The sequence below is a fragment of the Cololabis saira genome, chromosome 8 (genome assembly GCF_033807715.1).
Source record: "Cololabis saira isolate AMF1-May2022 chromosome 8, fColSai1.1, whole genome shotgun sequence".
Taxonomy (NCBI): domain Eukaryota; kingdom Metazoa; phylum Chordata; class Actinopteri; order Beloniformes; family Belonidae; genus Cololabis; species Cololabis saira.
In genome coordinates, this window is record NC_084594.1 from 49,170,585 (window position 1) to 49,242,673 (window position 72,089).

Below are 72,089 nucleotides of genomic sequence, written 5' to 3' on the forward strand. Positions count from 1 at the left end.
CCTTTTTCAGTTCATTTAAGAAGGGTCCAAGGAGAGGAGTTGCCATATTAATTTCTAACTCTATTAATTTTGAAGTCATTAAAGAAATAAGAGACAAAGAAGGGAGATATGTACTTGTAAAAGGGAAGATGGACAATAATATAGTTACTTTGGTCAATGTATATGTGCCACCCAATTCTGATAGAAAGTTTCTTAAATTGGTGTTTGAGATCATAGCCTTGGAAAATGAAGGAATTTTAATATGTGCAGGGGATTTCAACATGATTCTGAATGCTAAATTGGACACAACTAACAATAAGAGAAATAAGACGCATCTATCAAAGCTTGTCAATACCTCTCTAACTGAACTAGGACTGTTTGATGTTTGGAGGGAACTCCACCCGCTAGACAGGGACTACACACATTATTCTGCTCCACACTCCGTGTACTCCAGAATAGATTATTTTTTTATGAACACAGTAGACAGATATCGAATAGAAGAATGCAAGATAGGGATAACTGATTTGTCTGATCACAGTATAATTTACCTTAATATCCACCTAAATAGGAGAAGTAAAAATACACTATGAAGACTAAATGTGGGCATGCTGAACAACCAGGAACTTCAAAAAGAAATTAAGAAAGATATTAAAAACTGCATAGAAGAAAACAAAGACAGCCCAGTGGATCTTACTATACTGTGGGACACAGTTAAGGCTGTAATGCGAGGGAGGTTAATAGCAAGGGCAGTTTACCAAAAAAAGATTAGAGAGGAAAATTATAAAAAGTTGACTAAACAATTAAAAATATTAGAACAACAGCATAAAGACAACAAAGATGAAATAGTTTTACAACAAATAATTAGTGTGAGACGACAGATAGATGTTATTCTAAGTAATGAGGTGGAAAAAAAACTGAAATTCATGAAACAAACCTACTATGAAGCAGGACCCAAAGCAACTAAATATCTGGCAAGACGGCTTAAGGTCCAGCAAGCCTCTAATACCATAAATAAAATTAGGGACCCCACAACAGAACAACTATTGTTTGAACCTGAAGAAATAGAAAAGGTATTTAAAGACTATTATGAAAACTTATATTCCCAACCCGTAACAAAAGAAGAGAATGAAATGAAAGATTTTCTGGATTTATTGGACTTACCATCTATTGGAGAGGAGCAAAACAAGAAGTTAATTACCAACATCACTATGAAGGAACTAGATGCTGCAATTAGCAGATTAAAGTCAAACAAAACACCAGGTAGTGATGGATTTCCCAGCGAGTGGTATAAGGTATTTAAGGAAGAATTATCTCCACTACTCCTGAGTTCTTTTAATCAAACTCTGACTGAGGGAAAACTGCCCCCCTCCTGGAAAGAGGCTATAATTTCCGTTATACCAAAAGAAGGGAAAAACAAAGAATACTGCGAATCCTACAGACCTATCTCAATCCTGAACGTGGATTACAAAATCTTTACTTCAATAATTTCTAAAAGATTTGAAAATTTTATGTCTGACTTGATTGATGAGGATCAATCCGGTTTTATAGTGGGTAGGCAGACTCAGGATAATGTTAGGCGTACCCTTCACATAATAGACCAGATTCAAAAGCAGGGACTGAGAGCAGTATTAGTGGGCCTTGATGCGCAGAAGGCTTTTGACTGTGTACACTGGGGATTTTTATACCAAGTGATGGGGAGATTAGGGATCCAAAAACAGTCAATACATTGTATTCAAAGCCTTTACCAAGAACCTACAGCGAGGATCAAAATTAATGGACATCTAACTGATAGATTTGTTCTACAACGAGGGACTCGGCAAGGATGTTGCCTTAGCCCGACCTTGTTTGCAATATTTATTGAACCATTGGCACAAATGATCAGGCAGAGCGACAATTTAAAAGGAATCCAAATAGGAGGACAAGAACATATTATAGGACTTTTTGCAGACAATGTTATTGTGACTCTCCAAGACCCAGACAGAACCTTTCCTAAACTGATGTCGATATTGGAGGACTTTGGTAAGTACTCAGGCTATAAATTAAACATAGCAAAAACACAAATTCTCAAACTAAATTATTCCCCAAGCCGAGAAATAACCTCAATAAAACATTCGAAATAAATTATAATCAGATTAATGACAATATAAAGACAGATATCAGGCGGTGGTCAGCTTTCAACATGGATTTTGAGACACGGATTGAGATAATAAAAATGAACGTATTACCAAGATTGCTGTACCTTTTTCAATCCATCCCACAAATGATTCCAGAGATACAATTCAGACAATGGGACAAACTTATATCTAGTTTTATCTGGGCCGGACAGAAACCAAGGGTCAGGTATAAAACACTTCAATTGCAAAGGGAGGAGGGCGGATTGTCCCTACCCAACCTGAAACAATACTTCTATGCAGCCCAAGGGAGGTTCCTGGTTTGTACATGCTGCCCACTATACCAGGCAAGATGGAAAGATATAGAGGCCAAGATAGATACTTTCCAAATTCAAACATCATTAGGAGACATAGGAAATAAAATCTCTCGACAAAGCAATAACGAAATTATTAAACAAACAATGGATATTTGGAGTAGGATGGTGAAAGAATATAATATGGAGGGGGACATCAAATTATTAATTTGGCCTGCTCTGGATCCCAAATTTAAGCCAGGAATCAGTGACGTTGGTTTCCGACGATGGTGGGACATGGGTATTACCGCAATATGTACACTAACTCACGGTGGATCCTTTAAAAGTTTTGGGGAATTACAAAAGGAATTTGGACTTGAAAATAAGGAATTTTTCAGATACCTACAAATAAGAGACTACTATGACAGAAGAATAAAGTCAATATTGACTAAGGAAGGTAATGTAGTGATAGATGTTCTGACTGAAGCCTATAAAATTAAGAGTAAAAAAATTATTTCCAGAATATATCAGGGCCTTCAGAAACAGAACGGGTACAACACAGGATATATTAAAGTAAAATGGGAGAAAGAACTAAATATAGAAATGTCGCAGGAGGACTGGCGCTCAATGTGGAACGCACAGCATTCATCCACAAGTTCAAAGAAGTGGAGAATATTTGGTTGGAAAAATTTGATCCACTACTTTGTCACACCAAATATTAAGAGCAAATTTTCTCAATCACAGGAACAGTGCTGGAGGCAGTGTGGAAACTTGAACGCTGATCACTCTCATATCTTCTGGTTATGTCCAAAAATCCACATTTTCTGGGAAAATATATGTATCGCTGTGGGAAAGATTTTGGGATATAGGGTTCCTAATGATGTTAAAGTTTTGTATTTCTGTGATTTGGCAGATGATGTGATTAGGAAGGAAGACTGGTATCTGTGCAAAATATTGCTAATGGCCTGTAAAAAGACAATCACCAAGAACTGGTATAAACCTGAGACCCCAGGGGTCCGTTTCACAAAGCAGGTTTAGTGAGAACTCTGAGTCTGTTAACCCTGAAATGAGGGAAACTCTGAGTTTTCCGTTTCACAAAGGGAGGTAACTCAAACCAGAGAAAGAGAGGTAACTCTAGCCTGTTTCACAAAGAGAGGTAACTTAAGCTCTCGGTCAGTTACCGTAGTAACAGACGCTCTGAACCTAACCTGGTCGGGACCAGGTTTATTTCAGCGAACCTGGAGTTTCTCTCTGTCTCCTCCCTCAGTGGCGTCAATTCAGCCAATGGGTCTTTACGCAATACACATCCGTTTTCTGCACCACGGACAGCAAGCGGCAGATATGAGAGCAGAAAAGGCTTATCTGACAAAACGCAACGTATTTTATTCACTATGTCAGTGCAACAATATCACAGGGACATCCCAGTTTAACTTCAAACAGTTAAAGTCCAAATGCAAAAAGGAGAGGGAGAGTAAAAAAAAGTCTAATATTTCCCTTAAACAGATGTATAAGAGGATTTATATCTTACTTTGAGATGAACTTGCATAATTAATCCATCAGTGGCTAACAGCCTCGTTAATATATTCTGGACCCATCACTTGCCTTCTTTCTTTTTTTTTTATTGCGTGGTTGTCTGCTTCCTTTTCATTTTTGTAAGTTAGTAACACTGCAGAGCGCAATTTTTTTTAACTTTATTTAAAACTTTATTTAAAAGTTCCAATTACAGTCAGAACATTGACCGTGGACAGTCAGGCATCAAGGAATTAAATAAACAAATACAGTATGAGACATAAAGTGGATGAAGTGCATAAGTCATTACATAAGTAACATAAATATAATAAAATAAATCGATTTAAATAAAAAGAAAGAAAATGGCAGGACATATATTATATCTGCAGAGCGCACTAAAAACGAGATTGATAGCGACCACTGTCGTCAGGGACGCTGGGACATTTCAAGATATGAGGGGGGGGTACAAGTGTTGGGATAGATAATACCTACTGAAATCCATCATGTTGTTCTGATATGCATTTGTAGTTATTTTATATGTATGAAGTAATAGAATACATCAATACAAATAGATACAGAGTAATTCCATAAATGTATTTAAAAAAAAAACATTTACATTCTCCCCTGAAGCCGAGGTGTGGCAGCTGCCGTACCCAATTGACGGCCCTGATCTAATTGACAATAAAATGTAATTTCTTTTTTTTCAAAATATGCTCTCATACTCGCCATACGTACGTATTAACGCTTCTAACTCCAGTGGCGTGAAGTATGTGGATCTTCAGATGCAAACTAACGTATCCTCAAAGGGATTTTGTAAATTGAAAAGATAAATAAAGTTAAAAAGAAAAAAAAGAAAATGTATGTCGCTCTTTTGTGTCGCCGGTTGCCATGGTGAATCCTTGTATCAGCGATCTACTGATGCTGGCTTTTTATTTCCCTCACGCTCGCGCTTAACTTCAGGTGAAACTACTTAGAGTTGAGTAAATTACCTCAAATCCGCTGTTCTGGAACCGAAAACTCAGAGTTTCCGATCTCAGAGTAGATCAACTAAGAGTTCAGGATTAGACTCAGTGTTTGTTGAACCTGCTTTGTGAAACGGACCCCAGGTCTTAATCAATGGATGGACAGAGTTAAAGAAATATATGCTATGGAGAAGATGACTTTCTGTTTGAGGTCCAAAGGAGCGACTTTCCACCGGAAATGGGCGAAATGGGATGCATTTATTGGAGGAATAGAGGACGCTTTCAGTTAAACAGGTCACTTGAGCTGATTGGACATTGTCATGACATAACATCATCTATATAGGAGCCCCCATGTTTTTGTCTGTTTTTTTTTGTTGTTGTTGTTTGTCTGTTTGTTGTATAAGCTGAAAATACTAAATAAAAAGTTAAAAAAAAAAGAAAGAAAAAGTGCAGGGGACATGTCCTCCCTGCCCCCCCATCAAATTACGTCCGTGGCTCTGACTATGTTTTGGTCTGGGAACCGGATCCCCTCCGTCCCCTGGCTACACCTAGAAATCCTGTCCATATACTTTTGAACAGGAACGGTGACAAAGGGCAGCCCTGCTGGAGTCCAACATGCACTGAGAACAAGTCTGACTTCCTTCCGGCAATGAGAACCAAACTCCTGCTCTGATGGATGTTTTTCAAGGATTTGAAGATTTCCCCCATTATATTCCAATGGGCCTTGAGTTTGGGAAAAACCTGGAATATGTTAAAAAGTGTAAGGATTCAAAGTAAAAAAAAAAGGCAAAGCTGGAACACGCTATACAGTATAAAGATAATAATTGTGTGAAACCTTTATTCAATTTGTGGATATGGAAATTAAAAGAAAAAATGAAAAAGAAAAAAGGGCAATTTCACAGCTTTTTCCAGTTTCCACAGACTGTCCAATTTAAAAACCACATTACTTATTCAATTCTATATTCAATTATTTTTTAGATAATAAATAATATATAATACACAGTTTGTGATTTGTGAAACTTCTATTCAAGTTGTGAAAATGAATAAAGGGTAATTTCCTTGATTTAAAAAAAAAAAAACATTGTACAACTATACAGGACTGTCTCAGAAATTTTGGAATATTGTGATTTTCTGTAATGCAATTACAAAAACAATTAAAGCTGCAAGCAGCGATGAACGGGCCCTCGCACTCACGGCCACCGCCCCCCATAAGCATATCAGAAATGACAACACCAACGACTTCCTATGTCAAACCATTCAAAAGTTATAACAGAAAAAAGGGACAACCAATCAGAAGAAGGGGCGGGGCTAATTCAGGCCAATGAAGGTCAAGGACTCCATACAGAGTCTGATGACACCACCCACGACTCTCCATGTCAAACCATTCAAAAGTTATAGCAGGAAATAGGGACAACCAATCAAAAGAAGGGGCGGGGCTAATTTTCACCAATTATGGTCAAGGACTCAATACCGAGTCCCATGAAACCACCCACGACTCTTTATGTCAAACCATTCAAAAGTTATGGCAGAGAAAAGTTTTCCGGGGGGCGCTGTTGAGCCATTTTGCCATGCCCATTAATGCAAACCATGAAATATCAAATTTATCGCCAGGCCTGGCTTGCATGCAAAATTTGGTGACTTTTGGAGAACTATCATATATGGACCAATCAGATGAAGGGGGCACGCTTTTTGGCGTCTAGCATCGCCACGGTAACACTTTTGAAAGAGAAAAGTAATGCGCGTAGTCGCAAGATGGAGACGCACATTTTGAGGTATAACTCACCTGGATGCACGTTACGGTTCGGGCCGTATTAATTGCCGAAGGAATGGCATTAATTGCGCCAAAATTACACAATTCATTCAAAATGGCAGACTTCCTGTTTGGTTTCGGCCATGGCGCCAAGAGACTTTTCTTTAAATTGCCACATGATACAGGTGTGTACCGATTTTCGTTCATGTACGTCAAACCGTATTATGGGGCTTGAGGCACAAAGTTTTTTCGGTCTGAACCAATCAGATGAAGGGTGGGCGCGCTTTTTGGCGTCTAGCGTCGCCACGGTAACGTTTTTAAATGAGAAAAGTAATGTGCGCATACCTGCCAACACTCCCGATTTAAGCGGGAGTCTCCCGATTTTCAACCATTTCTCCCGCCCTGCTCCCGATTTGTATTTTCTCCCGCTTATCTCCCGATTTTAAAGTGAAATGAGTCAATGGTGTTTCACATGTCGGGGTTCCTGCATGGATGTATTATATTAACGGGTTCCTGACAAACCTGGCAACCCAACCCAAAAGCACTGCGTCCAAGCTCCGCCCCATGGAGCTGCCAATACGTCAACGTCGCCGCCATATTGGATGTGGCAAGACTGCGCTGTAAACTAATACAAGTGAATGGACTTATTTTCATAAAGCGCCTTTCTACAAAGAAATTTACGTTTTACGTCTCATTTATTCATTCACATACGCACGAATATACTTGGGAAACAGTTAGGCACCAAATATAATATATTTAATTTTCTCAGATGGCAAAAATAAGAACTTTATCGATCCCACAGTAATTCATGTTATATCAGCTATAGAGAACAAGGTAGTGCCGAAAAACAATATATATCCCCCCTCACAAAAATAAGAAAAATAGTGAAACATATTCTCTCATCAGCAAAGCATTACATAAACATATTTTAAAATTTTCAAGTTACAAAATAACATATTTGAACCATTTTTCAGATTTTTTCAGTTATTTTATTATTTGGAAAATGGTTAAAATATGTTATTTTGTTATTTGAAAATTTGAAAATTTGTTTTGTTTGAGAAAATGCTTTGAAAAAAACCTGAGGGAAGAGTTGGTGGAGAATCAAGTCATAGCAAGCAAGAATCTCCCACAGGAAGAGAGAGTTGAAGGTTCTGGTTCTTCACAGAAAACACAATGAGTATGGATAATTCTACTCTTTGTGCACTCCTTTCTTGCAAGATTAACCATACCAGCCCTGGCCACAAGTATGTTCCTCCAAGAAAGTGATTGAAGCTGCAAAGTCTGACACCTACAACTACAACAGGTCCTTGGGTGACAACGGGAACCTGGAAAATTCTACAAATATTGTATTTTATTGTTATTAATACTAAACTTATTTGGCTCCAAGAAGGCTGTAGAATCATTTTGGGAGGTACATTTTAGCACATTTCATTGTAGCTATGGATTTAAAGCTCATTAAAAGTCGCCTTGTTTATATCAGGGCGGGGATGTTGTGAGTGGAGCATTCCAACCACTACCCCAGAAAATCTCCCTCTTTTTCACAGCCCAATGTTGGCAGGTATGAATGTGCGTCGTTGCAGGACAGGGACGCACATTTTGATGTAGAAAAAAAAAATTACTGACAGAAATGTCTGGATACTGCTGGAATTGAACTCTGGATCTCTGACTCCAAAGACGGGAACGATCTGGCTGAGCTAAGACTCAGCTACTAATTTCTAATTGACCTACTAGGTTAGTAGAGACCAACATATCGATATTTAGTAATGTAAGTCTCGAACTGTTTTTTTCTAATTTTTTTAAATATTTGTAAGTTATAAATATTAGTAAAACCCTACTATTTTAATTATTACTTTTTCTGTAACCATTCTGCCAAGGTTGTAACCGGGCTGAGCCGGGAATATTTCTGACGTCACCACATTACAGGGAGCTGATTGGTCGGGGGGCGGGGCCGTCACCACCCTCCGCGCCACTGATTGGTCGGGGGGCGGGGCCGTCATCACCCTACTCGCCACTGATTGGTCGGGGGGCGGGGCCGTCATCACCCTCCGCGCCACTGATTGTTCGGGGGGCGGGGCCGTCATCACCCTCCGCGCCACTGATTGGTCGGGGGGCGGGGCCGGCAGACGTTTGAATCAGGAAGCGGGAGTCAGCGCGAGAGCGACAGGCGGCTCGTGGTGATTTTATTATAAAAATGGGACAACCAATCAGAGGAAGGGGCGGGGCTAATTCAGGCCAAAGAAGCTCAAGGACTCATTGCAGAGTCCCATGACACCACCTACGACTTCCTATGTCAAACCATTCAAAGTTTATAGCAGAAAAAAGGGACAACCAATCAGAAGAAGGGGCGGGGCTAATTCAGGCCAATGAAGGTCAAGGACTCCATACAGAATCTGATGACACCACCCACGACTCTCTATGTCAAACCATTCAAAAGTTATAGCAGAAAATCGGGACAACCAATCAAAAGAAGGGGCGGGGCTAATTAAGGCCAACGAAGCTTAAGGACTCAATACAGAGTCCCATGACACCACCCACGACTTCCTATGTCAAACCATTCAAAAGTTATAGCAGAAAAAAGGGACAACCAATCAGAAGAAGGGGCGGGGCTAATTCAGGCCAATGAAGGTCAAGGACTCCATACAGAATCTGATGACACCACCCACGACTCGCTATGTCAAACCATTCAAAAGTTATAGCAGAAAATCGGGACAACCAATCAGAAGAAGGGGCGGGGCTAATTTTCACCAATTATGGTCAAGGACTCAATATCGAGTCCCATGACACCACCCACGACTCTTTATGTCAAACCTTTCAAAAGTTATGGCAGAGAAAAGTATTCTAGGGGGCACTGTTGAGACGTTAGGCCACGCCCATTAATACAAACCATGAAATATCAAATGTATCGCCAGGCCTGCCTTCCATGCAAAATTTGGTGACTTTTGGGAAACTATCAAATATGGACCAATCAGATGAAGGGGGGCGCACTTTTTGGCGTCTAGCGTCGCCACGGTAACACTTTTGAAAGAGAAAAGTAATGCGTGTAGTCGCAGGATGGAGACGCACATTTTGATGTATAACACACTTGGGGGCACGTTGCGGTTCGGGCTGAATTAACTGCCGAAGGAATGGCATAAATTTCGCCAAAATGACACGATTAATTCAAAATGGCCGACATCCTGTTCGGTTTCGGGCATGACCCCAAGAGGTTTTTGTTTAAGTTGCGCCATGATACAGGTGTTTACCGATTTCCGTGCATGTACGTCTAACCATATTGTGGGGCTTGAGCCACAAAGTTTTCAAGGGGGCGCTGTTGAGCCATTTTGCCACGCCCATTAATGCAAACCATTAAATATCAAATTTTTCGCCAGGCCTGGCTTGGGTGCAAAATTTGGTGCCTTTTGGGGAACTATCAAATATGGACCAATCAGATGAAGGGGGGGTGCGCTTGTTGGCGTCTAGCGTCGCCACGGTAACACTTTTGAAAGAGAAAAGTAATGCGTGTACTCGCAGGATGGAGACGCACATTTTGATGTATAACACATCTGGGTTCACGATACGGTTCGGGCTGAATTAACTCTCGAAGGAATGGCATATATTGCTCCAAAATTACGCGATTAATTCAGAATGTTCAAAATGGCCGACTTCCTGTTCGGTTTCGTCCATGGCGCCAAGAGACTTTTATTTTAGTTGCGACATGATACAGGTGTGTACCGATTTTCGTTCATGTACGTCAAACCGTATTATGGGGCTTAAGGCACAAAGTTTTTTCGGTCTGAACCAATCAGATGAAGGGTGGCCGCGCTTTTTTGCGTCTAGCGTCGCCACGGTAACGCTTTTGAAAGAGAAAAGTAATGCGTGGTGTCGCAGGATGGAGACGCACATTTTGATGTATAACACATCTGGGTTCACGATACGGTTCGGGCTGAATTGATTCTCGAAGGAATGGCATAAATTTTGCCAAAATGACACGATTAATTCAAAATGGCCGACATCCTGTTCGGTTTCGGGCCTGACGGCAAGAGACTTTTCTTTAAGTTGGGTAATGATACAGGTGTGTACCGATTTTCGTGCATGTACGTCAAACCGTATCGTGGGGCTTGAGGCACAAAGTTTTCAAGGGGGCGCTGTTGAGCCATTTTGCCACGCCCAATAATGCAAACCATTAAATATCAAATTTTTCGCCAGGCCTGGCTTGGGTGCAAAATTTGGTGACTTTTTGGGCACGTTTAGGGGGGCAAAAAGGCCTTCCTTTTGTCAGAAGAAGAAGAAGAAGAAGAAGAAGAAGAAGAAGAAGAAGAAGAAGAAGAAGAAGAAGAAGAAGAAGAAGAAGAAGAAGAAGAAGAAGAAGAAGAAGAAGAAGAAGAAGAAGAAGAAGAAGAAGAAGAAGAAGAAGAAGAAGAAGAAGAAGAATTCCTGCAAATACAATAGGGCCTTCGCACTGCAAGTGCTCGGGCCCTAAAAATGTCATACATTCTGGATTCATTACAAAACTGAAATATTGCAAGCCTTTTATTATTTTAATATTGCTAATCATGGCTTACAGCTTAAGAAAACTCAAATATCCTATCTCAAAAAATTAAAATATTCTGGGAATCTTAATCTTAAACTGTAAGCCATAATCAGCAATATTAAAATAATAAAAGGCTTACAATATTTCAGTTGATTTGTAATGAATCCAGAATGTATGACATTTTTGTTTTTTTAATTGCATTAAAGAAAATAAAGAACTTTATCACAATATTCTAATTTTCTGAGACAGTCCTGTAGACCCACTCCTTTTTTTTAAAAACTACAATATTTAGATTGCTCAAACCTGGATTTAAATATCTCTAAATAGTAAAATAAATACAATATGTAAAGCAAAGTTTGTCATTTGTGAAACTTTTTTTTTCTATTTCTAAAAATGCTAAATGGGGTAATTTCACTGCTTTTTGATTTAGTTTTTCAAGACCAGGGGCCTCATTTATAAAGCTTGCGTGCACACAAAACAGGGCTTGAAAGATGCGCGAGCCACCTTCTACGCAAAGGTTGGGATTTAAAAAAAAAAAACTTACCGAAAAATGTGACCCTCGCGCACGAACATTTTGAAGATATGGGGAATTGGCGACGCAGGCGGTGAGGTGGTGAAATGAAGCCAGATTCATGTCATCACATATCAGACTTATAGATCCATGTACACCCAAGCCGGTATTCTGCCGAGGTGTCCTACCTCGGCAGAAAATACTACCGTACGATCCCTGTTTCTTTTATCTCAGTTTCTTTTTTTTCAAAGGCTTTTTCATGCAAATAGACGATTTAACAGCAGGAAGTCAGAATGTGCTTCACATAGATCTATGTGTACGACGCTTCGGCGGAAGAAAAAAACCTGTCAGATCACGCTTCCACATAGATATTGGCAGGTAGGATGATTTGACACCGAAGCGTCGTACACATAGATCTATGAATATAAATCAGGATTTTTTTGTGCGCACGCCATTTTCGGCTTTTGAGCGCAAGTACACGTACAAATTATATGATAGTTTGTGAAACATTTATTCACATTTCGGAAATGCAAAAGGGGAAATTTTCTTGTCTTTTTCATTTTAAATTTTAACAAGTAAAACATTATAGATGAGGTGCAGTTCAACAATCAATATTTAGACTGCCAAACCCGGATTATATTATCTCTTAGCAAAAAACATATGAAGCACAGTTTGTCATTTTTTTAAATGTACTCGATTTGTAATACAAAATGGGGCCAATTCACTGCTGCAGTTGGACCATTTCAGACAATGTCCCAATCAAAACCAAAACACTTGGGCTGCACCAAACTAAAGCAAATAATCTATTTTGCTTTAGGTTGTGATTTTGTGTATGTGTGTGTGTGTGTGTGTGTGTGTGTGTGTGTGTGTGTGTGTGTGTGTGTGTGTGTGTGTGTGTGTGTGTGTGTGTGTGTGTGTGTGTGTGTGTGTGTGTGTGTGTGTGTGTGTGTGAATTTACAAGGTTTGTGCTACATTTAGGCTATATTCTGCTCTACAACCACTCCTAATTCTGAACATGCAGTGTTCCTGTAATTCAAATTTCAAGTTGGTTTAACTCAAAAATGGCTCATCTACTCACAAAAACAACCTTTGCCTTTAATACTGTTTTTTTACCAAGTAAATCTAGATCACTTCAACACCACCAGCCAACAGGTCTACTACCTCAATATAGGCATAAAGCTGAATTATGAAATTACTGACAAAACCATGAAGGTTATTATACAGAAAGATAGAAAATATATTTGCTTTTGTCAAGCCAGTATATTATAATGGTTGATGTGTGTTCTTTTAGAGGTCAAGTGATATCCGAAAGTGCTGTGCTCTTTGAGCCAGTTCTTTGGCAAACTCCTGGGCCTCGAACAGAGCCTTCTCATCTGGAAAGTGCAGAGCCGCCTTCTTGGTGGCCACAGCTAGCTGCTTCAGGAGAGCACATAGGTGGTTGCTTTTACACAGGAGTTTTTGACTGGACCCTCCACGTTGGGCTTCCCTGCATAGAGTATCCACCAATCTTTGGCCCACCATGATCACCAGCTTACTTTGTGAGATGAATTTCTCTGGTGGCAGACCATTGTGAAGTCCACCCACAAATCCTGCGATGGCCTTTTGAAGAGCTCCAAAATAAAGCCGGCAATGTTCTGGGAGGGGCGGTGGTTGATGCTCCTCTGCGCTGCTGTCTGGGTTACATGAGTGATGCTTCTTATTAGCCTGTGTGGGGAAAAATAAAGATGTCCACAAGTCTTTTGGGCTGCAGTGTTTTTAAATACTGGACTGTATATTTAAAATAGATACATAAAAACATAAGTACCGTATTTTCACGACCATAAGGCACATATAGACGTCTTATATTTTTTTCAAAATGTGCGGCGCGCCCAATAGCGCAGTGCGCACAATGTGTGTTGTTATTGTAAGGCGGACGTAGTTGAGGCCACCATGAGAACGTTAAAGGGGGATGCGTGCCCATCTCACAGCCGATGTGAAAAAGGAGTGAAACAAATTAACGCTGCACTTGCTGTTATTCCGGGAGGTCTGACAAAGGAACTCCAACTGCTGGACATCGGTGTGAACCGGCCGTTCAAAGTGAGGCTGCGAGCGGCGTGGGAGCGATGGATGACCGATGGAGAACACAGTTCCACAAAGAGTGGAAGGCAGCGCCGGGCAAGTTATGCCACAGTTTGCAGATGGATTGTTGATGCGTGGGCTAACGTGTCTGCTGGGACTGTTGTTCCAGCTTTCCCAAAAGCCGGCATCATTTCCGAGGGGCCGCACGGAAAGTGACTCTGACAGCGAAGAAAGTGGAACTGTTGTCAGGACTCAGCCCGTCAGGCTTCATCCGCAGCCCGATCTCGGCGACGGACACAAGCCGGCGTGCAGCTCTCTGGCCACGCTGAGCAGTTCTCCCGGTCTCAGTGTGATCGGGCTGCAGATGAAGCCCAACGGGCTGAGTCCTGACAACTGTGGCATATTTGATTTAGCGCAGCCGTTTAATTCAGAAACGGAGGATGAGGACTTCGATGGGTTTGATTAATGAGGCTTGTTTTAATTTTTGATTATTCATTGGTGATTTAAAACATTTTAGTACTTTGTAATAAAGACTGAAATAAAGCACAGTCAAACTCAGTTTTGCTCCCGCTCTATTTTTAAAAACGCACACTTGCATGTTTGTGTGTGTGTTGTTGTAAGGCGGTGCGCCATATGTGTGTGTATACTGCGCCTTTTCGTACCGTGCGCCGTATGTGTGTGTTAAATACAGTAATGGCACACATAACTGAGACTGCGCCGTTTGGTACGGTGCGCCGTATGGTACGGTGCACCGTATGGTCGTTGGTATTGTTTTTTTTTTCATGTACCAGGACTGGTGGGACATTTTCTCTTGGTTCCCTCTGCACTTCCTCAAGCTTCCTCTCCACATCCTTATTCTGAGGAAAAGCAAAGGCAAAATAATTAAATTGTTATGTATATGGCTTTCCTTGTCTTAAACCTCAAGTTATAATAACATACTTTTAGTCTTTCAAGTTTTCACCTGTAACTCAACATAGTCGTTGTCCTCTTCTATTAAATCATCTCCTTGCTCAGTTGTATCAGAACCTTTCTTCATCTCAGCTGGATCTGTGGTGCTCATGAACTCAAGATCTTTCTGGGGAGCTCTAAACAGTAGCTTGCTGTTTGCATGGAAGATAGACACTAGGCGCTTAACATCATCTGGAACAGTGCGTGCCACCATAACGAAACGATCCAGTTGGTCAGGTGCATAGACGTGGCCTGGGTCTTGACAAAGAGTGCTAAGGGACCACCCAGTCACGTTCAGAGCATTTACTGTTTGCTGTAGGATCACACCTGAGTCTTCTATGATTGAGAGCTGTTTAAAAAGCCTGGTTTGCAAATTGGCATCATTTAAACGGTATGCATTACCCTTAATATCCAGAGCAAAGTTTAGGAAGGACATCAGAGAACATGCAATCCCTTCTGCTGCTTCTTTGATCTCTTTGAGGTGTTTCTCTAGATGTTCTTTATACCTCCAGTTACTGCTAACAAAGTCCATAAGTTGGGGTACCGCCCTGCAAACAGACTCCTGTAGGTTAAAGAGTTTGCAACAGACCTCATCTTGACTGAGAGTTACTTCGCATAGAGATTCGGGAGATGACTGGCTCAGGGTGAGAGAATCACAGGAGCTAGCGGAAGAGGTGGAAGCTGTACTGATTCTCTGATTTCCTGATGCAGTGAAGCACAGTATTCTACCTTGCTCGTCTTCTTGCACCATCGAGTCTCCATTTCCTGGCAGGTCATGCAAAGAAACACAAGTCAGAAAATTCCTCATCCGCTGCAGCCGCACCCATTTTAGTTCCGAAATATTGTTTGAGTCACTCCTGCACTCAAGGGATTTTTGATCACTGGAAGCATCACTGACAACTTTGGGGAGAGATTCATAATTTGGGGGAACAGCATATATTAACTCCGCTTTAAGTTGCTGAGTTGGAGCTTTGTCACACAATGGAATTCGTGGTAGCACTTTGGGTGGACTTGAGATGTCAAGAGAACTGGGTTTTGGTATATCATAAAGAGAGGATGCTGGATTTTCTCTGTCAATGGTCAAAGTATGTGCTGGAAGAGGATCATAGATCTGCCTGCAAATGGCATTGGAAGCCCAGGTATCACAAGAGCTTTGTTGTGGACTTTGTGTTCCAGACCTCGCTGGCACATCATATATCCACTCAGGCTTGACAGGATTTAGCTCTGTGTCGTATACACAAGTCATTCTCTGCATGGACTCTGTTGTGCCTGGGGGAGCAGGGATATCATAGTTTGGGTTCTGAGGCAAAGGAGGAGGAACCACATAGACCTGTGAACAAGAATTAAGTTGTTAGGAAAATTAATGCCAAATGTCTTTAGGAATGAAGCAATGCTTCAAAGCAAGTGTTAATAAGATCACGGAAGTGTGTCTGCTTCTTCTTTAGATATATTATTTGTCATTGCCTCTGAATACAGCTGATTAAGAACATTGTGAATGTTTAAAAAAGGGCGCATTTCAAATTGCTTTAACTTAGATGATTCATATAATCAGTTTTGAGACTATAAAGCAGATATATCAGGGTATTGAAACCAGGAATATATGATGGTAAACATCACAAACATCATAACCTTTAAAAGTAACATCACATTGTTACAATTAGTTATGATCAGAAGTATATTAAAACCCTAAGACAGGGTACAAAAGAAAAAAAAATTACTGGATTTCAAAGTTTTTACATCATAGATTGCTTCCTTTTTTATTCCTAAAAGCTTTTGAAACTTACAGAACAGGCTCCTGGACTGGCACATTTTAAACTTTCTGGAGAGTCTAATCTTTTTTCCAGCTGTGAAAGTGGAACCACCTGTTGTTTTTGTGACACTTGTATGCGAAGTGTTGATTCCTGCAAAGAGAACATCAAAAACTTGTGACCACACCTGTCAAAGACTCACACAGGAAGCAATATATATTAAAACATTCTGCTGTAATGCATGTGTGGCCTGACAGTGAAAAGAGAAGCTCGTCTTGGTTGGCATGGAACATCATAAACCTCCCCTTTTGGACTGGATGCCATGTTGAGGAATGTAGTCTGCAGACACATCGACAGGATGTTATAGTTAGGTTCACTGCTTCGGTTAAAGCTGCTTCTACCTTCCTGACCTCTACATTAACACATTTACTGATATAAGTTTTGTTCCAAACCTGTTAAGATGCCTACTATGCATACATTTTCCTAATTAATGCAGCCCTATAAAAGAAACAATGTTGCCAAATGAATATAGATGGCTACTGTTACAAGGAATGGGACTACCCTGGAACAGAAAAGGAAATGGTAAATGTGGTTTTATTTCTACACAACCTCAGTCGTATAAGTACCTATATAGATACTTATGTGTTTCTGAGTTTTCTGGGGGCATGGGTTACTGTTTGCATCCAAAAGTCTTTGCAGTCTGTATCTGTTTTACTGTTACAGGCTCATATGCCGCTTTTGCACTAGTATCACCTTAGCTCGGTTCTACCCGTTTTGCGCTTTTGCATTAGGGCTGAGACGGGTAGAGCCGCTCCAAGCCGATACCTTTTTCTGTAACCATTTCAGCGAGGTTCTATAGCGGGCTGAGCAGGGACTATTTCTGAGGTCACCACCCTCCGCGCCACTGATTGGTTGGGGGGCGGGGCCGTCATCACCCTCCATGCCTCTGATTGGTCGGGGGGCGGGGCCGTCAAACGTTTGAATCAGGAAGCGGGAGTCAGCGCGAGGCGACTCGCGACTCGCAGCGATTTTATCATACAGCAAAAACGTCTGTTTGGTGATCCAACTCTGAGGTGCAGATGTTCATAAACCTGGTGGCTGTCGAGAAAAAATTAAAAAAGCGATGTAGACGGGCTGTTTTTTTCTCAGCCGCTCCCGGCTCCAGCTGATTTCTCATCTGCGCCGACACAAACAAAGGTGCTGCGCAATCGAGTACGTCACAGCCGCTTCACCCCAACCCCCCCACTTCTCCCCTGGCAGTGCGAAAACACACGTGTGGAGCCGGGACGAGCCGCGCCGAGCCGAGTCGGGCCAAGTAAGTTCTAGTGCAAAAGTGCCAATAGACACCCTATGAAGGCGAGGCCTCGGGTCAGTGGGAATTTCAAAACTTTGCATTTTGGCTGCGGTTTATTTCTCCATCATTAGAGTTGACATTTCTTAAGAAGGAGGAGGAACTATGACGTCAGAGCACCCACTTACACTGGCACGTAGCTCTTTTCTAAGTACACATAAAGATCTAGAAGATAGTCTGTACCTTACTTGCCTCAGGTCCTTCAGTGCTGTGCTGAAGTGCTGATTGGGCTGAATGTTTGATGCTCGATGAAAGATAGTTTGGGACCCTGTAGATCATGTCCATACGTTCATAGGTAGGGCTGTTTGTGGATTGCTGTGTGCTTGGGGTATTGTAGATATTTTCCTCCTTGTTATAACTTTTACCTTGAGTTAATTTGGATTTTTCAGAAACAAAACTTGGGGAGTCTTGGATTTCAGTCTGTGATAAAAGCTTCAGTCTGTTTGCAGGAGCCAAGCCATGTCTTCCATACAGAGAGCACATCCACCAGCCACTGGTCCCAGCTACGTGCTGATCCATGACCATCACAATATCCCCCTTTTTGAAAGCAAGTTCATCCGCACACTCAGCTGTGTTATCATATAGCGCTTTGGCTAGTTTGTTCTAAAACAGAGAATAGAGGAAAAAACAGAATAAGAATTAAAGGGTAAAATACAGTTGAAAGAGACAAAACTGTACAAAAACAAAAGATAAAACAATCTGTTGACTTTTACCCTACCTGATTATATCTTGCTACATGTGGGTACAAATTCCACATCTACTGTAAGTCTTTAACAAAAATGTGCAATTTGTTTACTTTCTCAAGTTTCTCTTTTCTTTATTAGTAGCATAACAGTAGGGAAAAAAAGTTGAGACTATTTTGGTTTTAAATGACCTTTTGGTTTTGCATTTTTACTTCCCATTTGTGTTTCCAACAGATAAATAACTAGAAAACAAGTTCCTTCAAAGCTTCCTCATTTTGGCTTGTGAAACTGAAAGCTCATTTTATCCATCATGCTTTGAATCTGAGCTGTGCTAAGTAAAAATAAAAATGACCATTGCTTGATATGAATGCTTTTATCATTTGCACTTTCTTTAATCCATCAGTTCGCTCTGCATGTGACAAATCTATATCTGATAAAGCTATGCAATGTGTGAGTTTCTATTTCTGCAAGGACAGTCCTTTGCTGTGGTGGATTTTGGAGTGTACTCAAAGCGAACACACCTTATATCTATCTGTACCCCCAAACCACTGAACAAGGGTAAACAGAAGTTATCGTTTTGTGATCTGTTGGACTGTATGAACTGAGCTAATCAATTCACCTTTTTCAATTGTCAAGAAAATAAAAATGTGATACCAGTGAGACAAAACATTCAATAAAAACTTTATTCATCATTGCTGAATTACATCAGTTCGTATCAACCAACCTTTCCGTGACATTTTAGTTTTATTTTAAAAGACAACAAATTTTAATGTTTTTCTGTCCAGACACAGTTATGGGATGTTTTAGGATCTGGCTTTAATCTCCTGTAGTCGTCCCATACGGTCGTCATGGTGACAGAGATGTCCGACCTGTAGCAGCTCCAGTTGAAAGATCATGTTGGTCTGAACCGGATCAGCTGGTCCAGTTCAGGACAGAGATCCAGAAGATCCTCTTGGATCCTCTGGATTTATGTAAATAGGAATGGGTTGGTGGACATGAGCTCTTTTCTCCTCAAGTGACACAAAAACTACAAAAGAAACAAGCTTATTATTTCTTTTGTGTTTTCCTAAAGTCTTTCTTGAGCAATTAACCTGACAATTTGAGCAATCCGTGTCCCAAGAATAAATAATTAATTCAACATTATATATAATCTGTATTTGGAAAAAACAACAAGGGTTACAGTTAGGATTAGGCCCATATAATGAGGTGAAACTGTTGGTAAAAATGCAGACATGATATGGACCCTAAAATAAACAAAATGCCCTACCAAACATCATTACCAGCTCCACCCCTTTTCTCTGAGGATGAATCCTTTGTAACAAAGAGACTATTCACCATCAGACACCAACTTACTCAGCACCTGTTAAGATATCAGCCTGTGGAGCACACTGGCCCTATCACACCATGCCTGTGCTCAGTACACACACGCATGCACAAGATAAAGGATAGCTTCTCAAATTACACTTGAACCACAACTAGATCCAGTTATAAGCTGCCAAATTCCCATTTGGCCTTTTATTAACTCATAACCCAACCAGTGAAATTACATAATTATCTTTTAAGGAAAATCTACTTTTTTTCCATGTTTGCTCGTGACTGTGATTCTGTGTTGATCACCAACAGTAAAAAGGTCAGACTCCGCTGGGATTCCTGCAAATGCTTGCTTGTGAAGATCAGCCCCGTGGACAGCTGGTCTCACAGCTGCTTGTCCCTCTCCCTGTGCCTCTGCGCTCCATCCTGCTCACAGATTAGCATCGGCCCACTGGATGCAGTGCAAGAAGAGCTTCTAAAAATCCAAGATGTGGAGCCTCTATTCTGACAATAAACCATGTCCCATTTTTTTGTTAACTTCCAATCAAATGTTCTTAAATTTGGAATCTGTTTTGTTATGATTGAATAGAAAATTCACACTCTTTCAAGTCTAAAGTTTTATCAGGACAGAATTATAAAAAAGATGCACAGTATGCAAAAGTAACCATGTTATTCAACAGCTTGTTTTCAGAATCATCTTTAGCAACAACTTATACGTACCTCTCCAAAGTTTTTCGTACAAGCTGAGCTTAGGAGGGCCATCTGGGCTAACACGCTGAATGTTTTCCTTTTTTGGCCAGTAGTAATAGATTTTCTAGTTTGCTTTGGTCATTCTTCTTTCACAGGACCCAATTTCAGCAAAACTTTAGCTGTTGAACAGATTTGACTCAAGAATAGGGATGGGAATCGAGACCCGGTTCTTGTTGAGAACCGGTTCCCAGTGTTTCAATTCATTGGAATCGTTTGCCTTTTTTTTTTCAGCATCTAAAACTGAAATGGAGATTTAGAGCTCTTTTGACATTATCCATTCCTTGTCTCTATGCAATAAAACGTGTCCAGTCAGGCTTTACGTTTTTTTCATTTGGTTTTGAATTCTGTTTGCAATGATGGCCGTAAGTATTTTCATATATAGGAGACTTGCAGGGTGTTGGGTCTGTGCCATCTTGGTGACACTGATTATGGCTTCAGACCACGACTGAGGTGGTACTCCTTCTGAAAGCGTGTAATTAAAGACGCATCAGGTCTTTTTCAAACATCTCATAATATTCTCCTCATGCACTCCTGGAGGTTTATTGTTTTTGAGTTTCAAAATGCTTTTCTAAAATGTTTCTGTTGTAATTGGACGTGTTATTGGTTTGACCTCCTCGGTCAGTTTAACATTAAGGTTAATGGATTCCTGTCTCTTATAATGTCACCTGAAACCAGAATATATGATTAGAATCAGGTTTTTGTTTGAGTGTAAGTTTCTCAGTGTTTATGGATTAACAGCTATTCAGTCAACATAACCGTGAGCAGAGACACAGAGAAGGATGCTAATAATCCATCTCCTTTCATATGCCATCCTGCCATCATGCACTGATCTGTTACCCCTCTATACATGTCTACATCATCCCTCCTATTGACATGACTCTCATCTTTAAGTTAATTCAATCAAATGAAGTTTTTATTACTGATAGCTGATTCAAAATTTTATTAAAACCTAACTGGGGGTACTTTGTATTGCCCCGTATTCATTTCAATTTGTAATTTAGAAGCCTTTAAAATACTTTAATTTTATCATTCTTTTATTATTTGTTTCAATTTAAAAAGTTAATGTAGTCTCTTAATTGTAAACATTTAGTTGAATTAGAGTTGAAATAACAGAATTGATGAAACGTATAACGAAGATAAGTCATTATGATTTACTGAACCATGATGACTAACGAGGAGGAAAAGTAGGGAGGAAAATAATTAAAAGTATTGTTAAGTATATTTATTACATCATATTGTGAAACAGACATGAATGAGGTAAATGAGCTCCAGCTGTCAATCAGAGGATCTGCAGCTGGAACACTAGCAGCCTGAAGGCTTTGCTGGAATGACTCGTATGGAATAGGTCATCTGTTCTAAGAGATGTAGTTGTTTAACAATACTAATAAAGAGATTGGCAGTAGGACTGTTTTTTTGGTTTTTGTAATGGCCTTTTTACTTGCTGCCAGCAAGATCTTCAATAGAAAGTGTCTTCCTTGTTCAGTCCGTCAGGAAAAAGTAGAGAGATGTGAAGGTTGAGCTGATACTAAAACCCAGTGTATCTGAAATGATTGTTCCTACGTCCTTCCAGAAGGTCTGAATAGAGGGACAGGACCAGAAAACATGGGCATGATCCGCCATCATTTCTCCACATTGCCTCCAGCAGGTTAGCTGGTTGCCAGTTTGTTTAGCCTTCTGTTTGGGAGTGATAAAGAACCGAATCAAGTTCTTCCAGCAGAAGTCTCTCCAGGTCAGAGAATTGTTAGAAGATGACTGTGTTTTCCAGGCGTATGTCCAAGGATATTTCAATGTCCAGCTCCTTTTCCCATCGCTGCTTTATGTAGTCTGTACTGCAGGGCTCCAGACTGCGACCAAATGCTCGCATTTTGCGACCAAAATTTGAGTATGTGCGACTGAATTTCATGTCCACTCGCACACGTGCGACCAGTAAATTTGCCAGTGTTACACCAACGCCGTAGGCTCTGCGTTGGTGTAACGCGGAACCATAAATCAGCCGTTAGACTATCCAATTAAATCATGTTGGACATTAAACTGACGCTGTTGTAAACCAATAAATCTAGCCAGAGCCTTGGTATTAGCCAATCAGAACCAGAGGAGGGCGGGTTCGCCCCCGTCCCTCAGGGAAGACTGACTTGTCAGAGACTGGGGGACCAGTAGTCACGTCATTTAATTCACATATGTGCGTGGTGTGAAACTATCAAACAATGAACACGGCGTCAAAGAGCAGCGGTAGCGTTAACAAAGCGCTGGTTTTTAAAACTCGAACTAAATTAAGTTTTCTTTTGAAAAAATGCTGAAAAAAGGGTCGCTAAGAGCCGGGGACACTGCGCTTCTTTCCCCCGCCCGCCCCCGCTGCCCTCGTGAACAAAACAAACATGTGGAAGCGGCCGCCTGAGAAACCAGCTCAGAAAATACAGAACCAAAGTTTACTCCGTACAGACAGCGGGCTGAGCAGGACTGTTAATGCTGGAAATTACTTGCTGTTTGAGCCGGTGTTTATGCTGCATTATGCGTTAATGTCCGCTCACACAGACAACCAGCTGCGTTAAGAAACAGACCCCGCTCTCGCGCTCCACGTGAGGAGAGCGCGTCGTACTGTAATACAAAATTATGATTATTACACCTACTACAGACGTCGCCGTTAAAGTACATGATCTTTTTTCGCATGTATCTTTTCGTGTCCAGTCAACTGTGTGCGGGCAAAACTTGCAGATCATTGAATCGCCAGGCACGTTACACACGGACAAGGACACACTCAGACACACTCATACACACCCCCACCCGTGCACAACCAGTGTTCAGTGTTTTGGATATTTCAGCTTAAATTTCAAAATGTTATACAAGTTAAATGAAGTTCATAGCTTGTTTGGTTTCTTCTGTTATTGGACACACAGTTTGTCATGACATACCTGAAAAATCCCTGATGCTTCATGGCAAGCTGTGTGTGTGGTGACAGAATAAATTAGACAAGCTAAAATTATTTGTTTACTGCATGAGCTATTGATATTTCCTTCTTTTTTGCACTTTAAATGGATATTGAAAGACCCATTTGAGTTATTTATTTTTTTGTTATTTCACAATAATTATTGTGAAATTATTATTTCACTAGTTATTTTACAGTCGTATAATTCAGGCAACAGCTCAAAAAACATTTTTAATAACACTAACCCACATTAATATCGGATCGGATCGAATCAAATGGTGATAAAAAACAGAAAACAGAAGGGCTAATACAGCATTTAACTTTTTTACTTGAAACCTTTGGGAAACGACCGCACGGCAAAAAAGGGGCCATTCTTAAAGTGTGGTGCAGCGCATAGATGGCGGGGGAATATGAACTGGCCTGAAAAATGTTTTTCAGTCAAAAATATTTTTTTTGCTTTAATCCCTGAATTCATTAATCTATTATGAAATACGTATTACTAATACACTGAAATGTAGTAGAAATGTAAAAATTTGGTTAGCGTGTCGATAAACGATGTGCGCTCCTAAAATTTCTGATTGTGCCCCTAAAAATTTTCAGTTAGGGGCTACTGTGCTCCTAGTGAAAAAAGTTAGTCTGGAGCACTGCTGTACTGTCCTTCTTCAGTGTTGTGATACCATGGTATAATTTGCTTATGAGACTTTTTGAGTTATATCCATCGATAAATATTTGAATGTTATTGTTATTGAATGTTATGAATGTTATTATATCTCTGTTGGGTTAGGGCCTTTCACCTTTTCCAGAAATAGTCATGAAGCTGTAAGTACCTGTAGAAGTCCTGCTTATCGAACCCATATCTGACATAGTTTATCAAAGCTATTAAGCTCCCAGTTTTTAACAATAATGCATATGGAAGTGATACCAAAATAGATCCATTGTCTGTATCTGTGATCTTGCAGTGCTGGTATAAAATCAGCGTCATATGCCGGCCATCTGAGTAGTTTAACCTCGTTTTGGAGTTGGACATTTTTAATTGCAATGATGTCATTTTTAAGGGGGGAGGGGTGTAATTCTGAAGTAAGAGTGAGTTGAAACTAACTAACTTTATCTTTACTCAAGAGGTCATCTGTCATCTCCATTCTAAAAGATAGGGAGAAAATTAGCACTCTGAGCTCTTTGCTGATTTGACAAAAAAGTAAACATCACAGCCCCAAAAAGGTCATATTTTCTGAATGCCAACAATATAATTTATAGGGGGTGAGGTAAATGAGTGGACGAGAGAGAGGTTTGTTACAGAATCGTTCAGATTATTTTTCTACCTCAAAAGCTCAGAGTGGATGACATCACTGAGTGTACGTTTGGTGGGAAAACTTCCAAAAAATTAATAAAACTTACATTACAATATCTCGAGAATTTTACAAGTCTTGGGACTCGTTTAAGGTTTGAACAAAGTCTTGAAGAAGTGAGCTCTCAAAAACCACAACGTTTTTCCAGGATGTCTGAAGGTTCTGCAATTGAAAACGAGGACAAATGCTGAATTTTTCATAAAACTTAAAGGAGCTTGAGGCTGGATTGTGGCAGGATTTATGAAAAAAATCTGTATACATTTTAAGTTTTCTAGTAATAAGGTCTGATGAAGCGTTCCAAACCCAAAAGAATGAGGCCTCTAGTGTATCTCTCCTTTGCCTTGAACAGGCTGTGTGCTGCAAAATGTGCTGCAATTCGGTCCCGAATTTCCCGCGCTGTCCTGCGGATGTGACGTCACATGACGCTGCATGTGCGTTCTCCCGTGCTGGCTTCACTGTTGGCTGCAGTACCCCCAACGGCCGTCGTGGTGAAGGGTGGCGCTAGAGAGTCTCATTTCTTAAAAGGAGCCTCAAGCTCCTTTAAAGGGTAATATTTTAAAAACTACAAAACATTTAAAAAAGCTGAATCAACTGGTAAGAGTTTAAAGTTAAAGTGTGAAGGAGGTGGGAGTTTTTCAAGGATTTGAAGATTTCCCCATTATATAGCAATAGGCCTTGGGATTCCTTGAATATCTTAAAAAGTTTAAGAATTTGAAGGACCAAAAGTCATAGCAGCAACAACCTGAACGAGCTCAACGTTTTGATAATGGTTGCAATATCTCAAAAAAATGTGGAACTAGGTAATAGGCGAAAAAAGGTGGAAGAATTCTAGAAAGAGGATCACAATAGGCTGACCGCTGACTCAGCATCCAACCAACCAGCCTAGTAGCAGGGTTCAAAAAATTTTTATGTGACTTACAGGCTGGTGATTTCTCTTTACTACATAGAGAAAGTGTTCATTCGTAGTTTTCAACCATATCATGGTCACATCAATATTTTCCTGTCACTGACATGCATTTATGAGGTATTTATAAGGCCTGCCATTACTGTAATAAGCCATGGCAGCAGAGAACAAATCTGCCATAGAAAACTAGAACGTTATCTGAAATTTCCAAAAAATTTATTTTTCCAGGACAGACCAACGGGAGCGGATCATTCAAGACGAGATGGAGCGTGGAGCTGAGATGAAGTCCATACGTCATATTAGACTTCCTGACAGAATCATTGATGGTGGTCAGGTGGGGAGGGTTGGGGGGGTCCTGTAAATTATCTGCTAACATATTGTAATTTGTTGTGTCATTGTTGTTATTTTTTCCATTTTAAATGACCCTCCTGTTTTATGGACACTCACCTTTGTCAGTCTCACTCTCCAACCCAAACAGAAAGGCTTCAGACTGTCTCAGTACAGCAGCCCTGTCATTTCCTGTACAGGAAGTGATGTCATTTCTGATGATTGTGTAATTTTTCAAAATATACAGAATTTCTTCATTCTAATTGGTTTGTTTACAGTTTATGTGAAGATGATCTGAAGATAATGTGTCAGTCAAAATTAATTAAGCAGAAGTTTACAGTTTGGTCATTATAGCAGCCATCAACTGGACTTAAGACGACAATGTTCTTTGGTTTTAATAAGAAATTGAATTGCAGCTAGGAGTTGGAAAGTAGACGTGATAAAGTTCATAGACTCTGTAGCATCTGCCAAGATATGAGAACAGAAACAAAATAGCAGCTGGCCCAGGTCAGGTGATCAGATCCAAGAGTTGCTTCACCAGACAAAATCCCCTTCATTTACAAGAAATAAGTGTAAGCTTTGGCTTGTACGAACAGATCATTGTACTTGTATCATCCATAAGTATTGTTGCTTTGGGTTTCCAGAGCGACCACGTAAAGAGGTAGAACATTTTTCTTTCTTTTTTCAAACTATTTATTGTGTTAAAGGATAGTAGCACTCTCCTGGGGCCTGTACTACGAAGAAAGTTCAACATACCCAGGATATCTTTTCCTTATCCAGATTCACTAACCCGGACAATTGCAATCAAGCTAAGCGGTCACACGACGGTGGTTATCAACTCGGTATATCAACCCAGGTTTCTCCAATCTGGATATGAGCGCGTGCACATAAAAGGGGCGGTGTTTTCAGCGCATGACCAATCGCAAGCATGGAGAAGTCCGCTGTCAGAGCCGCTTATTTCAGTAGCGAAGAGCAAACAATAATTTTACGGAAATATGATGAGTATAGGCATATAATACAGGCAAAAAGCAACACAGTTGCAGCTGCAAAATGCAGGAAAGACAGCTGGCAAAAGATCGCTGACTGTATAAATGCGTAAGTTCATAGGGATATAAACATCACTGCCCCATCATTAGGGCATAAGTAGATCTGACTATAATTACAGTTGTCTATTCTGTTAAATGCATGTGTTGCTTAGATGTATTCGTATGGCGTGTATGACAATTGTAGCCTAATTCCTTCAGCTGCAACCCCAGCGGAGTGAAACGCACATGGGAGCAAATAAAAAATAAATATAAAAACATAATTCAAAGCGGTAAGTAGGCTCACTTTCATATACAGTACAAGGCTTTAGTGTTTCTATCACTCTCTGTTTTAGGATGATATCAGTATACAAAAGCACAATGAAATAGCATTGACATTACTTGCAGCAAACAGAAAAAAAAATGACAAGAAGAAGATCGGAGGGATCCTCTCACGATCCGCGCACCGAGCTCCACTGGATTCTCTTCGAAAGGGCATGCCATTTTCCAGCGAGCTGATTGGTCAGTGGGCGGTGCTTTTATACCCGGCGATCTGTATCTCGAACATAACCTGCTCCGGAGCAGGTTAGCTGTTCAGCATAAGTTACCATGGCGATGTACCCCAGTAAGAAGTGAACCACCGTCGTAGTCCTGAAAACCCAGGGTTAAACCTGAAGTTACCTCGCTAACCCCAAATCCCGCTTCGTAGTACAGGCCCCTGTATATGATCTTGCATATTTGTGGCGGGGCAATGGATTCGAACCAATGAAATATGTTCTACTGTATTTGTAAATTATCTTTTGAAACTTTTGTGTATGCTGAGGTTAGGTAAAGATCCAGTATGTTTTCTATTAAGGTTTGATTGCTGTGTTAGAGAACTAATACTATTGTGTTCTGCCAGACACAGATAAATATGGTGTTTTCTTTACTGCCAAATTATACTTTAAATTGATATTACATAGAGCTGCAGATTTGACTTTGTTTCTTTTTAGTAGAATTAAGAATTTAAATATAGAAAGACAATAAATAAAACTGTAAAAGACAATGAATGTTATTTTGGTTGGTTTTACCAATTTTACTGTATAAGGTTTGCAGTCATCAACAGACTTGAGATGCATTACAAGTTAAAAGAAAGTATTTTCTAGTTGAATCCAACAGCAAAGAGAATTAAAGCTGCAAGCAGCAATGAATGGGCCCTTGCACCCTTGTGCACGTTCAGGCTTTCTGCAGTGGAAGCTTGTATGACTTGATGTAGATTCTTCAGGCCTGGACATTTAGGGGATGACACCAGCCACGACTCTCTATATAAAACCATTCAAACGTTATGGCAGAAAGTAGGAACTATCAAATATGGACCAATCAGATGAAGGGGGTGTGCTTTTTGGCGTCTATCGTCGCCACGGTAACGCTTTTGACTGAGAAAAGTAATGCGCGTCGTTGCAGGATAGAGACGCACATTGATGTATAACACACCTGGGTGCACGTTACGGTTCGGGCCGTATTAACTGCTGAAGGAATGGCATAAATTGCGCCAAAATTACACGATTAATTCAAAATGGCCGACTTCCTGTTGGGTTTCGTCCATTAATGCAAACTATTAAATAAACTTTTCACCAGACTTAGCTCAGACTGCGATCAGATCTCAAGATTTGGGTCGATTGCTGTTCGTGTTTTGGTCGGCTCCGTGCCGGTTTCGTGTTTTGTTTGTGGTTTTTTGTTGCAGATTTCCAGTGCTTGACGTGTGTCTCCGTCTGTTCCTGCTTCCTGGATTGGCAGTGGATGTCGTCACCCCACCCCCCCCCCAAAAAAATAAAAATAAAAATCACTGGGTTTGTATGTGTATATTTATGTATGTGTATGCATATGTATGCGTATATATATGTATATATATTAAATATAGTAATAATGCACATATATATACCTTTGGTTTCTACCGTCATGGTATCAATCATTAATATGTGTGCAGACAAGGTTAAAAAAAAAAAAAAAACTTTTCACCTGGCTTGTGTGCAAAATTTGGTGACTTTTGGGGCACGTTTAGGGGGACAAAAAGGCCCTCATTTCGTCGGAAGAAAAATAAAAACGAGAACTCCTACAGATACAGTAGGGCCTTCGCACTGTAAGTGCTCAGGCCCTAATTAGCACAACGATCGAACTTTAACTTTATGATAATAATATATGATAAATTCCCTGAAGTAAGTAATCACCAGCATGATACTGTACTGTTTGCCTGAGAGTGGTCATGCTACACCTAACAGACCTAACTCACTTTTCCTACACAACTTATCACACAACGTGCATCCTTATTTTATTGATACCAAAACTTCCTCACACGCAGTTTGTGTGGTCACTGCAGCTCATATTGTCAGAGTGATAAAAATATGTTGAGTCATAATGACTATATGAGGCAATCTGACATACAGTCAAAGTGGAATAACCACTGTGTGTGTGTAAATATATATATATATATATATATATATATATATATATATATATATATATATATATATATATATATATATATATATATTATATATATATATATGTATTTATGCATAATTTATATGTTTATATAGTGTACATGTGTTTACATACAGGCATTTTGACATCCCCATCCTCTCTATTTCTCCAAACTGAAAAAAAGGAAAGAAAATGTTTTTAATTATGGTCATGCCAAGTAGTGGGATGACCATATTGCAATTGTCCAGAATGGCCTAAAGGGCAATGTTGCTAGCATTTTACAAGCTAAAGTCGCAAAGGTCTCACTGCGCACCAGCGAGTGTACAGCAATACCCCGCTCTGATGTGGAAAAAAAAAAAATCCCCCAAAAATAAAACATGGCCGGAAAAACCTGAAAAATGAAGGCGATATATTTGTATACAGAAAAGGTTTCCCTTTTCTTCCTTATTATTATTCCGCACTCTTTTTTCGTTCGTTAATACGGCCCGCACCGCGCACCCATGCATGGCATACATCGTTGGATGCATCTCCATCGTGCCTCGATAGGTATTACCAAAGATACTCTATACAGAAGATAGCTCATTACCGTTACTGCCAGTGGTATGAAATGGTATCCACTTCCTGTCTAAGTGGGCGTGGCCGCCCCTCTCCCCACATCGTTTTAGAACATACAACACTAGATACAGTACAACTTTCTTCCAAAAAGACTTGAATAATAAAAATAACAGTATTATTAAGCAAAGAAGCAAGTTTTATTTTAGTTTTAAACTTCATTTTATCCAATGGGAAAACGATGAGAGCCAAATCTCGCGAGAGTGTGTTGCTCAGACAGAGACAGGTCTCAAACAAAGTTCATTTTCTCCTAATCTGTCGGCCTGAAAATTGCCATTTTGGTGTCAGAATGTTCAGAAGGTTTGTGGCTTTTGAAAAATGGGTCCCATATTTACTTAGGTTACTATGGGGCGATGGAATTGGTAATAGTCTGTGCTCACGTTCACTTTTCCCATAGGACTCAATAGACTCAGGACCTGCTTCCTGTCTCCTAAAGGGGCGTGGCAGTCACGTGACACAGATGCAGGAAACCGAACCGTAGTGGGCTGTCTCGTTTATTGAACGTCTCTGGCATTACTTTTCTCAGTCAAAAGTGTTACGGTGGCAACGCTAGATGCCAAGAAGCGGAAAAAAAGGTGAAGATTCGGACGCGTATTGCTCGGCCGAACTTTATCATAGCGACATCATTTAAATGTTTCCAGACTCTGTTAACTTCGGACCTAAACATCTTTCATCCTCATTACGCCAATCATTACAGTTTTTGAGATATTAAACTTTCAATTTTAAAAAAAATGTCCATTTGACTTTGGACGCTTGTTGCTAGGCAACAGGTTATGGTAGGGACATGATTCAAATGTTTCAAAACTCGCCTCGCTGTGGACTACAACATATTCAAATTTCATGAAGCTGTGTTTACATAAATTTTAAGTCAAAATGCCTGCCAAATTGCCCCATCCCCAAAGGTTTATCAACAACATTTAACGGTTTATTAACAACCCTAAACTACTTCTTGGCCATTATTAATCACCCTAAACCACACAACCCGAAGCAGAGGGTGTGGTTTATTAAAAACCCTAAACCACAACCCATGTTGTTCACTTTCTTATATACAGATCACTAAATATAATGCTTTAAATATGTGTCCAATTATTTATCATGACATTAAAAGTGATTGAGTTTCATTATCACATTTTATGTTCAGGACTTAGTCAACCAGCATTAATGTTGATAAATTACATTAGTTTTTTTTTTTCAGTTTTACACAGATGTGGATAAGCTTGAATGAGCTAAAATGACTAAAACATAAGCAAATATATATCCATCTGTTTCAGCTTCCTGTTGCAAAAGATGAAAATTCTGCCATTTGTAAAAAACTGTTTCTTGTTGTATAAACCCTGATGAGTTTATTGGCTTCTGCTCATTGATGATGAAAACAGACAAAGGCAGCCATCCTGAAAAAAGTGCTCTTGAAACTAAAAAAGGAATAAAGCACAATTTCAAAATAACCTTATGAGCAGAAGCAAGATATCTCTGTGAGTTTGTCATCAACCAACCAATCTATTTTTAAATTATGATTTCAGTTGAATATTTGCTTTGTGTGGGAAATCTAACAGGATGATGCGCTTCCTTCAGACTACTGTGCATTACAGACCGTAGACAAGGGAAGATTATCCTTATTAATCAAACCAAAAACACTGCAGCTTTTAAAATAATTTTAACTTCAAACTTCTACTGACATGATCTCTATTTGATATCTGTTTAATAAACCAAAATTGGAAGTAAAGTGGAATATCCCATGGGGAACTTTTAATACTCTTCCCATCCGTTACTGGCTACGATCATGAACAACTCTAGCTTCTCTGGGGCTCTAGAAGCAAACACGGAAGCTCACAAACACAATGCTGCAAATATACTTCTTTTGAAAACTGATACAGAAACCAGACCGTTCAGCAGGTCGGGAACCATTTTTTGCAACATCAAATCCTTCTAGAGCCGAGGCAGCAGAGACAAACGTCAAAGAACTTTGCCCTGGACACCAGTGTGTGAATATTAAGAGATTGTTACAAAGAAGTGTTTTGTTTTGTTTAAATATTTTTAAGCAATTAACTAATCAATCAATAGAAACCCTAACTTGTAAGTGAATGGCTTACAATAAAAGTCTGGATTTGACAGTCAACCTCCCAGATGATCTGATCCTCAGCAGCTTTGACTAAAAATCTGCCTTTATTGAGGTGTTTGTGAATGAAGTTGTCATAAAGTGTCAGTCTCAAGTTACACAGCATGTTTACACCACTGGGGTTACAGCCTAAAGTACAGTAGGTGTGTGGAAAATAAGTGACAGCTAACATTCAAAGTTGCAATAACATAACCTCTACAGACAATTCTCCAGATGACTGACAACAGAAGACGAGCCTGGACATCGTTGAAATTTCACAACCTAAATCAAGACTCATTCCAAATACACACAATTTTAACCTATCTTTTTTATTTATTTTTTTAAATAAAGAGTAGCAGCAATACTCACCATGACTGCCAAATAGTTATGCCAACAGAGGAAAAACGAGTCCTTTTAGAGAGCCACTATTCAGAGAAACATCGAAGTCATGGCTGCATGTGAAGTGGGCTGTTTAATCCTCTGCCGTGTCGTTCTAGCACATTGTCTGAGCTGTCACTGAGGTCTCAACTGCTTTCCACCCTGGGCGGAGTAACCGAGCTCCCTGTCAGAGACAAAGAGGTTTTTTCCTTTGGCCCAATTGGTCAGAGCAACAGCCCCTCCTCACCCCCATGAGACGACCCCCCCTCTCTTCAAGTAACTCAAGACTCTGACTTCCCTTCATCTTTCTAGAGGAGCAGAAATAGATTACTTAATGCAAGTTAGCTAACTTACTAAAGGGATCTATGCTATTGTCTTTATTTCCTCTTTTCTTATGAGTTTAGCAAAGTCTTTCATGTGTCTGCCATGGTTGAAGCATAAGTTCTTCTGGGTTCTCATTGCTGCTGATGGAAAATGTCTGGGATAGCTGGGTGAGGCGGTTGGGGAATACAGAGGTGATGTGGCAGCCTGACTTATATATATACAGCGCGCGCGCACGCACGCACGCACGCACGCACGCACACACACACACACACACACACACACACACACACACACACACACACACACACACACACACACACACACACACACACACACACACACACACACACACACACACACACACACACACACACACACACACACACACACACACACACACACACACACACACACACACACACACACACACACACACACACACACACACACACACACACACACACACACACACACACACACACACAAGCAGCTTGAAGAAGTGTAGTTCATTTTTTAAATCACTTTTTACGATGCGTTTATTTTGACTGCTTGTAGGCAAAAGTAATTACTGAACAATGCATTTGTGCTATGTGGTATAAGTGCCCATTTGTTATTCGCTACACGCTTGGCAGCAAAGACAGCGGTCTTAAAATATCAACAGGATGTTACTATAGCTGTGGTTATTTGTTCAGAGGGGACTTTAGACAAATTCATAGCAGTGGCTCCTTCCTTTTAACACTTTATTTAAAATCCGAATCATAAGAAAAGGACATCTACAAAGTATAAAAGTGGAAAAGACACAAAATCAACACTAGCCAAATATGACAAACAAAAGAGAAATGTGACTTATTTTTGTTCCCAAGCAGCAAAAGTAGTTTTATATTTGTATTTAAACATGACAAATAAAATAATAATAAAAATTCTGAAGAAAAGAAGACATCCCAAGTTGGCAGGATGTCCACACTTTAAGGTCTTGCAATGTGGCACAATTTCTACAACATACACTGAAATGAGCTTACAACTATAGACACAACTGGCCAGATGGAAGATGCAAACTGAATGAGGAGCTAGAGGATCTGACTTGGTGAAAGCGTGGCTCAGTCTGTGGTGGTCCGACGGTACCAGAAGCGAGCCCTGAAGTCGTCACTGCAGGTCATGAAGCCGGGGTTGGTGGGGGAGTGAACGATGCAGCGGACAATGTTGTTGTGACCAAGAGATAGAAGGTTTTTCCTTTCAGCTGTGCGGGAGTCCCAGCAGCAGAGGCTGATGGTGCGCTCATCGGGCAGGAGCACATAGTCCTCTGTGTGGTTGAAGACGCCTTGAGTACGATGCATCTGCCGGCCGCTCAGCCCCGCACCTGCAACAGTAAGCCCCAATGGATCACTGCTACGTTTTACTTTACCACAAGCACCAGGCGGTTTGTCTCAAGCTTAGAAAACCAACATTTGCAGAATTAAATGAACATTTACAACTTTAGTGATGTGCTACTGAACTGCATTAGACACAGAACACGGCTCTCATGGCCCTGGAGTGATGAGCAATATCACTTACATTGACACTGTTACATGTCACCATGCACAGCCCAGATTCCAGCATCGCAGCCTTATATTTTCATTTTAAACAGATAAACACAAAAGTGCTTTCTCATCTGCAGTTGTCTGATTGCATTTTGTAGCATTTAGCCTGGAAATGATTGAGTGATAGATGACTAACTGAAAGTAGTCTCCCGGCAGCAGGCAGGGTGCTGCTGTTGTGATGTTACCAATCATGTTCTCCTTATTGGGTGTGAATGTCTTTTATTCTAGAGGATTACTGGAAAATATTAAAAAGGATCTATTTTACACTATAGATCTTTTTTTAATGATCATAGTACGTACATTTACAGGGATATTTGCCCTGTGAAGGATTAACATTCTCCCAGATAAGATTATTTGTGTTTACCTTCTGCACCTTGCAATCCAACTTTATAAAAAACAAGTCTGTAATATTTGTTTAACCCTCTGGAGTCTTGGGTATGATTGGGCACCTTTCACTACTTTTTGACTAGTTTTTTTATTCTTATTTTGACATACTGTCTTAACATAATGGACCTAAAAATCATACAAAAAACAAACAAACATAAAATCCAAGTAGCAAAACTGATTGTTTTGGGGTTTTGTGAACTGTGAAAACAAACATGTTTAACAAACCATAATAGCTTGGAAATGGAAATATACATTTCAAAAGTTTCAAAAATGCATGTAGAAATTTAGCAAACACAAGTTTTATACACTTTAAAAAGAAAAAAAGAGATGGGATGTAACTTCAGTCCAGGGAAACGTTGAAGTCATGTGTGGGGTTTTCAAATTGAATTAGGACTTATTTATCCATGTAAGGGCCTGATTTACTAAAGGTTTGCGTGTGTAAAAACGTGTGCAAACTTGACAGCACCCGCAAACCAAAGTGCCAGCTGATCTACTAACAGCGTGCAAAGAGGACTGCGCCTCTCAAATGCGCAAAATAGCACACGCAATTAATTTAGTACTTTTGCCCTGATGAATAATCAATATGGGGCGTACCCGCCAGAAATCGCTAAATACTGGGAGGGGAAGATGCAAATTGGTCCATTTACCACGCGCAATGAGATTTACCAAGCCTGAAAGTTATTGCAGGGATTGTGATTGCGTCTGTATTTAATACGTTCGAAAGGAAGGTGCTAATCTCCACATGCAAAAGGAGAAATATTTTATTTGAATGTTAAATCGAGTATTATTCAGCAAAAGGTTGCCACAGGAGGCACATTCATTTTTTTTATTTGTGATAATAAATAAATCACGTGTTTTCATGGAGAAAAAAGTGTTTCTTATTGTGCGCCTACCTTGTTCTGCAGTTGTCATACCCCGGTGTTGTGCCGTATTCAGCACCCCTGCCGTGAAAAGAACCCCCTCATCTGACAAAAATGATATTCTCATTCCGTGTCATGTTCTGTTTAGCGTCCAGTTTTGTGTTAATGATTCATGTTTAAATGCGCTCATGGATTCCACAATAGTCATACTTTCCCACAATCACAGTCACACATAACAAAAATCGGGTAAATGGTTATTGATGTTATTAATTAATACCCTGCTTACTGTGTTGTCTTCCATAATATTTGTAAATATATATAATATAAACTCCTAAGTATGTGTTTGTGTGAGTGTGTATATATAAATATATTGAAGTGTCAGTGTGTTGTTTTTTTTCTTGGTCTACTTATCATTGAATATACGAGGGGGTGCTTTTCACGGCAGGGGTGCTGAATACGGCACAACAATTTGCCTCTTCCACTAATATCTCTAACTCCAACTCGTCAAATTTCATTTTGCGCTTGCGACTATATCCTGCTTTCCATCCGGACTCTCCATGGCGCAAAGTTTGCGCCGCAAACCGTAAGACACGCAACACCTCATTTAAATACTGCGGTTTGCACCTGTTATCAATTGCACACGCAATCTTAGTTGATCACCCGCAAAACACACAACAACAGCACGCGCAAACTTTTTCAGTGCACACGCAATTTAGTACTCTTTATTTAGGATCTTAGTAAATCGGGCCCTAAGAGTTATCAAAGTCTTACTTACGGTGCTGTATAACCTCCTCCCCTCCCTGTGTTGGTGGAAAGGCGCTATTGCAGTTTCAAATCTCAAATGTACAGCAAGTTCATGCTTGTTTGGAAATACCCATTTCTGTACACAAAAAATAGGAGTTTTGCTCTTTGACAGCTAAAGCGATATCTGATAGTCGAGGCAGCCGTCTAAAATGTTTCAATGCAGGAAAAACCCTGACGAGAAAGATCCAGAGTGGTGAGCTTTAACTTATTTTAATTCAATTTTATACAAAGTTTTTCCTGCTTTTATTTAACTTTTAAATATAGAACTGACAAACAAAATGTATGGAAGAATAAATCCTCAAGACTAAGGGCTGTTATCGTTCAGTCATTATTTCCTTGGAGGCCAACTTTAACTGGACAATTTTTTTAACATTGGTTGATTCATGATCATTAAACGGTGTTCTGTTTGTCCCAATGACACAACACCATTTGAGTTGACTGTGAATTGTACTAGTGGAACGTTAAACTGTACATAAGTGTGTTCTGTCTGGTTATATGTTCATCTGTTACAGGATTCACTAATAATAAACTATTCTAGTTAAAACAAAAACAAAAAAAAACAACTTTGTGTCTTGTTTTGAGTTTTGCCAGTGACACACATTTTTTAAGAATAAAACACCAAAAGAAGCTTTGGTGGTAATTGATGCATCTCTGTTGTGGAATTTCAAAATGATTTATTATTTGTTTTATGTACTTGTCATGCAGCCAGGAGGGAGGTTGAGCAAACTGACCCCAACACACAAAAATACACAAAACTTGAACCTGCATTAAGTGGGTGACATGCTTATTTCCATCTCTGGACATAACTGATAAATTATGGGATTCAGTGGGATTGGATACAGTACCCATAATCCTAAATAGAAATTCAAGCCATATTATTTCTACTGGGTCTGCTCCTCATCCTATTGCCACTGCAATACTCTCACCATTCCTCTTCACCTCAGACTTCCAGTACAAGTCTGAGTCTGCAGAAAAACTCACATGACTCTGCATCAGTGATGGACAATAGAACAATCATCTTATCTTGAATATGAACAAGACAAAGGAGATGACTGGGGATTTTAGGAGATCCGGGACTATGTACAATAGTTTTTCCATGATAGGAGAAGAAGTGGAGCTGGTGGTGGAGTACAAATACCTCGGTGTTCACCTGGACTGGATCTGTAACACTGTTGTTTATAAGAAATGACAGAGCAGACTTTACTACTTAAGAAAGTCTGTTGTGGAGAGTTCAGTCACATCTGCAGTCATATGTTGGGGAGCAGCATCTGATCCAGAGGCTCAAAGAAACTGAATAAACTGACAAAGAAGACTGACTCTGTTCTGGAGCCTCATTACCAACCCTGAGCATCCTCTTCACAACAGTGACTCAGCAACAGAGGGCCTTTAGTCAGAGGTTTCTTCAGATCCGCTGCAGGAGATCCTCCCTGCCCACAGCAATAAACCCCTACATTCAGTACATTTACATGCACTAACAGAAAGTCGAATTGTTGCCTTAATCCGACCAATATAACATTTTTAAAAGCCATGTATATACCTTAGCTGGGCTGTAGTCCAACCAAATATAAGCTTTTGAGATCAAGCTATTAATGCCAAATAATGCGGTCCTAATTCAAATTATTCTGGCACCCACGTTTAGCCGAGCTAGCGACTGCCCCGGGACTCCCCCTTTCGGAAGTGACGACACCGTGAAAGCTAGTATCAACACAGTAGGAGAAGAAGAAGACCAACAACAAAGAACTAACCGGAAGGACGCAACGCAAAAGTGCGTGTGGCGACACCCTTCCCTTAAAAGGGCTCTATATTATCTCCTACCCACAGCATACCCGCTCAGTACAGAGCCCAGCTCCCCAGCAAGTGGGACTGGTCCCAGCCCTGCATAACTTCCTGAAAACTTTTAGTCGCAGGGGTTTTCCTGGTGAAAGAGACAGAACACAATGGCCAAGGCCCAATTAAGCAATCGTGGACCCCCACTCATGGAAACCCACCTCATACCGCGCTCAGTGCTGGAAGGAGTGGAGTTTCCAGCGCATATCCCGGCTCGCCCACCATTTAATTATTGCCCAAACTCTGCACCTGGATCCACCCAAAGTTTTGTTGCTGTTGTTCTGTGGTTGTTTTATCTATTCCTGTCCCCTCAGATGCAAATGCCATACTGTCTTTATATTACTTTTTTAAGTGTACTTAGATTACTTTTGTTGTGACTTAGTTCTATATAAATAAAACTGGACTCTGCTAAACTGAATCTCCCCCTTCTGTACAAACACGCCTTGTAAATAAAGGACATTTTCTTACCTGTGTACTTGACTAGGGTTCGGCCTGTAGATATCTCCCACAGTTTCACCACAGAGTCTTTTCCACTGGACAGGATATACTTGGAATTCTTGGAAAAGATGGCAGAGCAAACCTCAGCACCATCATGAGCTTTCTCAAAGGTGGACACACAACGGTTAGACACACCATCCCACAGTTTGATGTTGCCGTCCTTGCTGCAGGTGACATAACTGTTGGCAGAGGGATTGTAGCTGACACCACTGATGGTGTCAGTGTGCTGGTCCAGAGGGTTACAAGATACAAAGCATTGGAAGGTGTTGACATCATATAGACGGAGGGTGGGGTGCTGTGTCCCCACCAGCAAGAAGTCCCCGGATGGGTGAAAGGAGATTGAACGAAGCATTTCTGCTTCCTGCAGGTAAAAAGATGCGGACAAGATTAGATTAAATGGAAAATGGTTTGCACTTCTACCGGGCCTTTTTAACTTTCTCTAGACACTTCAAAGAGCTATATCAATATTTACAAAAACACTCATAAGAAGCATACACACTGACCTGTATATATTTAAATGCTCTTTTTGCAGAGGGTTTCGAGTAGTCGAATAGTTTGAGGGTGTAATCTCTTGAGCCAGAGGCTAGAATCTGTTCAGTGGGATGGAAGGCTAGGCAGGTGACCTCGTCTACATGGTCATACAATGTTCGAATTACCGGGTGATTCTCCATGTTTTGTTGTGCCGTCTCATTCATCATCACCTAGCACACAGAAGCATTCAAAAAAGAAATGTGAGTATCATACCTTAATGATTATGAGTTCAACTTCATACTGGAAAGTCCCTCACCTCAATGGGCATGGCACTCTTTGCAAGCATTCGTTCAGTGTCCAGGATCTTAATGGAGGCGTCAGCCGAGCCGGTGGCAATAAGCTGCCCATCACGACTATATGTCGCTACACGGCACGGCCCCTTATGGGATGTGACATAGCAGGTCTCATATTCTGAGGCTTCTGGTGACATGGTCTGGACATCTGCATCAAATTCTAGATCAATGCCAATGCCAGGCGCTACTGTATCTGAGCGTCCAATAGCATACTGGACCGCGCTGTCATCATTTTCCATCCCTATAACAACAGCAAGTTGTGAGTGCAGCCAGGACATTTTGAACACAATGGAATTTAAACATTGACCCAGCATGACTTTTACCGATCTTTGTTAGTTGCATGAGCTGCTCGGAGGGCGACACCACACTCTGTGGTTTGACTTCACTGATGAGACTGTTAGCGATGTTGGTGTATCCGTCATACAGAAGCTGGCTGATGATCAGCTTATAGAGATGCTGTCGGTCCTTCAGAGTTGGTTTGGATCGAAACATGTTGTGGTAATGCTAACAGGTCGGTCGCCTGTAAAACACACAATCAACAAAATACTTACTTACATTAAAGTAACAGTGATTATTTATTCCCTGTTTAAAAAAACCCAACTAGTAGTAGAAGTAGTAAGTATAGCCAGTACTGGAGTTGAGGGGGGATGGCAGTCATCACCAGAAAAATAACTCCAGAAAAATGTGACAATTTTCACCTTTTTCAGGTAAATTTTCACTTGAAATAAGTAGGAAAATCTGCCAGTGCGACAACATTTATCTTCTCATTACAAGCAAAAAAATCTTGTTCCACTGGCAAATTTTTCTACTTATTTCAAGTGAAAATCTACTTGAAACAGGTGAAAATTGTTGTTTTTTCCAGTGATGAGTCTTGTTTTAAGTGCAATGAGATTTTTTTTACTAAAATTAGACATTTTAACTAGAATTAAGACAAATATTCTTCTTAAGATTTTGAGTTATTGCAGTGATCCATTTTACTTATCCTGTGAAGGACAGAGTCATATTGATAAGTTCAGAAAACTGTTTTTTATTGTTGTGTTTTGATGTATTAGATGTAAGCCCAGTGGATATTTAAAGCTTACAGAAGGCTGCATTTAACTGCTGCTATGTCATTTCTGCAGTATTTCTGCAGGTGTTTTGGTCAGTGCTATTATTTGTAATACTGTAACACTGTTACACTGTTTTTAACTATTGTACGGCGACCTTGAGTGTTCAGAAAGGCGCCTTCAAATAAAATGTATTATTATTATTATTATTATTATTATTATTAATATATTATATTATTTGTAATCAGCACAAATTATCTGTCCCCATATGATAAAATCCACCATCCCCCCGGATTTTGTTTTACAACTCAAGTACTGAGTATAGCTAATACTAACCCTACCGGGGTGTTGTCAAAGGTCCACATTGCTGAGATTAAACCAGCGTTGATCCAGAAAACAAGATACAAGCAAACCTGTGCACGCTGGCTACCGCCGGTAGCTCCGATGCTACAGCTAAGACCAAACAGAAACAGTGGATTAAGTCCAGAGACAACCTTTGACTGGATGAGCGCGTTTGCTGTGCATCACAAACACAACGTGCTAATCGTTCATTTAAGCTCAAATATTACTTTGCTTTTATTACTGAAAGAAAATAAAATGTATTCAACCTTCCACAAAAGTCAGGCGGCGCTTCTGAATCCAAACGTGCGTTACGTTGAACGTAACGGTGATACGTCATCACGTAGAGCTGCTTCTTTTTTCTTAAACTTTATTTAACACAAAGACTGTACAGATGACATTTTAACCTTCTGTGTAACAAATCATTAACAGGATATATAGCGGATGCTATTTTAAAGTGGGTTTCCTTGACTTTAGGGGCAATTGGTAACGATACGTAAAAAGAGAAAGGAACGTTTTCTTAAGGGGATTTCTATATTATCGCGGACATAGCAAGAGTTAAAATCTCTCCAGTTTTTCAGCTTAAAAACCAAGCTGATTGTTTTGTTGTCACACTTTTTATCTAACAGATTTATATCCCCCACTTTTAAGGATGGCAACAAAGGAGAGGCAAAAGAATATTGCATGCTATTCTGTATTAAGCAAAGTAAAGGAATGGGAATTGCCGCGCAGATCTTGTCATATCCTTTTTTTGAAATAGATACATTTAAATAAATACATTTAAAAAAAGTTAAAATTTAAAAAAAAAGTTAAATTTCCTTTTAAAACATTCGAAGGACAACAATACTTCTTTTTCTTCGTGTGAGAGGAGTTTGAGTAGAAGAGCAGAGAGAGGGAATGATGGATTTTCTTCTATTCTTTCCTTATTCTGTTCTTTGTTCTTTAATGTATTATTAGTTGTGTTTGCATTAGGTGTTTTGTGTTGTGTTTCGTTAGTTTATTTTCAGTTTGTAGTAGTTTTTTGTGTGTTTTTTGCCTGCCAGACTTTGTCTGGTAGGAAGTCCACATACTCCCACAGACACTGCAACCACAGACACATACTCCCACAGACACATACTCCCACAGGCACATACTCCCACAGGCACATACTCCCACAGACACATACTCCCACAGACACATACTCCCACAGACACATACTCCCACAGACACTGCAACCACAGACACATACTCCCACAGACACATACTCCCACAGACACATACTCCCACAGACACATACTCCCACAGACACTGCAACCACAGACACATACTCCCACAGACACATACTCCCACAGACACATACTCCCACAGGCATATACTCCCACAGGCACATACTCCCAAAGGCACATACTCCCACAGGCACATACTCCCACAGACACATACTCCCACAGACACATACTCCCACAGACACTGCAACCACAGACACATACTCCCACAGACACATACTCCCACAGGCACATACTCCCATAGGCACATACTCCCACAGACACATACTCCCACAGACACAAGCTACTTAGGTGCTTCTTAGGTGATGAGACTTATTTTATGTAATCAGATTTGTTTTGACTAGAAATAAGAAATATTCTTGGTAAGATTTTGAGTTTTTGCAGTGTATGAAGTGTAATTAAATATTTTTGACTAGAAATAAGAAAGAGTCTAGCTTTGAGTTTTTGAGTTTTTGCAGTGAAGAAATATTTGCACATTGGAAATGCAGTTTCAATTGTATGAGCCATGTGGTTTATGATGTAATGGTGTAAATGGTATTGTTATGAATTACTTGTTTACTGTGACTGATTAAACTGAGAAACAATAAAAGCAGTGTAATCTAATGTCACATTTTCTTTATTTCAAGCAACAGACATGCATAAAGACAAACTTTACATCATTATATGTTACACTGGGAGCACAATGACACTTCATTCTGAGGGCACAACGGATGGGCAAACATTGCACAAAGCACAGCAGACTGTGACCATCTTGTCAAGAGATGTAAGCTCTCCTGGAGTTGTAACCTGGCAGAGAGAGATTGGTATTGTGCTTTGTAAAATTGTATATTTGTTTCTCACAAGACCAACGACCCGTTCCACATGGATCCGAACAGCTGCTAGTCCTTGTTGTCTCCAGTTCACTTGGGTGCAGTTGCTGTTTCCCTCTAGTGAAGGCAGGTATTTTGAGATGAGCGCTGTACAAGCCCACACATCTCCTATGGTGAAGCTCCATCTGCTACCACATCACCAGGGGACAGTTTTTCCAGGTAGCCGCTGTTTTGTGTTATGTGCTTATCGCTTGTTCGCCCCCACCAACCAGTAGACACAAATGATATGACTCCCTGTGGAGTTATTGATATCAAATACTTAACAGTATTATGATGCTTATATTGTGAATATGTTTGTGCTTGGGCTCTCATGTTCTTAGGCTTCTCAAGAAAAATTTCAAAGCAGTCTATTATTGAAGTACAATTTCTGTAGCTACTGGTTTTAAAACACATGGGTAAACTCGTACTACTAGAGTTGAGGGGGATGAGGGGGGTTGGCATCCCCCCTGAAATAAAAACGGTCAAAATCATCCCCCCTGTAAAACTGCCATCCCCCCTTTCCATCCCTTATGTCATTTCATCAATGAATGTGGTTTTACTGCTATTTGGCCCAGTTTCCCAGATCAGTTAAGTAGTTCTTAACAGCGAAAGACTTCTTTCACAGGCTCCTTAAGATGGTTTGAAAGAAGTCTTTCGCTGTTAAGAACTACTTAACTGATCTGGGAAACCGGGCCATTAACATTTACAGTCATCACCAGAAAAATAACACCAGAAAAATAACTTATTTGACAATTTTCACCTGTTTCAAGTACATTTTCACTTGAAATAAGTAGGAAAATCTACTTATTTTAAGTGAAAATCTACTTGAAACAGGTGAATTTTATTTATTTTTTTCCAGTAATGAGTCTTGTTTTAAGTGTAATGAGATTTTTTTTTACTAAAATGAGACATTTTAACTAGAAATAAGACAAAGATTTTGAGTTTTTGCAGTGATCCATTTTACTTATCCTGTGAAGGACAGAGTCATATTTTTTTATATATATATATATATACATTTGTTTATGGTAAACAGGACAATGATAAAAACAATAACAAGAGCAACAAAGCGAGTAGAACATTACTAGGTAGACCCTCCAGAAAAACGCGGACAAAAATCCTTGATTCCGCGGGCTAAAATCCTTGATTCCGCGGGCTAAAATCCTTGATTTTGCGGGCTAAAATCATTGATTATGCGATTAAATGTGCAGGTTTTTTATGTGCTTTTATGCGGTGAAATTGCGGAATATGCTGGAAGTTGCGGAATATGCAGGAACTCGTGGAATATGCGGAAAGTTGCAAAATATGCGAAATATGCAGGAAGTTGCGGATTCGGCGCTGAGCTCTTCCCTCTTAAATTCAGCAGGTTGTCTCGTCTGATCTGAGGTCGTAAGAGAAAAAAAAAAGGAGAGCGCGAGTGGAGAGGAGAGGGGCGGTCGCAGCCCGGGGGCCGGCCGTCTCTCTCCCTCCAGCCCGGCTCAGTGCTCGGGTGATGCCGGGCGCACCGGCGCGACGAGGGGGACGAGACAGAGCTCCGTCACCCCACGCGTCCGCCCGCCTCCGCCGGCCCTCGCAGGCACAGTGGTACGCGGTCAGCGCGGATCCTGAGTCCCCCGGCAGCCGCGCAAGCGGGGGGCTGGACGGAGAAGGCTCTCTTTTTCCTCTCACCCCCGCGGGTGAGAGCTGCTGTGGGGGTGGCGGTTTCTGCGAGGGGTGCGGAGGTCCCCGGGCGGGTCCCGCACGTCGCAACCAGGCGCAACCGACATGTCACTCACAACACTCCCCCCTTTTTCCAAACTTTATGCGAAAATGCGGCGATGATGCAGTGAAATCAAGCGAGCCCCGCATAATTCGCATATTCAGCGCGGACATATGCAATATTTACCCCAGTAAAAGTGATTTTTCTGCACCAGACATTGAAATCCACGGAAGGTCTGTAAATCCACGGACATCCGTGAAATCCGCGAAAAATTCCGCGATCACGGAATCGCGGATTCCTGGAGGGTCTAACAAGGGGTGTAACAATATATCGTGCCACGAAATTTTGCGATACAAAAACGTCACGAAACGTGTCGTGGAGGTGGCAAAGTGTATCGCGATATTGAGTTATTAATATTAATCTTTTGTGTTGACTAGTAAGCGCATCTGACTGCGCCTCAACCCGCGGACCAAAATCTTCCTCCGCTCAGAAGAAACTAGTACCGTTTTGCGTCCCGATCACGGGACTCTTGGGGATTTTTGAGCTCTGAACTTTTAAGTCTGGTGTAGAGTTAAGCCTTACCTTATTAAATTAAACCTTTTTTGGGTCGTGAGTAGGATGAGCAGGGGACAACTTCTTCCGAGTTCAAGTGTACTTTAATGTCTGCTCAACAGTGTAGGATTTTAGAACATCAACACAGCACCTAGTGCTGTATCACTCCGCCCAATCTAAAACAGACTAATCACTACAGATAAACTGACTAGTGTCATTATAGTCCCTGATTTACAGAATATAAAGAATATATTTATAAAATAATGAACCCTGAATTACCAAAATAACCTTCTTAACAAAAATAAATCTCCTCTTACACTTATAAGGTGAGCATGAATCAATCTGTTTTATGATGTAAAATTGTATGTATTTATTTACTTTTATTTATTTATTTAATTTTAGTTGTTAAATTTCTGGAAAAGAAAAAAGTCAGATCATACACGAGAGAAACTATTCAGTTTGTGGCTAAATATTTTTACTTGTATGAAACTGAAGATGCATAATGCAAACCTGACATTTACTTTTAGTTCAATTTGTGGAAAATGGTTGGCCTGGCTTTCTCTTTAAAACTTAAACAGTTATAAAGAATTACAAACTAACAATAGGGCAAATGCACAGCATTGTTTTGTATTTTGTGTCTTTCAAATAAAAAAAACTTTTTTTTTAGTCATATGTTCCTCATGCAAGGTTGTTAAAAAAATACTGCTATAATATCGTATCGTATCGTTATCGTGACCTCAATATCGTGTATCGTACCGTATCGTGAGATTAGTGTATCATTACACCCCTAAACATTAAAGTACAGGTGATTGCTGATCAGAGAAAACGGGCGCAGCTGAGTGAAGTCCAGGCACTGGTGAGCTCTGCTTGAGGTCCGGGCGCTGGGGGGGCGGGTGGGGCGCTGGGCGCAGAGTCCAGTCCGGGTCCAGCTTCACACACTGGGGCACAGTCTGTTTGGGTGTCTGCCTCACTCAGCCACATTCCAATCTATCTCAATTTGTTTTTCATTTTTATTTTTAGGGAGTGATAACTGGCTTCTGTCTAACCTGTAAAGCCTCCAGCTGTTTAATGCTCAGGCTTCCTGTTTCTTGTTTTTTCTTTATTTTGGGAAATTTAAGTTGTCTGACCCAGAAGAAGAAAGAAAAAGCTTTACTTTGTGGGTTAGTAAATCTCCAGGGGTTTGAGAGGCCTGATTGTGATGCGTAGTGTAAAACTACATTGGCTGATTTAGAGAGAGTAGTTTGTGTGAGTGATGATCTGTCGAGACCCACTTTCTGAACCAAGTTCCAATCTCCTGCCATAATAATACGACGGTTGTCAGCACTGGGAATTTTGGTGAAAAAGTTCACAAAAAACTGTTCATCGTCCCAGTTGGGCACGTAGATCGAAGCTAAAATTACTGGCGTGTTCTCTAAAATGCCTGAAACTATAACATAACGACCATTGGGATCTAATAACGAGTTTGTCAATTCAAATTTAACGTTCCTGTGGACAATAAGTGCCACTCCTCTCGCTTTATGGAGGAATTGTGAGTGGAAGAAATGGCCCATCCATGCCCTTTTAATACGAAGGAACTCAGATGATTTAAGATGAGTTTCCTGTAAGAAAATGATGTCGCCATTGAGATGTTGTAGCCGTGTCATCACTTTACCAATTTTAGCCGCATTGTTCAAGCCTTTAGTATTCCAGGAGATCAAACAAATTCTTCTACCTAACGATGTCATAGCAACCATTTAAAAGATATTTTGAGGAGGAGATGGCCTGAGAAACCACTGTATAGCAGAAGAGGGAGAAAGTGAATCAGAATCAGAATCAGAATCAGAATCATCTTTATTGGCCAGGTTCGAACATTGTCCAACAAGGAATTTGACTCCGGTAGTTTCGCTCTCTATGGTATAAGGTGAACAATAAACAAATGAACAATAGACAAATAGACAATAGACAAATGTGGAATTTCTATGTACAAAAATTATAAACATTATAAACATTTTAAGGTGCAGCAGTTTGAGGTAGTGAGAATAAGTATGACTTTACTATTTACAATTCCTACAGACAAGAATTATGCAAAAATACAAGATAAAAAATTAAAAATTGTACAAAAGAAATAAAAACGAGAGGTGCAGCGCGTTTGGTTACTCTGAGACTTTGTTATTTGTGAGAGTTCATCAGAGCAACCGCTTGCGGGAAGAAACTGTCTCTGTGTCTGGAGGTTCTGGCGCACAGAGCTCTGTAGCGCCGTCCAGAGGGGAGGAGTTGGAACAGGCGGTGTCCTGGTGTGAGGGGTCGGCGGAGATTCGACCTGCCCGTTTCCTGGTCCTGGACCGGTACAGGTCATCGATAGATGGGAGGTTAGTCCCAACTATCCTCTCTGCAGTCCTGATAGTCCGTTGCAGTCTGTGCCTGTCCAGTTTGGTGGCTGATCCAAACCAGACAGTGATGGAAGAGCAGAGAACAGACTGGATGATGGCAGAGTAAAATGTGATCAGCAGCTGCTGTGGCAGGTTGAACTTCCTGAGCTGCCGCAGGAAGTACAACCTCTGCTGCGCCTTCTTCCTGACGGAACTGATGTGGGTGGACCACTTCAGGTCTCGAGAGATGGTGGACCCCAGGAACTTGAAGGAGTCTGTGGAGGAGACGGTGCTGTTGAGGATGGTGAGGGGGGGGAGTGGCGGTGGGTTTTTCCTGAAGTCCACTGTCAACTCCACAGTCTTGAGCGGGTTCAGCTCCAGGTGGTTCCGACTGCACCAGTGGACCAGCTGTTCCACCTCCTGTCTGTACGCGGACTCGTCACCTTCCCGGATCAGGCCGATGACGGTGGTGTCGTCCGCGTACTTCAGGAGCTTCACAGACGAGTCCCCTGAGGTGCAGTCGTTAGTGTAGAGGGAGAAGAGCAGTGGTGAGAGGACGCACCCCTGGGGGGCGCCAGTGCTGATGGTCCGGGTGCTGGATGTGATGCTCCCCAGCCTCACCTGCTGCGTCCTGTCACTCAGGAAGCTGGTAATCCACTGACAGGTGGAGGGAGGCACGGTGAACTGGGTGAGCTTCTGGTGGAGGATTGCAGGAGCGATCGTGTTGAACGCCGAGCTGAAGTCCACGAACAGGATCCTCGCGTAGGTCCCTGAGGTGTCGAGGTGACGCAGGATGCGGTGCAGTCCTATGTTGACTGCATCATCCACCGACCTGTTTGCCCGGTAAGCAAACTGCAGGGGGTCGAGCAGGGAACCTGTGATGTCTTTCAGGGGGCTCAACACCAGCCGCTCAAAGGTCTTCATGACCACAGACGTCAGGGCGACAGGCCTGTAGTCATTTGATGGAGGTGAGGCCGCAGGGGGGGATGGTGGAGGTGGAGCAGCAGGGGGGGATGGTGGTGATGATGATGATGATGATGATGATGATGATGATGATGATGATGATGATGATGATGGTGGTGAAGATGATGATGATGGTGATGATGGTGGTGATGATGATGGTGGTGAAGATGATGATGATGATGGTGGTGAAGATGATGAAGATGATGATGATGATGATGATGATGATGATGATGATGATGATGATGATGATGATGATGATGATGATGATGATGAGTCGAACCGGCAGTAAAAATTGTTCAGCTGGTTGGCGAGTTTGCGGTTGCCTGCAGGGCGTGAAGCTGGTCTTTTGAACCCCGTGATGTTCTGCAGGCCTCTCCACACAGAAGAGGGGTCAGGGTTGGCAGAGAGGCGATTCTGCAGCCGTTCGCCGTAGGATCGCTTCGCCTTCCTGATTTCTCTTGTTAGTGTATTTTTGGCCTGCCTGAACAGGGCTCGGTCGCTGCTCCTGTAGGCGTCCTCCTTGTCTCTTCGTAGTTTTCTGAGGGTCGGAGTGAACCAGACCTTGCTGTTACTGTATGTGCAGAAGGTCTTGGTCTGCACACACGTGTCCTCACAAAAACTGATGTATGATGTAACAGTGTCAGTCAGTTCATGGAGATCTGAGGCTGCAGCTTCAAACACACTCCAGTTCGTGCTCTCGAAACAGTCCTGGAGCTTGAGCTTTGACTCCTCAGTCCACTTCTTCACAATATTCACTACAGGCTTCGAGGTCTTTAATTTCTGCCTGTAGGTAGGGATCAGATGGAGCAGACAATGGTCAGAGTGACCAAGAGCTGCGCGGGGAACAGAGCGGTATGCGTTCTTAATAATGGTGTAACAATGGTCCAGGGTCTGCGTGTCCCTGGTGGGACACGTGACGTGTTGTCTGAATTTCGGGAGTTCGTGAGTGAAGTTTGCTCTGTTAAAATCCCCCAAAACAATAAAGAATGAGTTCGGGAGTTTTTTTCTCCAGGTCTGTTATCTGATCGGCGAGACACTGAGTGGCTTCAGCCACACACGCGTCCGGTGGGATGTAAACGCCGACCAGAACAAAGGATGAAAACTCCCGCGGTGAATAAAACGGTTTGCAGTTCACAAAAAGTGTCTCTAAGTGAGGACTGCAAGAAACTTTTAGCACTGTGGCATCTGTACACCAACCTTTGTTAATATAGAGGCAGATCCTCTATCCGCACGGATGAGGCGAAACCCCGGCAGCCGTAACGCGCTGTCCGGGATCAGATCACTGAGCCAGGTTTCCGTGAAGCAAACGGCGGCAGATCTGCTAAAATCCCGGTTCCATTTGATGAGCATAAGAAGTTCATCTATTTTGTTTGTAAGGGATCGGACGTTTCCCAGGTGGATGGAGGGGAGCGCGGTTCGGAAACCTCTCTCTCTCAGCCGCACGAGGGCTCCGGCGCGTTTCCCCCGCTTGTGTCTCCTGAAGAGCCGGTAAACAGCGGCTGCTGCTCCGACCAAAATCTCCTTAAAGCTGTCCGGATCGGAGAAAATTGGTCAAGATGTGCCGGGAGAAGACTTCCTAATATTAAGTAGTTCTTCTCTGCTGAAGGTGACCCGTGAGGGGCAGCAGAAAACAGGGAAAATAAACAAAAAGCAGAAGAAAAACAGAGCGAGACACCGAGGCGGCCATAGGCGGCGCCATCTATCCATAGAGAGAAGGATGAGAAGAAGCCGATGAGGGAGTAAGAAAAAAGGGTAAGTGGGATTGACAAAAGAGAGGGAAAAGGGGGGAGAGAAAAAAAAACCCATGTGACCATACCTGAGGCTAAACCCAAAAACACCACAAAATAAAGCTCTATAGCTCAAATCTCAGTAATTACACTAACACTTGTAATTACACTGACACTATTCTTCCGGGGTCTTATTCCCTATCTAGAACAGTGAAGAAACAGTGAAACCCAGAACATATCATAAAGATATATCATAAAGACCCAGTGGATAAGTAATGGTAATTAAAATGATAATTCTAAACTTTTATGCAGAAATATCCATGTCGGACAAAACCATTGAAAAAGAAAAAGAGAAAAAAAATAAAATAAATAACACTTGGTGCAATGAAAAGCAACATTACGTGGCCAGAACAACCAGCCCAATAAGTAAATCAAATAGGATGAATCCCTTTAGGTGTCAAAAATGATAAAACAAAGTGGAAATAAAGGTCTCAGCAGAGAAGAGGTGCAGTCTATTAGAGAACATCTGAATCGAGGTTATGCGTGGAGCTAGCGCTCCCCCTACTGGCAACAGGGACCATCGTGTAAATAACGTCAAACAGTAAACAAATACTGTAGGTTACCAGGCTCCCGCGACGGTCAGCCGGAGGAGGATGCGTTGGAACCCGGGCGATTGGCTGATATGAAGTCCTTGGCCTCAGACACGGAGGAAAGCCTCTTTCTGGATCCATCATTCAGGGTGATGTTGAGCTTCGCGGGGAAAAGCAGCGCCGGTTTAAATCCGAGTTGGTACAGTTCAGACATCACCGCTTGGTATTCTCTGCATTGCTCCAGTATTTCAGGAGGGTAATCCTCGTAAATTGCAATGGGGGTCCCGCGGTACTGGAGCTTCCCTCTCTTAGCTCTTGCCTCGCGGATGATCTGATCCTTCTGTTGGAACCTGTGGAGTCTGATGATCACGGCTCTCGGTCTCTGGTCCGGACGCGGCTTGGTGGAGAGTGTACGTGCGCTCTGTCACACTCCGGAGGAGATCTGAAAAAGCCCTCGCCAAAGACCTTAGACAGAAGCTCAGAGAAAAAGGTGGAGGGTCGAGGACCTTCGATTGACTCAGGTAAGCCAATTATCCGGATATTATTGCGGCGGCTGCGAGACTGGAGGTCCGTGAGCTTGGCCTGAAGCTTGATGTTGCTCTCCAGTAGCATTGTACACGTCGATTCCAGGATGTGTATGCGCCCCTTCTTGTTCATTTGCATTTACCTCAAGTGAGGCAATCGACTGAGTATGGTCAGAAACCGTAGCTTGAATGCGGTCCAGTTTGGTTTCGAGCGTGGAGATGGTAGCCTTGAGGTCTGCGGAGAGCGCCCTTCGGTGTTTCTCCAGCAGGCTCGCTATCGTCGCCATGTTGCTTTCCAGTGCGGGGTCGTTTTTTGTAGCATGTTCTTTCTTGCCCGATTTAGGATGTTTAGAGGCCATAATTCAGCACCAAAGTGTTCGAGGTGATAACTGTATCCACTTAGCAAAGGAAAAAAAAACAAGGCTGTGGGGTGAAATGGAAAATGAATATAAGTTTAGGGAGCTACACCCAACGCATGTCTACTCCATCGTATCCCGCCGGAAGTCGACAGAGTCATATTGATAAGTTCAGAAAACTGTTTTTTATTATTGTGTTTTGATGTATTTGATGTAAGCCCAGTGGATATTTAAAGCTTACAGAAGGCTGCATTTAACTGCTGCTATGTCATTCCTGCAGTATTTCTATATATATATATATATATATATATATATATATATATATATATATATATATATATATATATATATATATATATATATATATATATATATATATAATAACATATAATGATCTGGGCACAGACGCAATGAAAATACAGGACAAATCGCATCCCATATTAGTTCAATAAGGGACGCAACATTTTTTTCTCAAATAAAGGACAATTCCGTATTTTACGGGACGGGTGGCAACCCTAGTGCTAGCTAGCATAATTGTAGATGTTAGTTGTTAGATCTGGTTAATATGGCAAAGTTTACTTGCTTAAACTGTGTTAAAATATCGTCTTGTTAGCGGGAAGCAGATATCGTATACCGTCTCATCTCGTGAGCTGAGCATATCGTTACACCCCATAGGATGTATTGTGTAGCTCTTCTAACCTACTGCTCCATTGTTATACTTTTGACAGAAAGACAACGAAGTGGTCAGTTCAGCAAGGCACCTCCTAAATTTGCTCACAAATTTAACACCGCCCCCTGGCCCTGTTGGGCCCAGTGCCCAACAGCAAACTGCCCCAGAGACTCCCAGGTGTTGTGTCTAGTTTCACAACAAATAACACACACCCAGATTAACTGTCTGCACACATATTAATGATTGATACCATGACGGTAGAAACCAAAAGTATATATATGTGCATTATTTAATATATATGCATATATATACGCATACAAATGCGTACACATACATAAATATACACATACAAACCCAGTGATTTTTTTTTTTTTTTGGGGGGGGGGGGGGGGGGGGGGGTGACGACATCCACTGCCAATCCAGGAACACACGGAAACACATGTCAAGCACTGGAAATCTGCAACAAAAAACCACAAACAAAGCACGAAACCGGCACGGAGCCAACCAAAACAATAACAGCAATCGACCTAAATCTTGAGATCTGATTGCAGTCTGAGCTAAGCTAGCGCTATCACTACCTAAACCCAAAAACTAGAGAGCCAGCATGCAGGTGAACAAGCCAGTGTGTATGTCTATGTGTGTGTGTGTGTATGTATATGATCATGTGTGTGTGTGTGTGTGTGTGTGTGCGTGTGTATATGCGTGTGACTAAGTGACTATGTGTGTGTGTGTGTGTGTGTGTGTGTGTGTGTGTGTGTGTGTGTGTGTGTGTGTGTGTGTGTAATAAACCAAACAAAGCTCTACCTGAAGTGTATCTATAGTGGGGGAAGGGGGGGAGCAACCCCGCCACCCGCGAGACCAGAGGCCGACACGGAAGAGCCCGGAACCCAGGCCACCGGCAACCCCACAGAGGGGAGAAGTAGGAGGGAGGCAACCCACCGCCTGCGAGGCCCCCCCCCCCCCCGGCGGCGGGCGAGCTGGCCCGCGGGCGGGGCCCCCACGGCGGAGTGTTTGGAAAGAGTGAGTGAGAGAGTTAAAGTGGAGGAAAGTCTGCGGTAAGGAGAATTAAATGGCGAGAGTCACCCACCGACCCGAACCAAACTCGTGCCCAAAAAAGGTTTGCATTCAAATGCAATGCATTGATCATTTGAATGTTTTTTTGTTTTGTTAAAGTTCATCAGTGAAATAAACATTTTGCGAAAAAGATCGTGCCCTAGAATCGTGATCTCAATTCTAAGCAAAAAAATCGCGATTCACATTTTTTCCAGAATCGTGCAGCCCTACTGTTCATTTAAATGTTGACTACGTGAAGCTGGCCCCCCACCCCACGCAAAATTCAGTGAAAATATTCTCAATCGTTTGTGCTGCGTTAGTGCTGGTTTGTGCAGAAATAAATTTTGTTTGTGCTGCTTTAGTTTTGAAGATATCATGTTATTTTTCAAAGGTCATTCAAAGTTCACGCAGCCCCCCGACTTTGTCTAAAATAAACCAAAATGGTCTAGTTTGTTTGTGCTGCGTTAGTGCTGGTTTGTGCAGAAAGAAATTTCGTTTGTGCTGCTTTAGTTTTGAAGATATAACGGGTTAATTATGACACGTGACCAATTATATAACACTATAACACAAAGGGGGGGGGGGGTAGGTTCAGTTATTTACTGATTTATAACATGTTTATAACACAAAGGGGGGGGTAGGTTCAGTTATTTACTAATTTATAACATGTTCATAAGACAAGGGGGGGTAGGTTCAGTTATTTACTAATTTATAACACATTTATTACATGAGTATTACACAAAGGAGGGGTCTTTTCAGTTATTTACTAATTTATTACATGTTTATAACACAAAGTGGGGGGTCTTTTCAGTTATTTACTAATTTAGAACATGTTTATAACACAAAGGGGGGGTAGGTTCAGTTATTTACTAATTTATAACACATTTATTACATGTTTATAACACAAAGGGGGGTAGGTTCAGTTATTTACTAATTTATAACACATTTATTACATGTTTATAACACAAGGGGGGGGTCTTTTCAGTTATTTACTAATTTATTACATGTTTATAACACAAAGGGGGGTCTTTTCAGTTATTTACTAATTTATAACGTGTTTATAACACATTTATTACATGTTTATAACAGAAAGGGGGTCTTTTCAGTTATTTACTAATTTATAACATGTTTATAACACATTTATTACATGTTTATAACACAAAGGGGGGGTCTTTTCAGTTATTTACTAATTTATAACATGTTTATAACACATTTATTACATGTTTATAACACAAATGGGGGGTCTTTTCAGTTATTTACTAATTTATAACACATATATTACATGAGTATAACACAAAGGGGGGGTCTTTTCAGTTATTTACTAATTTATAACATGTTTATAACACTTTTATTACTTGTTTATAACACAAAGGGGGGTCTTTTCAGTTATTTACTAATTTATAACATGTTTATAACACAAAGGGGGGTTCAGTTATTTACTAATTTATAACATGTTTATAACACATTTATTACATGTTTATAACACAAAGGGGGGGTTCAGTTATTTACTAATTTATAACATGTTTATAACCCATATATTGCATGTTTATAACACAAAGGGGGGGTCTTTTCAGTTATTTACTAATTTATGACACATTTATTACATGTTTATAACACAAAGGGGGGGTCTTTTCAGTTATTTACTAATTCATAACATGTTTATAACACATTTATTAAATGTTTTTAACACAAAGGGGGATCTTTTCAGTTATTTACTAATTTATTACATGTTTATAACACATTTACTACATGTTTATAACACAAAGAGGGGGTCTTTTCAGTTATTTACTAATTTATAACACATTTATTACATGTTTATAACACAAAGAGGGGTCTTTTCAGTTATTTACTAATTTATAACATGTTTATAACATTTATTACATCTTTATAACACAAAGGGGGGTCTTTTCAGTTATTTACTAATTTAGAACATGTTTATAACACAAAGGGGGGGTAGGTTCAGTTATTTACTAATTTATAACACATTTATTACATGTTTATAACACAAAGGGGGGTAGGTTCAGTTATTTACTAATTTATAACACATTTATTACATGTTTATAACACAAGGGGGGGGTCTTTTCAGTTATTTACTAATTTATTACATGTTTATAACACAAAGGGGGGTCTTTTCAGTTATTTACTAATTTATAACGTGTTTATAACACATTTATTACATGTTTATAACAGAAAGGGGGGTCTTTTCAGTTATTTACTAATTTATAACATGTTTATAACACATGTATTACATGTTTATAACACAAAGGGGGGGTCTTTTCAGTTATTTACTAATTTATAACATGTTTATAACACATTTATTACATGTTTATAACACAAATGGGGGGTCTTTTCAGTTATTTACTAATTTATAACACATATATTACATGAGTATAACACAAAGGGGGGGTCTTTTCAGTTATTTACTAATTTATAACATGTTTATAACACTTTTATTACTTGTTTATAACACAAAGGGGGGTCTTTTCAGTTATTTACTAATTTATAACATGTTTATAACACAAAGGGGGGGTTCAGTTATTTACTAATTTATAACATGTTTATAACACATTTATTACATGTTTATAACACAAAGGGGGGGTTCAGTTATTTACTAATTTATAACATGTTTATAACCCATATATTACATGTTTATAACACAAAGGGGGGGGTCTTTTCAGTTATTTACTAATTTATGACACATTTATTACATGTTTATAACACAAAGGGGGGGTCTTTTCAGTTATTTACTAATTCATAACATGTTTATAACACATTTATTAAATGTTTTTAACACAAAGGGGGATCTTTTCAGTTATTTACTAATTTATTACATGTTTATAACACATTTACTACATGTTTATAACACAAAGAGGGGGTCTTTTCAGTTATTTACTAATTTATAACACATTTATTACATGTTTATAACACAAAGAGGGGTCTTTTCAGTTATTTACTAATTTATAACATGTTTATAACACATTTATTACATCTTTATAACACAAAGGGGGGTCTTTTCAGTTATTTACTAATTTATTACATGTTTATAACACAAAGGGGGTCTTTTCAGTTATTTACTAATTTATAACATGTTTATAACACATTTATTACATGTTTATAACACAAAGGGGGTCTTTTCAGTTATTTACTAATTTATAACATATTTATAACACATTTATTACATGTTTATAACACAAAGGGGGGTGTTTTCAGTTATTTACTAATTTATAACACATATATTACATGAGTATAACACAAAGGGGGGATCTTCAGTTATTTACTAATTTATAACATGTTCATAAGACAAGAATAGAATAGAATAGAATATCCTTTATTTTCTCCCTCAGTGGGGAAACGTATTTGTTGACAGCAGTGCACACATATAGGGGAGGGGTAAAAAGACTGAAACGTCAGAAATAAAAAATATATAAAAAATACAAAAGATACGTATAAAATATGTATAAACAGGATATGAACAGTATATACAGTTAAACAGTTAAACAGTGCAGAAAAGCAGGTGGAGTGTTTTGAGGTAGATTGGCAGATATTGCACATCTTAAGTTATTGCACATTGGGTGGGTAGGTTCAGTTATTTACTAATTTATAACACATTTATTACATGAGTATTACACAAAGGGGGGTCTTTTCAGTTATTTACTAATTTATTACATGTTTATAAACAAAGTGGGGTTTTTTCAGTTATTTACTAATTTAGAACATGTTTATAACACAAAGGGGGGGTAGGTTCAGTTATTTACTAATTTATAAAACATTTATTACATGTAACACAAAGGGGGGTAGGTTCAGTTATTTACTAATTTATAACACATTTATTACATGTTTATAACACAAGGGGGGGGTCTTTTCAGTTATTTACTAATTTATTACATGTTTATAACACAAAGGGGGGGTCTTTTCAGTTATTTACTAATTTATAACGTGTTTATAACACATTTATTACATGTTTATAACAGAAAGGGGGGTCTTTTCAGTTATTTACTAATTTATAACATGTTTATAACACATTTATTACATGTTTATAACACAAAGGGGGTCTTTTCAGTTATTTACTAATTTATAACATGTTTATAACACATTTATTAAATGTTTATAACACAAAGGGGGATCTTTTCAGTTATTTACTAATTTATTACATGTTTATAACACATTTATTACATGTTCATAACACAAAGGGGGGTCTTTTCAGTTATTTACTAATTTATAACACATTTATTACATGTTTATAACACAAAGAGGGGGTCTTTTCAGTTATTTACTAATTTATAACATGTTTATAACACATTTATTACATCTTTATAACACAAAGGGGGGTCTTTTCAGTTATTTACTAATTTATAACATGTTTATAACACATTTATTACATATTTATAACACAAAGGGGGTCTTTTCATTTATTTACTAATTTATAACATATTTATAACACATTTATTACATGTTTATAACACAAAGGGGGTCTTTTCAGTTATTTACTAATTTATAACATATTTATAACACATTTATTACATATTTATAACACAAAGGGGGTCTTTTCATTTATTTACTAATTTATAACATATTTATAACACATTTATTACATGTTTATAACACAAAGGGGGTCTTTTCAGTTATTTACTAATTTATAACATGTTTATAACACATTTATTACATGTTTATAACACAAAGGGGATCTTTTCAGTTATTTACTAATTTATAACATGTTTATAACACATTTATTACATGAGTATAACACAAAGGGGGGGTTCAGTTATTTACTAATTTATAACATGTTTATAACACATTTATTACATGTTTATAACACAAAAGGGGGGTCTTTTCAGTTATTTACTAATGTATAACACATTTATTACATGTTTATAACACAAAGGGGGGGTCTTTTCAGTTATTTACTAATTTATAACATGTTTATAACACATTTATTACATCTTTATAACACAAAGGGGGGGTCTTTTCAGTTATTTACTAATTTATTACATGTTTATAACGCATATATTACATGTTTATAACACAAAGGGGGGGTGTTTTCAGTTATTTACTAATTTATAACACATTTATTACATGTTTATAACATAAAAGGGGGGTCTTTTCAGTTATTTACTATTTTATTACATGTTTATAACACAAAGGTGAGGGTATTTTCAGTTATTTACTAATTTATAACATGTTTATAACACATTTATTACATGTTTATAACACAAAGGGGGGGTCTTTTCAGTTATTTACTAATTTATTACATGTTTATAACACAAAGGGGGGGTCCTTTCAGTTATTTACTAATTTATAACACATTTATTACATGAGTATAACACAAAGGGGGGGGGTCTTTTCAGTTATTTACTAATTTATAACATTTATTACATGAGTATAACACACTTTTCAGTTATTTACTAATTTATAACATGTTTATAACACATTTATTACATGTTTATAACACAAAAGGGGGGTCTTTTCAGTTTTTTACTAATTTATAACCCATTTATTACATGATTATAACACAAAGGGGGGGGGGGTCTTTTCAGTTATTTACTTATGTATAATATGTTTATAACAAATTTATTACATGTTTATAACACAAAGGGGGGTCTTTTCAGTTATTTACTAATTTATACTATGTTTATAACACAGTTATTACATGTTTATAACACAAAGGGGGGTATGTTCAGTTATTTACTAATTTATAACATGTTTATAACACATTTATTACATGTTTATAACACAAAGGGGGGTCTTTTCAGTTATTTACTAATTTATAACATGTTTATAACATGTTTATAACACAAAGGGGGGGATAGGTTCAGTTATGTACTAATTTATTACATGTTCATAACACAAAGGGGGGGTAAGTTCAGTTATTTACTAATTTATAACATGTTTTGAAGATGTTATTTTTCAAAGGTCATTCAAAGTTCACGCAGCCCCCCGACTTTGTCCAAAATAGGTGAAGCGGTGCAGGGAGCGTCGTTCTCGTGAATGAAATGAGGACATTTAATTCATGAAAAAGAAAGAATGTAAGAGGAGATCTATTTTTGTTTTAGCTGAACACAATTTCACTTATTTTTTGTCAAATTCCATCAGACAGAAAACCGGACAAATAATTAATTATAGATAGAAAGCTTTTGTATTGTTTTAAGAGCTGTGTTGTGGTCTCATGATAAATTTATAGACAACATCATCATCCAGCTTTTGCTCTGTTTATCAACTCAATGTTCAATAAAGTTTTTTGTATACATTTCAACAATGTTTGTATTTTTTTTGTGCGGGAAAAACTTGCGTTTGTACCATAAACCATCGGGAGGTCTTTGTTCTTTAGCTCTAAAATATTAAAATAGTTTTTAAATGGTTCTCAAAACCCTGATCTAATATCTGCACCTGGACAGAGTCGGGAGGCTGCGGTGACGTCATCGTGTCATAATTAATCGTTATATCTTCAAAACTAAAGCAGCACAAACCAGCACTAACGCAGCACAAACAAACTAGACCATTTTGGTTTATTTTGGACAAAGTCGGGGGGCTGCGTGAACTTTGAATGACCTTTGAAAAATAACGTGATATCTTGTCAATGTCAATTTATGTCAATTTTATTTATAAAGCACATTTAAAAACGACCGAGGTCGACCAAAGTGCTGTAGAGCATACAACAAAATAAAACAATACCAAAAGAAAAACACAGTTCACAGTGTAGAAACAATAAAATCACTAACATACTAAAATGATCAATAAAATAGTAATAAAAAATAGAAAATAGAGAATAGACGACAAAGAACAGACACATAAAGTGCACAATCACTTCTCACAGATGTAGGGAACTAATTTGTCACACACTAAAAGCCAAAGAAAATAAATACGTTTTCAAAGAAGACTTAAAAACCACTAGGGTCTGAGCAGATCTAACATTCAGTGGCAAACTATTCCACAGCTTTTGCGGTGGGCCGGCCACCGCAAAAGCTCGGTCACCTCTAGTTTTGAGCCTGGATTTCGGGACGTCTAAAAGCAACTGACTTGACGACCTCAGTGATCTGGCTGGTGTGTGAGAGTGGAGAAGTTCAGTAAGGTATTGGGGAGCCAAGCCATTCAGTGATTTAAAAACAAGCAGCAGAATCTTAAAATCAATCCTGTAGTGAACAGGAAGCCAGTGCAAGGAGGCCAGAACCGGGTCATGTGGTCACGCTTTCTAGTTCCAGTCAACAATCGAGCAGCAGCATTCTGCACCAACTGCAGGCGTCGCACAGAACGCTGGTCTAAGCCCACGTACAAAGAGTTGCAGTAATCTAGCCGTGATGTAATGAAAGCGTGAATGACCCTCTCCAAGTCTTTTGGAGATAGGTAGGGCTTTACTTTGGCCAGGGGCCTCATCTATAAAGCTTGCTTGCGCAGAAAAAGCGCCTGAAAGTTGCGGAAGCCGCCATCTACGCATAGCCTCGGATCTAAAAAGAAAAAATTAACCGAAAAATCTGCTTATCTTTACGGCAACTCGGACCCTCCCGTAAGAATTTACTTAAGACACGGGGAACTGGCGACGCAGGGGTGAGGTGGTGAAATGAAGCCAGATTCATGTCATACTCTTAATAATGTCATCACATATCACAACATATATCAGACTTAAAATAATAAAATAATAAAATAAAATAGCGCTGATCGTGTCCTGTGTGTGAACATCAGTCAGTCCGGACTGATGCTGCTGGAGCTGCAGCCACGGTGACACGCGGGGAACCTCCTCACACCCACCGCTTTAGGACAGAACAAAGGAGGGGCTGCGTTTAGGGAGCCCCACGGAGCCCCTAAAGGGACTCAGATTTTTTTTCATATATATGAGTTTTATGCGTGCGAAACCTTTAGGTGCGGGTGTAAGCCTAAATTAGGTTCCCGCGTTAAAACGACGCAGAGCCTACGGCGTAGGGTACGCGGCGACGCGCACCTACGCCGTAGGCTCTGTGTTGGTGTAACGCAGAACCATAAACCCGCCCTGAGCAGCTCTGAGGGGAGACGGGAGAGGAAGAGGGGGAGCGCGGGGTGAAGCGAGGCTGCGGGGCCGTTTTCGTATCCCTTTAATACAGTGTCTTGATAATTTGCAATTTAAGGCTGAGCCTAACGTTAGTTTTTAAACTGTAAAAAGTAAGGGGAAAAAAAACATGATTTTGAAAAGACGGGGGGACGTTTGTCCCCCTTTTGCGCCGGGGAATTCACGGTGTTTAGCGCAGCAACGGCGTGCTGCCACTCACTCGCTGTATTTTATACTATTTATTTTTCTACTTTTACTGTGACCACAAAATAATGTCATTTTCCTGTCCTCCTGCTCATCCACAACATCTCGATCTCAGATCTCAGTGAAATTCAGTGGCACGGTGGCTCAACACATCTCATTCATTCTGAAGCCAAACAGGCTGCAGGAAGCCGCTGCGCATGCTCAGCAGGCTCATTCATATGCAAAAACATACCATTTTTGGTATGAAGTTGGCGTGTAGAGGGCGGGATATGAGGCAGATTCAGCTGCGCAACCTTCCAGCTGGACTGTGATTTATAAAGAGAACCTTACGTGCAAGTGTGCGTGCACGCGGTTTTATAGATCCGGATTTTTTTTTGCGCCCGCCATTTTCGGTTTTTGGGTGTACGTGCACTTTTAGTATGAATTATACGCACTCCATTTTAAATGAGGCCCCTGGTCCTTCTCCAATATGCCAAAGGCAATGTGCCACTCCAGCTATCCATTACAAATCCTAGCGCTGCATGTTGAAACATGTAAGCCATCAGATACTTCTGCACAGGGGGTCTGTACAGACCCATTGTATGGATTCTGTATGGAAAATTCTCTCTGAACACCTCGACCATTCATGACAAAAAGCAAACATAAATATGTCAATCTAAAGCCCCATAGGAGTCACTTTTCCCCCCTGACACTTTGCACCATTAAGCTTGAATACAATGTTTAAAGAGAACTAAGGCTCATCATTACAGGTTGGATTTAGTAATAACTTTTATAGTGGCCAATTCCACCTGATATGATTTGGATTTTTAAGGTATTTAAGCTATATTTTCAATGAGGCTGTATTAATTAATGAACAGTTTATGCAAAAACATCTGCTGAAAGATGAATAACAACAGATATAAGTAATCAAGCAAGATGAATATTGGCATCACATCACAATACCATTATTAATGTCTTTTAAACCTTATGTACTTTCTATTTTTTCATTCCTCTTGACAGCCTACGGAGGAAGATGTTTTTATTGTGTCCTCATACACAGAGGTATGTTATGTCCTGTGTGAGTGTATTGGGGTATTATTGTCTCCACCTTTCATGTTAAACATTTAAGTGGTTCCAGTTGCAGACCATGTGCCCAATCTGTGGCCAGAATTTTACTCCCAGTGAGCTGGAGGCACATGCGAGCAAGTGTGAAGAGAGGTAATGGAATTTTTTAGCACAATTTAGAAAATAGATATTGTAGCATTTTAGTTTGGGATATCCCTCGAAGCATCTGTCTTCCCACCAATGGATTGATGTATTGACCAGTTGGATTTAAGACTTTGAAATTGACTGAGTTGTTACCATAAGGGCTGACTGTGCTGGTCGTCATATACATTGGCTTTCAACACTACACAAGTTTTTTTTCTTTCTTTGGTTGTGTCACTGTTGCCATAAGATTTGTATTGATCAGTAAATCCTGACCATAACAAAATTACTTTCTCTCAAAAAGTCCACCTATAAACTTTAACTTTTATATGTGACTTCTGTACTGTATGCATTTCACACCTTTTTACATTTGAGGTCAGAGGATATGGGTTTCACTCTCAACTTCATACTTATGTTTTGTCATTTCAGCAATGCTGACCTCTTTCCTTCAACATCAAAACAGAAGATGATCATTTCTAGGTTTGTACGATTCTATAGTCTCCTTCAACAGTCAATAAACTAAGGCTCTCAAACTTTTTGGGCCAAGTACCTCTCATGTCAAAGAATCCAGAATCCAAGAAACCTGTAAGCTATTACCCTACAGAAGCAACAAAAAAGTCTATGACACAAATGTGCAAATACTTACACACAATAGAAAGCTTAAGTCAAATACATGTACACATACACACACCACCGTTTGAAAACCTCTGACCTAAAGGAATAAACACAGACAACATATGCTTTCCAGAATCACACTGTCTAACAGGCATTTATTTCTCCCTCAGCCTTGATGACGTACTGCAGACCATCTCCGCTGCTGTTAACAAAGAGGAAGAATTTCCTTTCACTGTGTCAAGATCCCATGTGGTGAAGCGGGGGCTTGCTCAATGGAATCGACAAAAGAAGGCATTGCCTACCAGTCAGCTAAAGATCAACTTCATAGGGGAGGTGGGCCTTGATAGAGGGGCACTGCGGAAGGAGTTCCTCACAGGAACACACATTTGAAATATGACTTAAATTACATTTAAAAAAGTTGCAGTAGAAGTGACAGTAGTTACATGAATGGAGTGATTCTTTGTGTTAAAAGAGATGGTTACCGGCATAGAGCGGAAGCTGTTTGAGGGTGACCAGACTGAAAAATGTCCCAAATATTCCATGTTGGACCATAACAGACCTTGATCAAACAAATTCCAGGTATGCCATCCTTACATACAGTGAGGTCCATAAGTCTAAGTAATCAAACAAGATTTTGTTTACATGTTATCATGGCAATGATTTTTATGTTCAGTAGGCTAAATGTTGTGGCTTGTGATCTTTACACAGTATGTCGTAATCTTAAGGACATGACTATGTTACTACTAATTTATTCTGTGTCTTTCAGGAGTGCTGGTGGAATCTGGGCTGCAAGTCTGGCTCAAAGTGGACCACCACCCTGCTGCCTCAAACTTTGCTGCTACAAGTACTTGTGCGATGGGGAGTTGCAGATACAGCACATTTCCAAAGAGGATGTCTGTGATGCTCAGTATACATCACTTATCTCCCAGGTAAGCGGTCTTAAGGGTTTTACTGCTGTAAAATGTTTGGCATCACATCTTAGTAATACAGAATTCCCAGCTGTCACAGAATTCATGGAAATAAGGGAATTAACTTTAATTTCATTCGAGACAGGGATAGTCTTGGGTTTATTTTTTTACCCACCTTTGTCATGGAATACAGTGGAAGTTAGTCAACCTTTTTTTGTTGCATTTTGTCTAGAAAAGGAGCTTTGAAATGCCTTTACTAACATTTGTATTCATTTCTTGTTAAATTTGTAGATAAAAGGTCCATGTTTAAGACACCACAATTTAAGTTGGTCCATATTAAAGGTATAGTTGGTAATCCTGTCCAGAGACATTTCTTGTAGCAAGATTTGAAAGTGGCAATTCCTCCATCCAGGTTGCACCGCAAGGCAGGAATTAGTCAGTTTTTACAGGCCTGCAGCTGTTAGAGAGGTCAGATTTTTTTCGTTCCCTTTTCTGAACACATTATTTAGTGGCTACTCTCAGGTTGGAAGGACCATTTCACCCAGTATAACAAGAAATGTTGTTGAACACGATCACCAACTATACCTTTAAGCAAAACATTCATTATTACTTTATTTGCTGGGTATGGGATTTGGTCAAGAGAGTGAAAGAAAACTCAGGGATGTTCCCCTTGCACTGAGGGTGGAACTCAATAGTGTCAGGCTGTGTGTGCTGTGTATTGGCAGCAATATTTTGATTCAATACAGTCATATTACAGGGGTCCTGATTCAATGAGCTGTGATGCTTTAAACATCAATATTTATATATATTATAATATATATTATATATATAAAATATATATTTACAGATAGGGCTGAGCAATATATCACTATTACACCAATATTGTGATATGAGAATCGATATTGGCTGTAATGGATGGAATATCTTAATGTGATATTGTGTTGTCTATTCCTGGATTTAAATACTGTATCATAGTAAAGGAATGCAATTTTCTGAACTTAGCAAACTGTTTTCGCGGATCTATTTTTGGCTCTACCTCCTTTGACATCATGTTCACATTAATAATAACTGTTTATCAGAAATCCCATGGTTAAATATCTTATTAAAGCAGTGTTTTTTCTGTGTGTGTGTGTGTGTGTGTGTGTGTATCTTTTTAAGGTTCAGTCGGCCACAGAGGCTACAATGACTGAACTAATTGAGGACATTTTGAGCTGTGACTATCATGGACCTGTTAATGTTGACAAGAGAGAAGATATAATAGATATCGGTATAATTGTTTTTTCACTATGCTAACTTGTCATGGATTTTAATATTCATGTTTTTGAATTCCTTCTTTCTTTCTACATTTTAGTGCTGTTGTTCTTCATGCCATACTTCGGCTGCTGCCCCTTCTCTCCCAGCTACCTGAAGGTCTGAAACTTTATGGTCTCGCTGATCTAATGAGCCAATATCCAAACATTTGCCAACCACTCTTTGTCCCTGGGGTGGAGGTGAAGGTGAGTTAAATGTAGGCTATAGTAGGGATGTATTGATACCACTTTTAACTGCCAATAGGGATTCTAAGTCCTAAACTTAAAATATCAGCTTATCTCAAGTACCAATCATGTCCTTTACTTTGACCTGAATAGATTCGGAGCATTTTTGGGGTCTCTGGACAATAATAATGAAAATATTTCTTCAAGTTAAAGGCCCACTATCCAGGATTTTCCTAAAAAACAATGTATAAATTCATAAAAAAGTAATTCTCGTCAATCGTCACTTATGATCCACTACAAGTGTGCGGTGGTGTATTTATCTAAAGAGATTCTGCCATTTGTCTGTATTTTCTGCTTTTCTTATTATTTTGCTGTGTTAAGGATGTTTGTGTGTGTCAACCTTTGGGCAGTGGGTGTGTAGCCCCCATTCAATAACAGCATGTGTGAGGTTGGAACTCATAGCGTAGCAACCAGGTTACATCACTGTGTTGTTATGTGCTGCTTCTCCATCTCTCTCCTCTGCTGTCAGTGTCTGTTTTGACCCACACAGTTTATGTGTATGGCTTTGTTCTCCCCAGCACTGCTCACTGTCTTCATTCACTCTCTAGCCCACTGGACCACCACTGCTCTCTCTCTCTCTCTGGCTCATTGAGCTGAGGAGGAGGGGCCAACTTTGAATGCTGTGTGTTTACAAACAGAAACTGACAATTACTATATAGTATACCTTTAAAACATCTTTCTTTGTGTAGAAAATGAATTGATATTGACCAAATATCTGGTACTAGTATTAATATCTGTGCATTCCTGATAGACGAGTACATTTTTTATAAATGAATGCCTGGATATTGTTGCTTACCAAAAAGCAAATTAATGGATCTATGTTGCATGCCATTAACCCATTTTGATTTGGATAAACTCATAACGCTTTGTTGTTTCTGTCACCAGGCTGATGCTGACTTTGTCTTTGCGGCGTGCCATCCTGAGTTCAGTGAGAAGGGCTCCAACAAAGAACAGGTGGAAGTGAGCGCTATGAACATTCTACAGGACTTCTTGCAGGAGCTGGAAGAATGTAATTGGTCTTACAGTTTTCTTCCTGTAAACTTTTGTGTACTTAAGTTTCTCTATCTTACACATCTCATAAAGCTTCCATGTAGATTACATTTTCATTGTAAGTACACTTATGTCAGAGATTAGATTTCCCAATTCTACCCCTGTGCGAGTACAGGTAAACCTTGTCCAATATTTCATTTACATGATTGTTTGCTTTTTCTGTCTCTGTACAGGTGAACCTCCAGAGGTGGGTGACTATCCAGGTCACCTCTCCCCCGGCCCCAGTACGTTTATGCAGTGGCTCACAGGACAGGGCCACATTCCTGTTTTACCAGAAGAGATGAGAAACTTCACAGTCTTTGTGCAGTTCAATCACACTTGTCACATCCAGTATGGTGTTCATACAGTTTGCTACCCAACAGTCGCCGCATGTAGTAATACAATCCGCTTGCCTGTTCAGCATATGCAAACTTATACTGAGTTCAAACAAGTGATGACTGAGGCCTTCCACCTAGGGCAGGCATTTCATCAGGTTTAGGGGTAATGTTGCTGTTATGCAGAGTTAAATAGACTACTGAATGTTTTTTTTGCTTTCGTTCAAATACAATACATATATATTCAGGCTCAAGTACTAATACATTGGGTTTAGATAGTTCTTTTTTTTTGTAATGTAGCAGAACGAGGGAGCTGCCCTTAATCAACACAGCTGGTAGCCAACCATAATTGGTCCAGCTGTGTATATAAGTGGCAGCTTTCCCTGTGTCTTGCACTTCCCCCATTGCGTCATTTCCGCCCCGGATGTTCTTGCCTCTCAGAGCGGCAACTGAATGCCGTGCTCCTGTTTGCGTGATTTAGCATCTCCTGTGTAGGTCTCTCTCTCTACTATGGTTGTTATCCACGCTGGCTGAACACTAGTGTGGTCACGGACAAATGCTGGTGACCGTGCGGGTTTCCTCTCTCCCTCACTCTATGCCTGTGTGAACCTACTAGAAGTAGGAAGGCTCATCAGCTGACGGAGTCCCCGGTGGTGTGACGTCAGAACCACCAGCTGATTAAAGCCACCGCTGCTGTTTCGTCTCCTGCTGCTGTTTGCTGCAGTTTGTTGCTTGCTTGCTTGCTCTCCCACTTGCTTGCTTGCTTGCTCTTCTGCCTTGTCCTCATTGCGGTGCTTGTCTGCTCTGCTGGGGTCCCCTGAAGTCTTGCCCAGTTCCTGGCTTGACCCTAATAATAAATGTGGCGATACAGTGCCGTTTTCTTTTAATTGATTTAGTTTAACAGTCTTTGGGACCAGTGTTTGTTTAACCTTGTTTATTTCATTTCGGGCAGTGTTTTTAGTGTAGTAGTTACCTGCCCTTTTGTCTTATTTTGCATGTTTATTATATGATTATTTTTGTAACAATTTGGTTGTTTTGCAGTTGCTGTAGGCCGGTGGTGGTGTTGGTGACCTGGGTGGAGTCCTTCCCTTTTGTGTGCTGTGTGCTTGCCACGTGTGGTTGAGTGTTTAATTATTTTTACGTTAATATCTTTCATTTTTGTAGACTCCCACTCCCTTCACTAGTTCCCCTCTGCACCAGTACGCTACAGCTCCTGCCCCTTATTTATTTTGCTCTTTATTTTCATGACTGGTTTTTTAGTATTCTTTTAAAACATTGTGCAATAAAACCTATTTTTATAAAGTATCTGGATTTCACGTCTCTTGCCTTGAGTAAACAAACTTGTGTGTCTTGACTAGAGATATTAAATAATTCTTTGGGTGAAATTCCCGAGGTGGCGTTGTCAGGCAATGTGATTTGACTTTGTATTGGTACAGCCCTTTACTCGACGCTGCGACACTTGGCGTCGTCGGCAGGATTTACTCTACGGCAGAGACGTGTACTCCTTTTACTTACTGTGTTTTCATTGTCTGTTGTGTTTTTTGTTGTGTTTATGCATTAAACATTGTCTGTCTTGTAGGCACCTTGGGCAGCATAAGGAGACGAGGCAGCAGTGGTTCCCGGTGGATCTTAGTTCTGGTGAAGGTTTGTGTAACAGATTAGGCTTTTGTAGTTCGGTTGTACACTTGTAAGTCACTACTTTAGTGTAGTGAGTTGTGTTGCAGATATGGAGGAAGAATTACAGGACCTTAGAGATTTGATTGCCCAGTTACGGGCTGATAATGAGTGTTTGAGACAGGAACAGGTTGGCCCCAGTGTTTTACCGTCTGCCTCTTCTATTCCTAATGTCCCTGTAGCAGAGAGATTAGTGTTTGTGCCCCGAGATAGAAAGTGTCCTACCTTCAGAGGTAGAACAGGTATGAGGTTGAGTGAGTGGGTAGAGGAAGTACAGGCGTGTATGAGGGCCCGGCATTTGTCCCGGATTGACCAGGCGTTTTTCCTGTTTGACCACCTGGAGGGTGAAGCGAGAGAGGAGATAAAGTATCGCCCTGGTACAGAGAGAGAGAACCCTGACAGAATATTTGCCATTTTACAGGAGCTTTACGGGTGTTAGAGTCTTATGTCGCTCTGCAGGAGGCTTTCTTCTCCAGGAGGCAGCAGGAGGGAGAGACTCTTCAGGAGTTCTCCCTCGCTTTGATGGACCTCATGGAGAAGGTGAAACAGCGTGCACCCATTCGCATGCCAAATGCTGAAGTGCTTCTGAGAGATCAGTTTGTTGAATATGTGTTGGATGGTTCCCTGCGGCGTGAGTTGAAGGAGTTAGTGCGTAGGCAACCTGACTACACCTGCAATTTAAGTCATATGTTTTTCTCCTGTCCTAGGTTACAGAAATTTTGGAGTGATTATTCTGTGATCATGTCTAAAGTTCTGGGTAAAAAAGTTGTTATGGCCCCTCCCTTAGCAATATTCGGACTCTTTGTTGACTCCTCACATATCAGCCCCACACAGTCAGAAGTATTGGCTTTCACATCCCTTTTAGCAAGACGTCGTATTTTACTTTCATGGAAATCCCCCAAGTCTCCGTCTATTTCTATTTGGCTTAGTGATGTTATGTTTTTTCTTAAATTGGAGAAGGTGAGATACTCCATAAAAGGCAACTCAGCTAAATTCGTTCACAAATGGCAATCCTTCATAGACCACTTTACCGCGTTGAAGACTCTACCCACCGACTGACCCCCCCCCTCCCTTAATTTTCTTTTCATTTCCTTAATTTGTTTTTTATTATTATCATTTATGTTGCATTTTATGTTTTATTTATTTCCAGTTAATGGGATATCAGTTATGGGCATCTGCATTTACCACTGCATTTGTTTTTTGTATGCACTTTTGCTCATTCATTACTTTCCTCCTTTGATCATTTCTTGCTCATCTGTTTATTTATTATTTAACGCTACAGAGACTCTGTTCCTTAGTTAGGTTTTGTGTGTTTAAAAAAAAAACAAAAAAAAAAACAATGTATAATGCGTATATTTGATTACATGTTTCCATGTTTTCATTGTATGTTGTTTCTTATGAAAAGATCAATAAAAAAAAAGACCCTGCTGGGCCTGGGAGTCAAACCGGGGACCTTCTTGCTGTGAGGCAACAGTGCTAACCACTAAGCCACCGTGCTGCCTCTGTAAATTTGTATTTACATGGTAAAATAAAACAGCAATAACAACAATAACAATTGTAGCTGTAACGTTAAGATGTAGAAAGGCACTAATTTATATTTACAATACTAATATTTTACAATAAGATGTAAAAAGGCATGTACTGACTAATATTTAGAAATTAAAAAAAAAGAAAAACACCCATAACAATAACAATATTCCCAAAAGGATGAAGGTTTTGAGAAAAAGCTGCTAGACCCAAACACAAAAATATAAAACAGCAAAAAGGTTACCACCTACTAAACTAAACACAACTTGTTAACTTTTAAGAACTTTGCTTCCACCTGCCTGCTGTGTGCTGCTGACGTTCCTGACTCCCCAAGTCTGGCCTTCGGCAGGAGGGTCCCCCCTTATGAGCCTGGTCCTGCTCAAGGTTTCTTCCCTCCTAAAGGGGAGTTTTTCCTTGCCACTGTTTGGCTTAAGGCTTTTCTCCCACTAGGGGAGTTTTTACCTGCCATTGTTTATATAATAATTGCTCGGGGGTTTATGTTTATGTTCATGTTCTGGATCTCTGGAAAGCGTCTAGAGACAACATCTGTTGTATTAGACGCTATATAAATAAAATTGAATTGAATTGAATTGAATTAAGAAGCAGGAGGGTCCTTGTTTTGTGTTTTTTTGCTTTTTCTGTAGCCCTTTTTCTCCAATACAGACCTCCATTCATCATATTATTGTGTCTGTTTCTCCACAGTACCAGTTCCCGAAATACTGCCTGTGTGTGTCTGTTTTGTGTATTTCCTTTTTCCTTGGGCTGTGTGCTCTTTTACCTGTTCCCCACGTCCGCTTTGATCGTGTGCTTGTGTCTGGGTGGATGGTGACCATAATGGGGGATACGTCAATAGGTTTTCTTAAAAAATCAGAAGGTAAAGCAGTGTTATCTGCTTTCTGACAGGGCAGGAGCTGACTGAGCCTGGTCAGATCAGGAAGCGAGTTGTGGAGTTTTATTCATCTCTATACCAGTGAGTATGTGGAGGATGATGCTCTGTTTGTTTTCTTTGCATGTGTGCACTTTGACGGAGCTGCTGCCTAATTCCACTGTACATGTACATTGATAATAAATGCTTTCTATTTCTATTTCTATTTCTGTTTGAGGGGTTCTGTCACAGAACTTCTGTGGTGAACTGCCTCAGGTCTCTGAGGAGACCAACTCACAGCTGGACCGGCCACTGCAGATGAAGGAGCTACACGCTGCTCTGCAGGGTATGCAGGGATGGAGGTCTCCTGGCATCGATGGCCTGACTGTTGAGTTTTACAAAGCCTTCTGGAACATTTTAGCACCTGACATTTTAGAAGTTTTTAATGAAAGTCTGACCTCTGGTTCTCTGCCACTGTCCTGTCGCAGGGCTGTTGTTGCCCTCCTGCCGAAAAAAGGGAATCTGCAGGACATCAAGAACTGTCGCCCTGTGTCACTGTTGTGTACAGACTACAAAATTGTGTCC

The 72,089-nt window shown here is 40.1% G+C and overlaps 2 protein-coding genes across 6 annotated transcripts; both read right to left on the reverse strand.

The window, feature by feature from the left end:
• Positions 1–12,218: 12,218 nt before the first annotated feature.
• On the reverse strand, positions 12,219–32,719 carry cass4 (Cas scaffold protein family member 4). Of its 3 annotated transcripts, none has more exons than XM_061728777.1 (7): positions 32,533–32,719; positions 17,923–18,333; positions 16,635–16,718; positions 16,416–16,532; positions 14,645–15,961; positions 14,346–14,540; positions 12,219–13,329 (listed from the first exon to the last, which is right to left on the reverse strand). In XM_061728777.1, the coding sequence occupies exons 1-7, from the start codon at positions 32,533–32,535 to the stop codon at positions 12,913–12,915; spliced, it is 2,544 nt and encodes an 847-aa protein (XP_061584761.1). In that variant the 5' UTR covers positions 32,536–32,719; the 3' UTR covers positions 12,219–12,912. The 3 variants fall into 3 exon arrangements, with proteins under 3 accessions (XP_061584761.1, XP_061584762.1, XP_061584760.1); XM_061728778.1 differs by having other exon boundaries at positions 14,472–14,540; positions 17,914–18,333; XM_061728776.1 differs by having other exon boundaries at positions 17,914–18,333.
• A 651-nt stretch (positions 32,720–33,370) lies between these two features.
• cstf1 (cleavage stimulation factor, 3' pre-RNA, subunit 1) lies at positions 33,371–41,356 on the reverse strand. Of its 3 annotated transcripts, none has more exons than XM_061728203.1 (6): positions 41,297–41,356; positions 39,966–40,162; positions 39,606–39,883; positions 39,322–39,519; positions 38,789–39,179; positions 33,371–34,222 (listed from the first exon to the last, which is right to left on the reverse strand). In XM_061728203.1, the coding sequence occupies exons 2-6, from the start codon at positions 40,132–40,134 to the stop codon at positions 33,963–33,965; spliced, it is 1,296 nt and encodes a 431-aa protein (XP_061584187.1). In that variant the 5' UTR covers positions 40,135–40,162; positions 41,297–41,356; the 3' UTR covers positions 33,371–33,962. The 3 variants fall into 3 exon arrangements, with proteins under 3 accessions (XP_061584187.1, XP_061584186.1, XP_061584188.1); XM_061728202.1 differs by lacking the exon at positions 41,297–41,356 and adding an exon at positions 41,102–41,265; XM_061728204.1 differs by lacking the exon at positions 41,297–41,356 and adding an exon at positions 41,025–41,087.
• Between the last annotated feature and the right edge of the window lie 30,733 nt (positions 41,357–72,089).

Excerpts from the sequence above, each read along its gene's own strand:
- cstf1 (XM_061728203.1), bottom strand. The coding sequence starts at position 40,134 with ATGTTTCGATCCAAACCAACTCTGAAGGACCGACAGCATCTCTATAAG. Across the intron at positions 39,884-39,965 it reads CATGCAACTAACAAAGATCG|GGATGGAAAATGATGACAGC; the intron begins GTAAAAGTCATG and ends CTGTTGTTATAG. Across the intron at positions 39,180-39,321 it reads GAGCATTTAAATATATACAG|GAAGCAGAAATGCTTCGTTC; the intron begins GTCAGTGTGTAT and ends TTTTACCTGCAG.
- cass4 (XM_061728776.1), bottom strand. Across the intron at positions 14,541-14,644 it reads ACGACTATGTTGAGTTACAG|AATAAGGATGTGGAGAGGAA; the intron begins GTGAAAACTTGA and ends GCTTTTCCTCAG. Across the intron at positions 13,330-14,345 it reads ACACACACATACGGCGCACG|GCTAATAAGAAGCATCACTC; the intron begins GTACGAAAAGGC and ends TTCCCCACACAG.